General features: G+C 50.4%; 2 protein-coding genes and 1 long non-coding RNA gene across 5 annotated transcripts; all 3 read right to left on the bottom strand.

Annotated features, from left to right (window-relative positions):
- Positions 1–24,915: 24,915 nt before the first annotated feature.
- LOC102447123 (killer cell lectin-like receptor subfamily F member 1) lies at positions 24,916–39,899 on the bottom strand. 3 transcript variants are annotated; one of them, XM_075914170.1, is made up of 8 exons: positions 39,721–39,887; positions 38,930–39,272; positions 37,060–37,192; positions 35,702–35,800; positions 32,734–32,895; positions 29,919–30,073; positions 28,168–28,277; positions 24,916–26,998 (listed from the first exon to the last, which is right to left on the bottom strand). In XM_075914170.1, exons 3-8 carry the CDS (start codon positions 37,142–37,144, stop codon positions 26,875–26,877), a joined length of 735 nt encoding a protein of 244 aa, XP_075770285.1. In that variant the 5' UTR covers positions 37,145–37,192; positions 38,930–39,272; positions 39,721–39,887; the 3' UTR covers positions 24,916–26,874. The 3 variants fall into 3 exon arrangements, with proteins under 3 accessions (XP_075770285.1, XP_075770284.1, XP_014434377.1); XM_075914169.1 differs by lacking the exon at positions 38,930–39,272 and having other exon boundaries at positions 39,721–39,886; XM_014578891.3 differs by lacking the exons at positions 35,702–35,800; positions 37,060–37,192; positions 38,930–39,272 and having other exon boundaries at positions 39,721–39,899.
- Positions 39,900–41,727: 1,828 nt separating this feature from the next.
- Positions 41,728–45,692, bottom strand: LOC142823288 (uncharacterized). Its single transcript, XR_012898559.1, has 3 exons — positions 45,532–45,692; positions 44,519–44,625; positions 41,728–42,791 (listed from the first exon to the last, which is right to left on the bottom strand). It is a non-coding gene; the product is annotated as an uncharacterized LOC142823288 (long non-coding RNA).
- Positions 45,693–53,633: 7,941 nt separating this feature from the next.
- On the bottom strand, positions 53,634–66,132 carry LOC112544473 (killer cell lectin-like receptor subfamily B member 1B allele B). The gene is made up of 6 exons (XM_075914172.1): positions 66,009–66,132; positions 63,709–63,807; positions 60,131–60,292; positions 58,598–58,752; positions 56,584–56,696; positions 53,634–55,752 (listed from the first exon to the last, which is right to left on the bottom strand). Exons 1-6 carry the CDS (start codon positions 66,079–66,081, stop codon positions 55,629–55,631), a joined length of 726 nt encoding a protein of 241 aa, XP_075770287.1. The 5' UTR covers positions 66,082–66,132; the 3' UTR covers positions 53,634–55,628.
- Positions 66,133–69,822: the final 3,690 nt, after the last annotated feature.

Genomic DNA, 69,822 nt, shown 5'->3' with positions numbered 1-69,822 from the left:
CTCCTTGTTAAGCCAAGCTGGTCTTTTGCCATATTTTCTATCTTTCCTACACAGCGGAATTGTTTGCTTTTGGGCCTTGAAATGTACTCATGAAACCACAAGCTGCTCCTCCCAATTTTTGCATGTTCTGTGCTCCCCTCCTATAATTAACTTATAATTAACTTAGGCTCCAACCACTATTCCCTCTAATTTTTTTCCATCCATGTGCAGAATAAATTTTGTTATTTGCACCAAATCACATGCAGATGTGCACCACCAATAGGAACACATACTATCAGCTGTGGGCTCTCCGCTTATCAGCTGGGTGTCATAGAAAGCTCTCCAGGGTGGCTGAATGAGGGCAGGGAGAGGAGTAGGATCTTTCCTGAAAAAAAGCTTGGTTTTGCCCAAAACAGAAAAATGCTTTGGTGAAAAATTTCAGTCCTTTTTCAGGGTCAGAGCTAAGGTGAAATTGCATATCTTGACCGTATTTCCTGGGTTTCAGAGATTTTTACTATGTGCCCAGTTTATGGGGACCACTGATTTTATTATTTATTATTGAAGTTATTAAAAATATTTGTACTCCACCTCTCTATTTAAAATAGTCAAGGGGGATTTTAATCCTTGCACACAGTTTGTCGCAAGGTCTACAGGCCTGTGCCCGAAGGGTGTGCATCCCTGTTCACTCCGTGGATACATCCTTCCATGTGGACCACCTCGATGGCTCCACCCACTGGGTGGAGATCCTGGTGTCCGTGGATGGGATCTCACAGCCTCTCCGCATCTCCTTCGCCGGGAAAATCTCTATGTCCAGCAGAGGCTTCAGAGAGGAGCACATGAGCTGAGGGGGCGGAAGGCAGGTGGCCTCCGTGGCCTCTGGGGAGTGCTTGGCTCATTTAGACCTGGGAGTGCTGGGTGAGGCTTTAGTAACCCTGCTCGGTGCCTGGCCTGGCTAAAGCAAACATCTTGAAGGACTATCGGTCCTTTCTCCAGCCCACGGAGGACTCACTGGGCACATGGATGGAGCAGCCGCATCCCTGGGTGGACAAATGTAACTGATCTGTATTGGACATTCCAGGCTTGGTTTCTAAAGGCACAGCTGGCTGCAAAACTTGGGGAAGGGGAGCTAAGGCAATAATCCAGCCCTTCCGGCATGAGGCCGGGTACAGAAGACCAGAGATGAGACTGGTTTTCTTTTCCCTGTCTGCCAAAGGGCCCCCCCGCCCCCAGCAGGGGCTCACTGAGCGGAGAGCCAGCCCTGGGTGAGGGGTGGGAAGTGTCACACGAAAGGCTGTTCCCCCAAATCCCCGCTCTCATCGCTTGCCCCTTTCGCATTTCAGAGCCCACCCCAACTCCGCCTCTGGGAGAGGGAGACCTCCACGAGAATGAAAAGGGAGGTAAGTCAGTGTCAGCCTCAGGCAGTGTGAGATAGCGGTTAGAGACGAGAACGGGGCTCAGAGACTCCTGGGTTCCATCCGCAGGGCTAGGCGGGGTGGGATCTTTCCTGAAAAAAGTTGTGGTGTCTCCACATTTGCCTTTTTCCACCAGAAAAACTGCTTCTGTGAAAAATTCCAATCAGCTCCCAGGGTCAGAGTTAAGGTGAAGTTGTGGGTTAGAGTGCCCCGAATGGTATTTCCTGAGTTTTAGAGGGCATGATGCAGCACCGGGCAATCCTAACTATGCATTAACAACTTTTGGGGGGAGCAGTTCATTGGTATTGCAAGGGTAGCTGTGGCTTCCTAAAATCCCCTTCCCCCCGCGCTAGGTGCTGTACAAACACATGGTGCCTTGCCCTAGAGAGCGATAGGGTTGCCAGGTGTCTGATTTTCACCCAAATCATCCGTTATTTGGGTCCCCTGTCTGGTAAAAACACCCAGAAAATACTGGACATGTGAAATGTCTGGTATTTCCTGTTTTACTCAATTTTCCCCTGCCATGTTTGGAGGGGGAGTGAGGAACATGGGGCCATTTAAAGGCACAGCGCCTTTTTTTTATTTTTATTTTTTTTGCTTAACTTTGGTCTCCCCCTTCTGTTTTCTCAACAAAATTTTTTCCTGGTGTTTTTTGGGGGGGGAAGGAGGTGGGATTCAGTATTTTTTTAAACCATCTGACAACCCTAGCAAGTGAGCCATCTAAGATTTTCTGAGTAACGCTCTCCTTCCTCTCTTTCATTTCAGGGCCTCTGAGCAATGTTGACACGATAGCATTGGTGGTGGCTGGAATGGTCGCAATGCAATTCCTTCTCTTGCTGCTGGCTATGTATATGACCCTCTCTCTCTGTGTGTACACAAAGGAGCGGCCCAACGGAGCTGACGGAAACCAAACACCAGCGTCAGCACCGATGAGGAAACCGAGCCAGCAATCCCTTCATCAAGCTATCCTATGACAGGGCATAGTGACCTTTTAGAACACAAGAGACACATATGGGGAGGGGGGGTCATATTACTCCATTCCAGGGATTAGGCTGCAAAAAGTTAAGCGCACAGTCAACCTGTGGAACTCCCTGCTAGAGGATATGGTGAAGGCTGAAAAAAAAAGCTAGATGGATTCATGGAGGTTAAGTCCATCGATGGCTATTAGCCAGGCTGGGTAGGATGGTATTCCTAGCCTCTATTTCTCTGGAAGTGGGTGACAGGGGAGGGATCACATGAGGATGACCTGGTGTGATCCCTCCCTCTGGGGCATCTGGTGTTGGCCACTGTCAGCAGACAGGATACTGGGCTGGATGGACCGTTGGTCTGACCCAGTCCGGCCGTTCTTATGTTCTTAAAGATATGGGAGAAAAGGAATACCTCCCAGAGGAATGGATCCCAGGGGGGAGTGCCCTGGGAGAGAACCCAGGCTGCTGAGGGTGCCTAGAACCAGAGCCACGAAGGCCCCTCCCACTTCACTCGGGCAAAAAGAATCCTGGGAAATGTAGTCCCAGAGGCCTGCTGGGAGTTGTAGGCCTCCACAGCATGGCATGCTGGGAATGAGGCGCTTGTATATAAAGTGCCTCCTCTCTCATAACACCAGGGGTGGGGCCTAGGACAGAAGGGGCAGGGCCAAAGGAAATCAGCTCTTAGCGCCACCCGGACCAAAGTGCTGTGGTGCTCTCACTGTAGTAGTTCAAAGGGGTTTGTGACCCCTTTGTATGTCCAGGCCCTGGAGCAATTTCCTCTTCTGTCTCCCGCCACCTCCCACCTCCCTCTCAGTGGGCCTGAAGCTGCTGGAGGAGGGGTGCCACCTCCTCCCCCCCGCAAGGTGGGCTGCGGCAGGGCTGGGTCTGCTGTCTACTGCGGAGGCTACACATCTACCAGCTGATCGGTGGGGGAAGGGCCGCCCAGGAGGATCAAGTATTGATCCCTGGCAGGGGTGATAACACTGTTATGGGAATTGAGCGCCTGCTAATTTTTCATTTAAATCCCTGCTTCATTAGCAATTTCGGTCGGCTACATTTGCATCCCCAGCTCGCACTAGGGAGCAAGTGTAGACGTACCCTTAGGCGGTGTCTACATGGGCGGGTTATTGGGCCAGAATGGCCGTTCTTCCAGAAAGCATCCACACTGCCCACCCGCCCTTGCTCTAGAAGATTTTCAGTACGGCGTGGTGAGAGAGGGCTTCTTGGGCAAGAGTGACGCTCTTTTTTAACAGGTGTAAGCCCTCTTGCTCAGCCGCTGGGGGAGGGTCCAGGCCAGGAGGGGGCGTGGCCAACGTGCTGCGGAGTTGCTCTAAGTTACAGCATCCCCGGGGCTGCTCTTACTTGCACTGCGGTGTGCACCTCCCCCCAGAGCAGCCCAGAGCTGGGAGGTGCAAGCTAAGACTGGCCCGGGCAGTGCACCCCCCTTCTCCTAGGCAGCCAGGGGCTGGTTTGGTTCCTTTCCCAGTCCAGAGCCAGTTGAATTTGCACCTTTTCTGGGCTAGCACAGGGGGGCAGGAGCAAAATCACCTTGGCCCCTCCCACATCCAACCTTCCCTGCCCGTGCACCAATCCCTGCTGTACCCTATGGCCACGCCCCCTCTAGCTCCGCCCTCCTGTCCCACATTCCCCATAGCCAGGCCCCTCTTTCTTCCTCCTTCCCCACCCCCCAAGCTGGGGTGTTCCTCGGGGCTCTGGACTGACTCAGGGAACCTCAGGGGTGGCAGGACCCCAGGGAGCCCAGCCCTATGGTGGGATGGGAGCCAGGCCACCCTCCACAGCAGGATCCTGCGGGAAGAGACTCCAGGGGGGATGCTGATCCCACCCCCTCCTCACTGTCCAGCAGGGGCCCCTTGCTGCAGGCACTGGGGGGTGGGGTATAAATACAGCAGGTGAGGATCCTGTGAGCTCCTGGCATGCACAACAGCCTTGCTCCAGGACCGGTCCGTGGTCCAGGATCCACCTGGCACAGGTAAAGGAGGGAGCCAGCTGGCCCGGGTATCCCCAGGCCTGTCCCATAGGGATGGGAGCCCCTTTAAGAGCGGGGCTTGCTGGAGGGGGAGGGAAGAGCTGGGCTGACACATGGCCCCAGCCATTGGGTAGCTGCGAACACGCCCCCGGCTGAGTCAGCTGCTGGAGAAGGGGGGTGAAGAGAAATCCACCAGCCCAGGCTCACATCCTGCTGCATCTCTTGGGGACAGGACTCTCTCTGCAGCACCTCACGGGCCGGGCTGGGGCTTTTCCCACGGTGGGGGCTTTGATCTGAGGAAGAAGAGTCTGGGCAGGTTTCTATTTTCATGTGCAAAAGAGGAAGATCAGGAGATCACTGCTCGGCCAGCCTGGGGAATATTTGCATTGGAGTTTCCAGCTGGTGTAAACAGGCCCAAGTGGAGTCACACCTGATTGACAACCCGCTGGGGATCTGGACTGACTCTCATGGAGCTGCTCTGAATTTCTGCTGAGCCTGGCCCTTTGACTCCTCAGGAGCTGGGGCTGTGGATTATTTTACTCCTATGACGCTGCTGCAGCTGCTGGTGGTTTGGCTGGGGAAGGAGGACGAGGGAGGCGAGGCCATGGGAGAAACCCGATGGCTACAGCTGGGATTCTGGACCCGAGGGGGAGGGCAGGGTGGGAAGGAGATCAGGCGGGTGTCTCTGCCTGGAGCTGGACCCCTGGATCAGACGCGGCGACATCCAGCCGGAGGGGGGCTGGGGAGAGACCAGCGTCTGGCCCGGGTGGGGGGGAGAGTGAGCCCTTTGGATGGAAAAGTCTCTTTGCAATGAAGACACAATGTGACAATCAGCTCCTTGCTTGCTGGGACCAGGCTACAAGGAGCCACGGAGCCGGTAACGCCCCCCTGCCTCCTGTCTGCCCCCCTTTTTCGCTCGCTATTCCTCTTAGGGCCCGGTGGCCTTGTGGGGGGCTGGCTGGGGACCTGGGTTTCAAACACCAGCTGTGCCAGCGAACCCTTGTGTGACTTTGGGCAAGGTCACTGACACTCAGCCGGGCCCAGGTCTCCCCCCGCCTTGTTCTGAGACAATCCCACCTTTGTCTTTCTGGGCCTCCGTCCTGCAAATAATTTGCACTCGCTGGCCACAGGGATTACTGTGGAGCTAAGGGGGAAATCATGGATCAGAACAGGATAGGACTTGCTAACCTCCTGAGGTCTCTTCTAGCTCTATGAGTCTATGAATTTCAGGGCCCTTAGGCTGTGAACGCTGTCTGTAGCCTTGCCCAACAGCACCCATGTCCCAGCTGCAATAGAATAATTCCTCCTACAGTATAAATTAAAATTGACCGATGGGGCAAGGGAAGCAAAGAGATAAGGAAGGAGGATTTTGCATATTGTAAGAGTTAATTAAGTGGCTAATCTGGAGTTACTGCCAATATCAAAAGGTGGGGAGGCTGTCTTTGCAACTTGTAAGATAATGATCTTTATGAAGGCCCATTCGCAATGTGTCAAACTGTAGCATCCATAGCCACTTAATTGACTCCTGCAATAAGCAATTTCCTCCTTTCTTATCTCTTTCCTCCCCTCTCCCCACCTTCTGTTCCGTGTAATTGATACGTTAGTTTGTAATTTGTTTAATTGTTTTATTGCATCCCTCTGATAGACAATGGTCATGCCAATTCACTTTCAGAATATGATTTGAAGAAGTGAGTCTGACCCACGAAAGCTCATTACCTAATAAACCATCTTGTTAGTCTTTAAAGTGCTACATGACTGCTTTTGTTGTTTTGCCTTATCGAGGCAATTGTACACCTCTTCCCCTCCCCTTCCTCCCCCCCGCCACGTACACACCCGATTAAAAAACTTGTCCATTTTTCAGACTTGCAAATTGGTCCCTCAAGTCATGGCGCTGAAAGGCTTCAATGTTGGGCGACTCCTTCTGAAGTCTCCTTTAAATCGGCCTCCTGCTGCAGTGGGGGAACCAAATGCCCCTTTCAAGGATCAAGCTTCAGCTCTTCTCCTTGTGCGCCTGGGGGGCCATTTCTGTGCATCCGGCGCCACCGCGTGGACACAGCTTGTTGCTGATAGAAGAGGTTGTTCTCAACCGTGCACTGAAGGGCCCTGATCTCTGGGGCTGGAGTTGTGCTCCCCAGAGGGCAGCTCTTCTGGGGCGGAGGGGGGAAGGGTCTGTGGCTGTGTGTTTGTTAGCTGGGGGCTAGGGCTCTATGGGCCAACTCTGACTTCCAGCTGTCCCTGCCCCCCCACCTGAGCCTGCAACCTGTTGGGGGCAGCCTTGACCTGCAGCTGGTCTGGGGGGTGGCACTTAGGGGGCATGCTGCAGCCTATTTGGGGGAGATCTCGAAGGGGGACTGGCCAGGCTCCATGGGCTGCCACCAGCCTGCAGGGTGTCTGGGGGGGTCTAGGCTCCAGTGTCCCCCCTTTGGCCTGCAGGCTGTGTGTGTGTGGGGGGAAGAACTTGACTGCTCCCCCTTCAGTGACAAGGGAGTCTACCCGGCACTGGCCTTTTCAGGGTTAAAACCCAGGGGGCTGGAGCAGGGGAGCTGTGGACCCAGCAGCTGTGGCAAATCCAAGCTACTTAGGGCCCAACAGAGGGGAGTATAAATAAAGGCTCCTGGCAAGGAAAGAGTCTCACTGGCAGTGGGTCAGTCTAACAAGGAGGACGTGGGTGGTCGGGGGTTCCCAGATGGGGAGGATGCCAGAGCGAGGGGACTTGACATTAGGGCAGTACCCAGCGGTGGAGGGAAAAAAAAACAGGTAACAGAGGGTGAGACACTGGCCAAAGGGGGGGTGCTCGGGGGCTGAAAAGTGCCAGCAGGCAGCCCCATGGTGGGGAGTCACGCCCTGTTACATGCCCCCAGTGGCTGCTGTCAGTATCACGGCCCTCCCATCTGTGCCTCTCCCTCTCCGCCCTTCTCTCTCCATGGCATGGAAAACAGTCCCATTCCTGGCACTTCCCGTTGTCCAGGCACAACCAAGCGTATGGGGTTATTGACAACGTCATAGAGATAAATCAGAAGAGAAACGTTCGGTTTGACTACATGTGAAGATGGACACCGTGCAGCTCTCACGTGTCTTATCAACAGACCCTTATACAAAGGAGAATTTCTTGGATGTGTTCCCTTGTGATTGGCTCCCTGGTGGCAGGTTCTCAGAGACCCCTAGCTTTGGTAGTCAACACGCACCCTCCCAAGCAGCCGGGTGAACACTGGCTTGCCTTGTATCTGGCAGAGCGTACCCGCGGAGAGTTTTTTGATTCATATGGACACCCCCCGAACAGCGCCTTGTTTCCTAGAAGCATTATGAAATTTTTAAACAAAAATGCCACCGACATTGTGTTTCACACTAGACAATTACAACACCCCCTCTCTGTCGCCTGCGGCTGTCACTGTGTTTTTCTTGCATTATCGTAGCAGGGGTTTCTCTTTTGACCAGATTTTAAAAATGTATTCTAATGACTTAATGAAAAATGACCAGATGGCGATGAACTTTGTAAAAAGTAAATTTAAATATTTGGGCATGCCTAGTCTTGCTCAAAACATGTTTCAGCAAACTCAGACATGCGTATCCTGCAATGACTTTCATAGCCATGTTGCTCAGTAAAGCACCCCAGGTGAGGGATTTAAAGGCAACTGATGTTTTTCTTAATTTTTGTTCTTAAAAACAATGAACAATTCAGAAAAAAATACCAAGACATAATAGATAGATAGATAGAAGTGTTTTATTTAAAGCAAAATGTGATCAAGTTCAAAAATTATTTTTAGAACATGACAAACTTCACACACTGAGCCAGTCAGATAGTTTAGCCAATTTTTGTTTTTTAGAAGGCAAAAAGGAGTCTGTTTCTCGATCCATCCCAGCGTCAGTGGCTGAGGCCTTCAGGCGTTCCAAAAGAACTCTGTTGTCTGCACTGCCCATGATGGAAGATGGGACGTTTAGTTCTGCCGCGGCATTTATAAACACATCCTACCCTTTAGGTACATGTCTGCTAGGGACAGAACGCGTCTGGGTGACGGCTCTGACTAAGTCAAGCATGTTAGAACCATTAACCACCGAGCCTTTGTACACAAATGCACCTTTATCATTCCAGGAAGCGATAGTTTTATCCTGACCCAGCTTATTTAGCAGCACTGAGGCGTTTTTCTTATAATGCTTATTCACGTTATCCAACACCTCCTGAACCACAGAGTCTGAGGAGTTTGCTGTTTCTGGAGGTTTGGCGGTGTCACTCTGTTCCGGTAGAAACAGACTTATTTTCCCTTTATCTGCATCACTTTGCCTCACGTACGTTAGGTATCTCTGAAGCACAGCGCTGTAGAGTTTGGCCTTTTCATATTCGGCTAAGTCAGTCCTTTGAAGAACAGGCTTCATTTCAATATCCAGTAAGCGAGTCGCGGTTGTTCTGATATTTTCCTCCACTGGAGGGGGAGCCCTTAATTGCTCCAGCTGATGGCTGGGCACCAGGTACATTTTTTCTGCATACTCCATTATCGGTTACTCAAAAGCCCCGTTATCAGAGGGACAGGAAAACTTAAAGGGCCGATAAGTCCCCCAGACTGCTTCACCAGATGCTTCTTTCTTTTAAGCGAGACCCTTTTATTAGACAATGTTTTTATAAGCGTGCGTTTCTTTTTCAGCACGCTCGCTTGATTCTGCATCAAAGGCACATTTCCTTTTAAGGCATTGAGTGCTATTTCTGAGATGGCCGCTACTAAATCGTCAGAGGCCGAACACAGTATAGCCTTCCTTTGCTGCGGGGATGATTTGCTAAGTAATTTTAAAAGAGCCAGGTTTCTCTTCACGCGGCTAGACATGTTTTCGGTCGGCAACCCGCAGCTGTTAAAAAGGGTCTGCCGATAAATCGTCTCTTTTTATATCCGGCGGGTGTTCTTTTCAAAGTCTAAGCCACCGGCCAGTCTGGAGGGAAGAGACCGGTTCTTCGTCTATAAGCTTCTGGCGTGGACGCATTTAAATCCGCCACCAGGTAGCCATAAGGTCTTTTGGTAGCATCCTCAAAAGCTTCTAGAAAGAATTGAGCCTTGCCGGGGTACATTCGCCGAGCAAGCGTAGCTATTTGTAGTTTATCCCTGAGGTTTTTGAACAGAACCATGTACTTAGCGTTTAGCTTAATCGTACGGCTCTTTTTCTCCTGACAAAATACGTTCTGAACAATATACGTAATGCTCAAGTTCCTGTGGTGCACGTACTTGGTGAAGGCTCTCAATCTCATCCCTTTCACAAGCAGAGTTCATCAGATCATCCACGATAATCAGATTCACTTTATTAGTAGGAAACAAACGATCATCGTCAAAAGCATTAGGCAGACCCTCCACAAAATTGATAAAGGGATATTTACAGAGCAGTTCTTTATACAGAGGTTGCCAACAACTGTAACGCCACACAATATTCTCAGGCATAACAGACAGTGTGTGTTTGGCATTATCCAATACGTTTTTTATAAACGCATGGCACCCAGCTGCTGCTCCGTGGTGGGCACGGCCCAGGTGCATGGTCCCTGGGCTCCCTCTCCTTCCAACCCCCCCGTACACAGAAGGGGAGCATGATGGTACTCACATGTGGAGGCCTCCCCGGCCTCAGACGACACAGGTGAGCGGCTCAGTGGGGTGCCTCGGGGGTCCTGGGCAGGCTGCCACCAGGCTCCTGGCTCTGTGTCCTCCTCCTCCTCTTCAGTGTCAGGGAGTGGTCCCTCTGCTCCGGGGTCTATCACCTCCCGGGGGGCAGGGACGGCGTGAGCCCCCAGGATGCGGTCCAGAGCCAGAAAGTGGGGGCAGGCCTCCGGGTCGGCCCCTGGCAGGCAGGCCCGGGAGTAGGACTGCCGCAGGTCCTTAATCTTGCAGCGCACCTGCTCCCTGCTGCGGTGGTGGCCTCTGGGGGCCAGGCTGGCAGCTATGAATAACGTCATCTAGAATAACTGTATTCCCCTACGTATGGCTTCAATAACCCGTTCAGCTGAATTTATTTGCTGAAGCTTGACAAAACGAAATTCTTCACAATACACTGACCCCCCAAATCTAGGTACGTCACGTTGCCAACTTCTCACTCTCTCCGCATACAACGCTGGATTTTCAGGGGCACTTGGGGGTTCCTCTACGGGACCATTAGGGGCATCTTCTACCTCAGATGCTATTTCAGAGTCAGAGCGGTCTCTGAAGAGTCATCAGGACTAGCCAGGGACCGGTCTACAGACTCCTCACCACCCCGCAGGTCAGATAAGCCATTTTGTGAGCCTCCGGTAGGGGGCATCTCTTTTTGGTATTTTCTCCTCATCACCTCTTTAAAAAAATTTGCAGTGATCTTGGCCTGGAACTTTTTGGCAGCCACCCATTTATCAGCCAAATGCTGTCCCCCCTTATCGGATGGGGACCCCTGAGGATGACCCTTTTGCCCAGGCCCCTTTCTTTTAAGCCCCCTGAGGATACAGAGTTCACCAATTTTCTGAATGAAGCATCAAACTCTTCCCCCATACTAGAATATGGGGGAGCTGTGATGAGCTTATGATTTTGGGAGAATGGTTTGTCAGTCCTTGGTTTTTATTCACAACCCCTAGAGCGCATGCTCCGGGTTTGTGAATGTGGGTGGTTTTGCGCATGTTCAGAACCCCTAGAGCGCCTGCTCCGGGTTTGTGAACGTGGGCATTTTCGCTCACAGTTCTCAGGGCTTGGTGTGGCAGTGGCCGCTGAGGAACTGGAGTTGTGTTTGTGTGGCTGCAATACCTCGGCATTGCTGGAGTTTTCAGTCCTTGGTTTTTTATTCACAACCCCTAGAGCACCTGCTCCGGGTTTGTGAATGTGGGTGGTGTTGCGCACGTTCAGAACCCCTAGAGCGCCTGCTCCGGGTTTGTGAATGCGGGCATTTTCGCTCACAGTTCCCAGGGCTTGGTGTGGCAGTGGCCGCTGAGGAACTGGAGTTGTGTTTGTGTGGCTGCAATACCTCGGCTTTGCTGGAGTTTTCAGTCCTTGGTTTTTTATTCGCAACCCCTAGAGCGCCTGCTCCGGGTTTGTGAATGTGTGTGGTTTTGCGCACGTTCAGAACCCCTAGAGCGCCTGCTCCGGGTTTGTGAATGTGGGCATTTTCGCTCACAGTTCTCAGGGCTTGGTGTGGCAGTGGCCGCTGAGGAACTGGAGTTGTGTTTCTGTGGCTGAAATACCTCGGCATTGCTGGAGTTTTCAGTCCTTGGTTTTTTATTCACAACCCCTAGAGCGCATTCTCCGGGTTTGTTAATGTGTGTGGTTTTGCGCACGTTCAGAACCCCTAGAGCGCCTGCTCCGGGTTTGTGAATGTGGGCATTTTCGCTCACAGTTCTCAGGGCTTGGTGTGGCAGCGGCCGCTGAGGAACTGGAGTTGTGTTTGTGTGGCTGCAATACCTCGGCATTGCTGGAGTTTTCAGTCCTTGGTTTTTTATTCGCAACCCCTAGAGCGCATGCTCCGGGTTTGTGAATGTGTGTGGTTTTGCGCACGTTCAGAACCCCTAGAGCGCCTGCTCCGGGTTTGTGAATGTGGGCATTTTCGCTCACAGTTTTCTCAGGGCTTGGTGTGGCAGCGGCCGCTGAGGAACTGGAGTTGTGTTTGTGTGGCTGCAATACCTCGGCATTGCTGGAGTTTTCAGTCCTTGGTTTTTTATTCACAACCCCTAGAGCGCATGCTCCGGGTTTGTGAATGTGTGTGGTTTTGCGCACGTTCAGAACCCCTAGAGCGCCTGCTCCGGGTTTGTGAATGTGGGCATTTTCGCTCACAGTTTTCTCAGGGCTTGGTGTGGCAGTGGCCGCTGAGGAACTGGAGTTGTGTTTGTGTGGCTGCAATACCTCGGCGTTGCTGGAGTTTTCAGTCCTTGGTTTTTTATTCACAACCCCTAGAGCGCCTGCTCCGGGTTTGTGAATGTGGGTGGTTTTGCGCACGTAAAGAACCCCTAGAGCACCTGCTCCGGGTTTGTGAATGCGGGCATTTTCGCTCACAGTTCTCAGGGCTTGGTGTGGCAGTGGCCGCTGAGGAACTGGAGTTGTGTTTGTGTGGCTGCAATACCTCGGCATTGCTGGAGTTTTCAGTCCTTGGTTTTTTATTCGCAACCCCTAGAGCGCATGTTCCGGGTTTGTGAATGTGTGTGGTTTTGCGCACGTTCAGAACCCCTAGAGCGCCTGCTCCGGGTTTGTGAATGTGGGCATTTTCGCTCAGTTTTCTCAGGGCTTGGTGTGGCAGTGGCCGCTGAGGAACTGGAGTTGTGTTTGTGTGGGTGCAATACCTCGGCATTGCTGGAGTTTTCAGTCCTTGGTTTTTTATTCACAACCCCTAGAGCGCCTGCACCGGGTTTGTGAATGTGGGTGGTTTTGCGCACGTTCAGAACCCCTAGAGCGCCTGCTCCGGGTTTGTGAATGTGGGCATTTTCGCTCACAGTTCTCAGGGCTTGGTGTGGCAGTGGCCGCTGAAGAACTGGAGTTGTGTTTGCGTGGTTGTATTTTACCTGAGTCTTTTGTTTTGTCCTTGGGTTTGACGTATTTGAGGTTTGGACCGCCCGGATGCTTCATCTGCACTCTTGCGCTGTTTTGCGTTGTTAAGGGTCTCAAAGCAGATTCCTGGTTCTTTGGCGGTTCTGGAGGAGGTGTCCTTGTAGCTCTGACTACAGCATTGGCAGAAAAGATGTCCATGCCTATGAGGTGTGGGGAAAAACATTTTACAAAAAAAAAAAAAAAAAAAAAAAAAAAAAAAAAAAAAAAAAAAAGATGGTAAAGTTCAGGGGTTTTCTCTCTCACCCACACCTATGTATTTACTTAAAACCTCATAGAACAAGCAAACCAATAAGCAAAATATATTTACTGGGCTTCATCGATCCATCAGTCACTGATGCTGGGGAATTTTCCTTTTCAGCTGTCTCTTTCGAGCTTGTTTTCTCTCTGGTCTAAGGACCTCTCATGTTTCGACTGTACTGTGGAGCAAACAACATTATTAGAAAACACATGAAACCCTCTTGTGAATTTTAAAATCATTAGGGTGTTTTTCTATTTAAAAAGTTATAGCTTTAAAACAAAATCATCCATTTCAGGCTGTACAAACACACACCAGTTTTGAGTTTATTTCTACCACTTTAAAAAAAACAACAAACAACAAAAACCCACAAAATTATTTTAAATACATCTCATTTTGCAGAATAAAAGCCAAAACTGCTTTTAAAACCCCTTGTTAGTTTAAACAAACCAAGCACTTTAAAAAAAACCCTATACCTATGCCTTTCACAGCTCCCTTCCCTCGCCCCTCCACACACACACACTAAACAGCAGCTTTATAAAACACACCAAACCAAGTTTGCAGCCATATACTTTTCAAAACCCACATGCATTTAACACATCACATTTGGCACAGAAAAAGCAATCCACCAAACACTCTATACCAGCAGTTTGCCAACATATAATTTAAAAACACCCATAAGCTCCCCCACAATTAAGTTTTGAAAAAAAAAAAAAACCAACTCACAATTTAAACATTACAATTAGTTAAAAGAAAAAAAAACCCCACATGCTTTAAAAAGGAGTATGGATAGTTACCGTCTACCACAGGGTAAAGGCATGCTGGCACAGGGCTATTCTGTTTTCCCTCTATGTATATTTGGGACTATGGAATAAAGAACAAGCAAAAAAAATGTAAGTTAGGATTACCCCCAAATGCTTCAAACCCCATTTTAAAAACACACCGAGGTTTTGCACAGACCTCATCTCTCTCTCTCACACACACACAAATCACACACACACACACACACACACAAACAAACCCCATATGCATTTAAAAGCCAATTGCAAAAAAGTTACCTTTCACTATGGGATAAAGTGTTGCAGGCACATGCTTGTTCTGTTCCCCCCCAACGTGTGCTTGGGCTTTAAGGGTAAAGAATAAGCATAAATGTTAGTTAGTATTACCTAGTTTTGTTTTTTAAACAGTATAAAGCACAACTACAGTTAAAAATGGTTTTTACCTTGGCCTGGTGGGGAACTGCAGCTTAAAATTACCGGTTCCATGTTAAACAGATCACACTGCAATAAAGATAGCCACCATTATTTTACTAAGAGAGCATGGCCAAAGAGTGGCATTATAGAATATATACATTTTCAAAGTTAAAAACAGGGAACATACCTTCTCCTGTTGCAGTCCAGCAGCCATTCAAGAAAGTTTCTGTTGAAAAGGACAGTCGCCAACATACCTAGGTTTTTTATACCCTCCTAACCCATTGTTTCAAACAACTTCAACTAGTAGCTAGCAGGTGAATTTGATCACTGCAACTCTGAAATAATAGATCCTTAAAGACTTTAGGCACCCCTCCCTAGCATTGCCTTTTGTGATCGGGGGTGAAAGAATTAAGCTGTCTCCACAACTGAGTTGCTTTTGGCTACATTTTTTTCTTTTAGTTAAAATACATTTTTTTGTAGGGCTTTCTTACAGTATTAACAGTAAAAACACCAATCCTTAATGTAGCTGTACCCATTTCCATGTGGAGACCCTTTGCAGATATCAATAAATGTCTTGGGGTTTGTTTGGTTTTTTTAAACATGCTTCTTTCATGCTTGGGGTTTAAATAAAATGCTTTTAAATGTTTGATTGTCTTTAGAGCAAATGCTTGTTTTAAAGCAGTAGTCTCCACCTTTTTACACCCAAGATCACTTTTTAAGTCTCAGAACAGGCGAAGATCTACTGCCCCGCCCCTTCCTTGAAGCCCCGCCTACATTACATAAGGAAAACTAATGTAAATGTACGGCGCAGGTGCGCAGTTCAGAGAGGGCTCAAGAGCTACTCTTAGAGCCCCTGAGATCTACTGGTTGGTGACCACGGTTCTAAAGTATGGGTAAAAGTTTGAAACATTTCAGTTTTGGGTTAGACCCTTAATTTTTTTTTAACTTTTAATGGCTAGAAAAAGTAGCCCATAGCATTCAACCAGCTCCTGGGTCATATTTAAACTGTCCAATAGCGTTTCTTCCAACTCCTGTGTCCTTTAAACTGTCCAATAGCGCTCTACCAACCCCAGGGGTTATATTTAAACTGTCCAATAGCGTCTGCAAATTCCTGAGGTGTTAGTTAATTAGATATTCAGCAGAGCCCACCCATCCAACCCATCAAATTGAATTACTGAACATTAACCTCAACAAGGGTAAGCGGTCACACCTAAACCTAACCATTGACTAGAGCCCCTGGCTATTCAGTGAGGTGTGGTGAAACCATTGAGTTCATGTCTAATAAATCCTAACTGGGGGGGGGGGGGGGGGGAATAATTTTTTCCTTTTATTTAAAAAACAAAACATTTTGAGGGGTTTTTCCTTCCCCCGAGTTTCTACCATACATCTTTCAGGGATTTTTCAGTAAACGGGCCCCTTTATACAAAATGGATTCTCACAAACTTTTTTTTTTAATGATTTTATTTAAAAGACATACAGACCATGTGTTCCACCAAAACTTTTCCTCATGTAAGGATCACACAAACCTTCTGAGAGAAGATAGTCACAAAAGCCCCTTTTCAAAAGATATTTACAGCTACCAAGTTTTATATCTCATGTGTGTCCCCTCACCATTCTCTCACTTCTTCCTTTTCGACATCTTAAGCAGGGTTCTGTAACTTTTTGTACGCACCAGACGTTCAATAGAACGCTCTAAGTAGGCGTCTTTTGGCTTGGTCATGGTCTTTAAAACACTGTGAGGATCTTGACTGAATTGCTCAACACCGATACAAAGCATTGAAGAGAACGCCAAGAATGGCGGCCATGAAGAATTCAGGAGGTGGCTTGGCATTGACCTAGTTGAGCCAGTGCCACATCATAAGCGTAAAAAAGTTATGCGCTCTATTGTACGCGTTGGTGTTTATACCGTCCTTAGTCACTGTCTTAGGGAAAAGCTTTTTGAGGACTGTGAGGGTTGTGTCATAGATGCGCCAGCCCAGCGGCACCATGACTCTGTGACTTGGACTCCAGAGGATATAAACTGCAAGCTCCTGGGCCTGTGTGCTGAACTGTGTTTGGAAAGCTTATTAAATACTGTTATTGCCGTCGGTTATGCTATGCAATGTCTGACCTTAACTCAAGAACACTTAGCACAAGGGGTGACTTTGGTAAATGCAGTGCAATTCAGTCAAGATCTGTGCCGTACATTTACATTAGTTTTCCTTATGTAATGTAGGCGGGGCTTCAAGGAAGGGGCGGGGCAGTAGATCTTCGCCTGTTCTGAGACTTAAAAAGTGATCTTGGGTGTAAAAAGGTGGAGACTACTGCTTTAAAACAAGCATTTGCTCTAAAGACAATCAAACATTTAAAAGCATTTTATTTAAACCCCAAGCATGAAAGAAGCATGTTTAAAAAAACCAAACAAACCCCAAGACATTTATTGATATCTGCAAAGGGTCTCCACATGGAAATGGGTACAGCTACATTAAGGATTGGTGTTTTTACTGTTAATACTGTAAGAAAGCCCTACAAAAAAATGTATTTTAACTAAAAGAAAAAAATGTAGCCAAAAGCAACTCAGTTGTGGAGACAGCTTAATTCTTTCACCCCCGATCACAAAAGGCAATGCTAGGGAGGGGTGCCTAAAGTCTTTAAGGATCTATTATTTCAGAGTTGCAGTGATCAAATTCACCTGCTAGCTACTAGTTGAAGTTGTTTGAAACAATGGGTTAGGAGGGTATAAAAAACCTAGGTATGTTGGCGACTGTCCTTTTCAACAGAAACTTTCTTGAATGGCTGCTGGACTGCAACAGGAGAAGGTATGTTCCCTGTTTTTAACTTTGAAAATGTATATATTCTATAATGCCACTCTTTGGCCATGCTCTCTTAGTAAAATAATGGTGGCTACCTTTATTGCAGTGTGATCTGTTTAACATGGAACCGGTAATTTTAAGCTGCAGTTCCCCACCAGGCCAAGGTAAAAACCATTTTTAACTGTAGTTGTGCTTTATACTGTTTAAAAAACAAAACTAGGTAATACTAACTAACATTTATGCTTATTCTTTACCCTTAAAGCCCAAGCACACGTTGGGGGGGAACAGAACAAGCATGTGCCTGCAACACTTTATCCCATAGTGAAAGGTAACTTTTTTGCAATTGGCTTTTAAATGCATATGGGGTTTGTTTGTGTGTGTGTGTGTGTGTGTGTGATTTGTGTGTGTGTGAGAGAGAGAGATGAGGTCTGTGCAAAACCTCGGTGTGTTTTTAAAATGGGGTTTGAAGCATTTGGGGGTAATCCTAACTTACATTTTTTTTGCTTGTTCTTTATTCCATAGTCCCAAATATACATAGAGGGAAAACAGAATAGCCCTGTGCCAGCATGCCTTTACCCTGTGGTAGACGGTAACTATCCATACTCCTTTTTAAAGCATGTGGGGTTTTTTTTTCTTTTAACTAATTGTAATGTTTAAATTGTGAGTTGGTTTTTTTTTTTTTTCAAAACTTAATTGTGGGGGAGCTTATGGGTGTTTTTAAATTATATGTTGGCAAACTGCTGGTATAGAGTGTTTGGTGGATTGCTTTTTCTGTGCCAAATGTGATGTGTTAAATGCATGTGGGTTTTGAAAAGTATATGGCTGCAAACTTGGTTTGGTGTGTTTTATAAAGCTGCTGTTTAGTGTGTGTGTGTGGAGGGGCGAGGGAAGGGAGCTGTGAAAGGCATAGGTATAGGGTTTTTTTTAAAGTGCTTGGTTTGTTTAAACTAACAAGGGGTTTTAAAAGCAGTTTTGGCTTTTATTCTGCAAAATGAGATGTATTTAAAATAATTTTGTGGGTTTTTGTTGTTTGTTGTTTTTTTTAAAGTGGTAGAAATAAACTCAAAACTGGTGTGTGTTTGTACAGCCTGAAATGGATGATTTTGTTTTAAAGCTATAACTTTTTAAATAGAAAAACACCCTAATGATTTTAAAATTCACAAGAGGGTTTCATGTGTTTTCTAATAATGTTGTTTGCTCCACAGTACAGTCGAAACATGAGAGGTCCTTAGACCAGAGAGAAAACAAGCTCGAAAGAGACAGCTGAAAAGGAAAATTCCCCAGCATCAGTGACTGATGGATCGATGAAGCCCAGTAAATATATTTTGCTTATTGGTTTGGTTTTTCTATGAGGTTTTAAATAAATACATAGGTGTGGGTGAGAGAGAAAACCCCTGAACTTTACCTTTTTTTTCCCCACACCTCATAGGCATGGACATGTTTTCTGCCAATGCTGTAGTCAGAGCTACAAGGCCACCTCCTCCAGAACCACCAAAGAACCAGGAATCTGCTTTGAGACCCTTAACAACGCAAAACAGCACAAGAGTGCAGATGAAGCATCCGGGCGGTCCAAACCTCACATACGTCAAACCCAAGGACAAAACAAAAGACTCAGGTAAAATACAACCACGCAAACACAACTCCAGTTCTTCAGCGGCCACTGCCACACCAAGCCCTGGGAACTGTGAGCGAAAATGCCCACATTCACAAACCCGGAGCAGGCGCTCTAGGGGTTCTGAACGTGCGCAAAACCACACACATTCACAAACCCGGAGCATGCGCTCTAGGGGTTGTGAATAAAAACCAAGGACTGAAAACTCCAGCAATGCCGAGGTATTCCAGCCACACAAACACAACTCCAGTTCCTCAGCGGCCACTGCCACACCAAGCCCTGAGAACTGTGAGCGAAAATGCCCACATTCACAAACCCGGAGCAGGCGCTCTAGGGGTTCTGAACGTGCGCAAAACCACACACATTCACAAACCCGGAGCATGCGCTCTAGGGGTTGTGAATAAAAACCAAGGACTGAAAACTCCAGCAATGCCGAGGTATTGCAGCCACACAAACACAACTCCAGTTCCTCAGCGGCTACTGCCTCACCAAGCCCTGAGAACTGTGAGTGAAAACACCCACATTCACAAACCCGGAGCATGCGCTCTAGGGGTTGTGAATAAAAACCAAGGACTGAAAACTCCAGCAATGCTGAGGTATTGCAGCCACACAAACACAACTCCAGTTCCTCAGCGGCTACTGCCACACCAAGCCCTGAGAACTGTGAGCGAAAATGCCCACATTCACAAACCCGGAGCAGGCGCTCTAGGGATTTTGAACGTGCGCAAAGCCACCCACATTTACAAACCCGGAGCAGGTGCTCTAGGGGTTGTGAATAAAAAACCAAGGACTGAAAACTCCAGCAATGCAGAGGTATTACAGCCACACAAACACAACTCCAGTTCCTCAGCGGCTACTGCCACACCAAGCCCTGAGAACTGTGAGCGAAAATGCCCACATTCACAAACCCGGAGCAGGTGCTCTAGGGGTTCTGAACGTGCGCAAAACCACCCACATTCACAAACCCGGAGCATGCGCTCTAGGGGTTGTGAATAAAAACCAAGGACTGAAAACTCCAGCAAAGCCGAGGTATTGCAGCCACACAAACACAACTCCAGTTCCTCAGTGGCCACTGCCACACCAAGCCCTGAGAACTGTGAGCGAAAATGCCCACATTCACAAACCCGGAGCAGGCGCTCTAGGGGTTCTGAACGTGCGCAAAGCCACCCACATTCACAAACCCGGAGCATGCGCTCTAGGGGTTGTGAATAAAAACCAAGGACTGAAAACTCCAGCAATGCCGAGGTATTGCAGCCACACAAACACAACTCCAGTTCCTCAGCGGCCACTGCCACAGCAAGCCCTGGGAACTGTGAGCGAAAATGCCCACGTTCACAAACCCGGAGCAGGCGCTCTAGGGGTTCTGAACATGCGCAAAACCACCCACATTCACAAACCCGGAGCACGCGCTCTAGGGGTTGTGAATAAAAAACCAAGGACTGAAAACTCCTGCAATGCCGAGGTATTGCAGCCACACAAACACAACTCCAGTTCCTCAGCGGCCACTGCCACAGCAAGCCCTGGGAACTGTGAGCGAAAATGCCCACATTCACAAACCCGGAGCAGGCGCTCTAGGGGTTCTGAACGTGCGCAAAACCACACACATTCACAAACCCGGAGCATGCGCTCTAGGGGTTGCGAATAAAAACCAAGGACTGATAACTCCAGCAAAGCCGAGGTATTGCAGCCACACAAACACAACTCCAGTTCCTCAGCGGCCACTGCCACACCAAGCCCTGAGAACTGTGAGTGAAAACACCCACATTCACAAACCCGGAGCATGCGCTCTAGGGGTTGTGAATAAAAACCAAGGACTGAAAACTCCAGCAATGCCGAGGTATTGCAGCCACACAAACACAACTCCAGTTCCTCAGCGGCCACTGCCACAGCAAGCCCTGGGAACTGTGAGCGAAAATGCCCACGTTCACAAACCCGGAGCAGGCGCTCTAGGGGTTCTGAACATGCGCAAAACCACCCACATTCACAAACCCGGAGCACGCGCTCTAGGGGTTGTGAATAAAAAACCAAGGACTGAAAACTCCTGCAATGCCGAGGTATTGCAGCCACACAAACACAACTCCAGTTCCTCAGCGGCCACTGCCACAGCAAGCCCTGGGAACTGTGAGCGAAAATGCCCACATTCACAAACCCGGAGCAGGCGCTCTAGGGGTTCTGAACGTGCGCAAAACCACACACATTCACAAACCCGGAGCATGCGCTCTAGGGGTTGCGAATAAAAACCAAGGACTGACAAACCATGATTTGGGGAGAATAAGCTCATCACAGCTCCCCCATATTCTAGTATGGGGGAAGAGTTTGATGCTTCATTCAGAAAACTGGTGAACTCTGTATCCTCAGGGGGCCTAAAAGAAAGGGGCCTGGGCAAAAGGGTCATCCTCAGGGGTCCCCATCAGATAAGGGGGGACAGCATTTGGCTGATAAATGGGTGGCTGCCAAAAAGTTCCAGGCCAAGATTACTGCAAATTTTTTTTAAAGAGGTGATGAGGAGAAAATACCAAAAAGAGATGCCCCCTACCGGAGGCTCACAAAATGGCTTATCTGACCTGCGGGGTGGGGAGGAGTCTGTAGACGGGTCCCTGGCTAGTCTTGATGACTCTCTCAGAGACTGCTCTGACTCTGAAATAGCATCTGAGGTAGAAGATGCCCCTAATGGTCCCGTAGAGGAACCCCCAAGTGCCCCTGAAAATCCAGCGTTGTATGCGGAGAGAGTGAGAAGTTGGCAACGTGACGTACCTAGATTTGGGGGGTCAGTGTATTGTGAAGAATTTCGTTTTGTCAAGCTTCAGCAAATAAATTCAGCTGAACGGGTTATTGAAGCCATACGTAGGGGAATACAGTTATTCTAGATGACGTTATTCATAGCTGCCAGCCTGGCCCCCAGAGGCCACCACCGCAGCAGGGAGCAGGTGCGCTGCAAGATTAAGGACCTGCGGCAGTCCTACTCCCGGGCCTGCCTGCCAGAGGCGGACCCGGAGGCCTGCCCCCACTTTCTGGCTCTGGACCGCATCCTGGGGGCTCACGCCGTCCCTGCCCCCCGGGAGGTGATAGACCCCGGAGCAGAGGGACCACTCCCTGACACTGAAGAGGAGGAGGAGGACACCGAGAGCCAGGAGCCTGGTGGCAGCCTGCCCAGGACCCCCGAGGCACCCCACTGAGCCGCTCACCTGTGTCGTCTGAGGCCGGGGAGGCCTCCACATGTGAGTACCATCATGCTCCCCTTCTGTGTACGGGGGGGTTGGAAGGAGAGGGAGCCCAGGGACCATGCGCCTGGGCCGTGCCCACCACGGAGCAGCAGCTGGGTGCCATGCGTTTATAAAAAACGTATTGGATAATGCCAAACACACACTGTCTGTTATGCCTGAGAATATTGTGTGGCGTTACAGTTGTTGGCAACCTCTGTATAAAGAACTGCTCTGTAAATATCCCTTTATCAATTTTGTGGAGGGTCTGCCTAATGCTTTTGACGATGATCGTTTGTTTCCTACTAATAAAGTGAATCTGATTACGGTGGATGATCTGATGAACTCCGCTTGTGAAAGGGATGAGATTGAGAGCCTTCACCAAGTACGTGCACCACAAGAACTTGAGCATTACGTATATCGTTTAGAACGTATTTTGTCAGGGGAAAAAGAGCCGTACGATTAAGCTAAACGCTAAGTACATGGTTCTGTTCAAAAACCCCAGGGATAAACTACAAATCGCTACGCTTGCTCGGCAAATGTACCCCGGCAAGGCTCAATTCTTTCTAGAAGCTTTTGAGGATGCTACCAAAAGACCTTATGGCTACCTGGTGGCGGATTTAAATGCGTCCACGCTAGAAGCTTATAGACGAAGAACTGGTCTCTTCCCTCCAGACTGGCCGGTGGCTTAGACTTTGAAAAGAACACCCGCCGGATATAAAAAGAGACGATTTATCGGCAGACCCTTTTTAACAGCTGGGGGTTGCCGACCGAAAACATGTCTAGCCGCGTGAAGAGAAACCTGGCTCTTTTAAAATTACTTAGCAAATCACCCCCGCAGCAAAGGAAGGCTATACTGTGTTCGTCCTCTGACGATTTAGTAGCGGCCATCTCAGAAATAGCACTCAATACCTTAAAAGGAAACGTGCCTTAGATGCAGAATCAAGCGAGCGTGCTGGAAAAAAACGCACGCTTATAAAAACATTGTCTAATAAAAGGGTCTCGCTTAAAAGAAAGAAGCATCTGGTGAAGCAGTCTGGGGGACTTATCGGCCCTTAAGTTTTGCTGTCCCTCTGATAACGGGGCTTTTGAATAACCGATAATGGAGTATGCAGAAAAAATGTACCTGGTGCCCAGCCAGTGGAGGAAAATATCAGAACAACCGCAAGTCGCTTACTGGATGCTGAAATGAAGCCTGTTCTTCAAAGGACTGACGTAGCCGAATACGAAAAGGCTAAACTCTACAGCGCTGTGCTTCAGAGGTACCTAACGTACGTGAGGCAAAGTGATACAGATAAAGGGAAAATAAGTCTGTTTCTACCGGAACAGAGTGACACCGCCAAACCTCCAGAAACAGCAAACTCCTCAGACTCTGTGGGTCAGGAGGTGTTGGATAACGTGAATAAGCGTTATAAGAAAAATGCCTCAGTTTTATCCTGGCCCAGCTTATTTAGCAGCACTATCACTTCCTGGAATGATGAAGGTGCATTTGTGTACAAGGCTCGGTGGTTAATGGTTCTAACGTGCTTGACTAAGTCAGAGCCGTCACCCAGACGCGTTCTGTCCCTAGCAGACATGTACCTAAAGGGTGGGATGTGTTTATAAATGCCACGGCAGAACTAAGCGTCCCATCTTCCATCATGGGCAGTGCAGACAACAGAGTTCTTCTGGAACGCCTGAAGGCCTCGGCCACTGACGCTGGGATGGATCGAGAAACACCGACTCTTTTTTGCCTTCTAAAAAACAAAAATTGGCTAAACTATCTGACTGGCTCAGTGTGTGAAGTTTGTCATGTTCTAAAAATAATTTTTGAACTTGATCACATTTTGCTTTAAATAAAACACTTCTATCTATCTATCTATTATGTCTTGGTATTTTTTTCTGAATTGTTCATTGTTTTTAAGAACAAAAATTAAGAAAAACATCAGTTGCCTTTAAATTCCTCACCTGGGGTGCTTTACTGAGCAATATGGCTATGAACGTCATTGCAGGATACGCATGTCTGAGTTTGCTGAAACATGTTTTGAGCAAGACTAGGCATGCCCAAATATTTAAATTTACTTTTTACAAAGTTCATCGCCATCTGGTCATTTTTCATTAAGTCATTAGAATACATTTTTAAAATCTGGTCAAAAGATAAACCCTTGCTACGGTAATGCAAGAAAAACACAGTGATAGCCGCAGGCGACAGAGAGGGGGTGTTGTAATTGTCTAGTGTGAAACACAATGTCGGTGGCATTTTTGTTTAAAAATTTCATAATGCTTCTAGGAAACAAGGCGCTGTTCGGGGGGTGTCCATATGAATCAAAAAACTCTCCGCGGGTACGCTCTGCCAGATACAAGGCAAGCCAGTGTTCACCCGGCTGGTTGTGAGGGTGCGTGTTGACTACCAAACCTAGGGGCCTCAGAGAACCTGCCACCAGGGAGCCAATCACAAGGTAACACATCCAAGAAATTCTCCTTTGTATAAGGGTCTGTTGATAAGACACGTGAGCTGCACGGTGTCGATCTTCACATGTACTCAAACAGAACGTTTCTCCTCTGATTTATCTCTATTGCGGTGCCAAAAACCCCATACGCGATCATATTGACGGTGACCGTCAAAGCCTTCCCAAAGCGGATTTCTGCTCTGAGGTTCCCTGTTGTAATCAGCGAATACTGGTCCGCGCATTCCTGGTCAGGAGAGAGATCCAAGGCAAACAAGGTGTAACCCCCTGCAAATTCCTTAAGGTCAATTAACAGAGAACGATCTTGCATGTGTTTGCCTGCTGTCTGGACCAGATTCATGTATTCTCTCACACAGCGGCCAGCCTCAAAGTCTGGTTTCCGAGGTTTGGTTGGTATCTGTTCACCATCCACATACAGGGCCACAAAATTAATATCAGAATGTTTAAAATGAAATGGGTTTTTAGCGTAACTTCCGCTAAAGGCGTCTATCTACAAACCCTAGGACAAGTATTTTGGGTAATTGTCCCAAGAACAAGTTCTCCTGGTTACTGACCCTGCTGCGATGCTAAACACTTTCATTCCCACACGGTCCACAGGCTATTTAGCATTAGCGGTAAGCAGGGCCTCCGCATGCCCCAGACGGACGCCCGGGGCCACACGCACTTTCTTCAAAAAGAGGGAGGCTGATACAATGCGCAGTTTAAAACCCTCAGCTGCATCGCCCATTAAACAAAAGGCCTCTTTACTGCATGTCAATTTAATTTTCACATCCACCCCGTTCAACAAAAGTGTAATATATTTTCTCTAACAGAGCAATCTGCGTAGACATGACTGTTATTTGTGTTAGTAAAAGATGCTGTAAGTATGGAAGGAACACATTCACACCAACACATTTAATACAAGTTTTGTTAAGCATCTGGATTAACACACCCTTTTACAGCCGTCTGCAAATGGGCACCATGACACCCCCACCACTATCGCTATTAGGGAGTCCGAGTTAATTCATTCTTCTCGAGAGCCATGTGTTAGATATGAGCAAAAACAGCTGGCCCAAGATAGATTTACTCCCATAGGATTGCCGATGTGCAATTTCTCAAAGGTTTCTAGAAAGTCATCGTCCATCCCTGATTGGTAGAGGGAGGCAGGGCGAGTACTTAGAGGGGTCACATGACACCCCTTACTTGCGGTCACCTGCCCCTCTTGACCCCGGATGGATTACCCCCGAGGGCGGGGCTTTCCGGTGACGGGGTGGGCGGGGCTTCCGGGGTCAGGGGGCGGGGCTAATTTGATTGTTGGTAGGGCCGTTATACTACTGAAGGGGATTGTTGGATTCATCCTTTAATGGTTTCTCAGCCATTCGACACTGGGGGAACTGGTCAGAGTGGTCTCCAGTACATCCTTCTTTCAGCCGTGGTTTAGCGAATCAGCTAATTGATTACATAACCTCACACTCACCGTCATTTACAGAGCCAGGCGGTTGTGCAGGCTACGAGCGCACATGTTGTGATCAACGAAAGCCAGGCTTATGCGCTGTGAGCTCCCTTCGTGTGTGCGTGCACCTCTGGGCACAAGGGGGCCCTGATCTCAAGTGGAGGCTTTTATCTCGCTGTATGGTATGAACTAAATAAAATTCGTGCTTGGCAGGAACATGTTTTTCACAGAAGTTTTTATTTCCCCAGAGCCAGGTCCAGGCCTGGCATCCCGGCCACACCGCCGGGCGGTGCTGGAAAAGGCCCTGCAGCCCAGAAAGGGTTAAGAGGTCACATGGCCAGCGGTGGCAGGATGGAAAAGGAAGCCAGGCTAAAGGTGGACTACGAGCGGGTGGAAGTTGAGAAGCTGCCGGGGAGGGGGAGGAGGGCAGGGAGACAGGAGGGAATTGTGAAGGGAGTTGCTGAGACATAGTGGTGAAGGAACAGCGCAGTGGTTTGAGCCTTGGCCTGTTAAACTCAGGGTTGTGAGTTCAATCCTTGAGGGGGCTGTTTAAGGATCTGGGCCACATTTGTCCGGGACGGTAATTGATCCTGCTATGACCAAGGTCCTTTCCAGTTCTATGAGATAGGTATATCTCCATAGGACTAGGAACAGAGAGGGGACTGCAGGATGGGAAGACTGCAGGACTGCTCCCAGGCCTGTTCAACCCTCCAGGTGCTGCTCTTGTCCTCAACCTGCCAGCCGTGGGCCAATTATGTGGACTCACAATATTTCTGTTTTGGGGACACTAGCTCCCTGGCTTTGCCACCCCGGGGGAGGTGTGCGTCCCTCTTTCTTCCAGGGGGCAGCAATGGGGAAAAGGGCAGCACGGATGGGCCAGGGGGGGTCACTGGGTTTGCTTTTCTTCAGTGACCAGTAAAACCACAGATGTCAACAGTGCAGATCAACATCAGTTGGGGATCTCGCCCTTTTGACTCCAGAGCTGCCGTGGCTGATGCACCCAGCCAGGGTTCGGCAGCTGTGTGAGCCTGAAACACACGGCAGAGGTTTCTGAGACGTTGGGCTCTTTGGTTTCCTCCACGGTCATGCCGCAGTCTAAAGCGGGAAGGCGGCTTTCAGGCACGGCCATTTCAATTTAACGCTGCAGTTTTCAAACTCAATGTTCCTCCTTTGTAGCACTCCACAGCTGTTCGTGTTCACCTTACCCATCCTTGGGCCCCTGCCGGATGAAACAGAAAGTCGCGGTCAGTTTAGTTTAAGGAGCCTGTCACAGCTCTTCTTTATGGGACTTTTTTTTCCTTTTCAGACACAGGGGCCATGAGTGCAATACACCCCACCTAGGAAGGTTGCCCTGTGCAATCCATTCAAATAGACGAGTGGGGCCCAGTAGAACACGACCCTTTATACAGGCACAAAGACACATTCTTGCCCTGCCTGCCTCCTGTAAGGGACCTTTTACTTTTCCTCAGGTCACGATGGGTCTGTATGGCTGTGTCTAGACTGGCAGGATTTTCCGGAAATGCTTTTAATGGAAAAGTTTTCCGTTAAAAGCATTTTCGGAACAGAGCGTCTATATTGGCACGGATGCTTTTCCGCAAAAGCACTTTTTTGCAGAAAAGGGTCCGTGGCCAATCTAGACGCGCTTTTCCGCAAAAAAGCCCCGATCGCCATTTTCGTGATCGGGGATTTTTTGTGGAAAACAAATCTCAGGCCCTTTTGCGCTAAAGTTTTGTGCAAAAGGGACTTTTGCCCGAATGGGAGCAGCATCGTATTTCCGCAAAAAGCACTGATTTCTTACAGTAGGAAGTCAGTGCTTTTGCGGAAATTCAAGCAGCCGGTGTAGACAGCTGGCAAGTTTTTCCAGAAAAGCGTCTGATTTTCCGGGAAAAACTCCCTCTGCCCTACATGCAAATGGCCTCAGCTTGACCAGATCTGAACCCTAGGACTGTAGAACTGGAAGGGACTTTGAGACGACACCTGATTCCCCCCGCCCCCGAGACAAGCAAAAGGGAACCTCTAGATGGGCTGAGGAGAAGGAGAGGTCGGCTCCCGTCCTTCTGTAGCCTTCCCGATCCTCTGTCAGGTGACCTCTAGGTCAAGCCCCACAGGTGACCTCATTGGCCAGGGCCTCTCCCCTGCTAAACTAGCTTCCCTGGGCAGAGGCGGCCTTTTTCAGAGCGAGTAGAGTTCAGTGGCCAGGACTCCAGTGAGTCTGTCTCGCCTCCCTTGGGAATCCAGGGCAGCTTGGTGGCAGATGTGCAGTGAAGACAACTAGTTTTGACCACACACCAAGGAGGCCCTGAGCAGCTGGCGTGGGGCACCTTGCAGGCTCTAACCCAGCAAATGGCACGGCGAGGCATCTTCCATGCATGAAATAGTAACACTCACAGTTCTGGGACAGAGGCACCGTCCAGCCAGGTCCACTTCCCCTGGGATGAGTTAAATGCTAATCCAATCCAAATATGATCTGCCTCTGGTAGGGCCGACTGCAGGTGATCCTGCAACAGAAGGGCCATGTGAAGGTTTGAGGCTCTAGACGTTTTTTATTTCTGCCCCAGTGTTCACAGCACCCGGTGTTAAGACAGACCCCGAGATGCACGAATGCAGAAAACCCTCCCAGCAACAATCCGACACCACACGCTGTGCTGCAGACAGTCCCTTGACTTCTGAGTGCCAGTTTCCCTTTCGTAAAGTGGGGATCATGCCCTGATGTTGGACCATCTGGTCATTTGGATTGTAAATGCTTTGGCTCAGAGACTGTCTCCCCTAATGGGCACAGCCAGCAACCCACAGCATGAGACCGCCACCCTAACCGGCTGCCCTGGTTGTGCTACCATCTATCCCCATCCACCCCCTCTCGATCTGCTATTTTAGAACGAGTTTGTCTGTGCGCCTGTGAGTCCCTTTGTTCACGAACCCCTCCTAAACCATAAAAGCTGCAGCACCCAATTTGTTATGCAACTTCCTCTCACCCAAACTTAACCCAAGGCCAAGGTTTGGTTGTACCTGGGCAACAGGAAGTGCCAGGAATGGGACTGTTTTCCATACCATGGAAAGGGAGGGGGTAGAGAGAGGAGGGGAAGAGCGACAGATGGGAGGAAGATGATACTAACAGCAGCCACTGGGGGCATGTAACAGGGTGTGACTCACCCCCATGGGTGCCTCCTGCTGGCACTTTTCAGCCCCAGAGCGCCCCCTTTTGGCCAGCGTCTCACCCACTGTTACCTATTTTTCCTTCTCGTGGCCCCTTGCTCTGGCATCTTGCCCCGGCATCTTGCCCCGCTGGAAGCCCCCACCCACTATGCCCACCTTGTCTGCCCTAAGCCAGCCGCCCCCTGCCTCTCCTTACCCCCAAACCCTCACTCAAACCCTCACTTTCCTTCATTTAAAAAAAATACAAATATGGAAATGAAGCACGGACAGTTTTCATTTATTTTCTACCCCCTCCCACCTGTTATATCATTACAGACTTGAGCAACACTCGGTACATCTACTCGTATAAAATGCATAATAATTTGTCATTTGTGTCATTTCTGTAATTTATGTCATTAGCACTAATGAGATAGCGAGAGTCTTCGCTCTCTGAGCTGCTGGCCTGTGAACAAAATGTCTAACTCACTGCTGGGGCTGGAACCACGTTCTCATCAATTAGCCTTTGAACCCATGTCAGCCACCTGGCCCCATTGTTTGGCCGCTGAGGAGAGATTCCAAAGCTGCCCCACGGATCAGAAGAGCCCTCACCACTGGGTTTGTGTTTCCACTGGTGGTGCACATTTGTACAAGCCTTGGTGCACAGAACACATTTATTCCGCACATGGATGGGAATGATCCTCGCATGGGTGGAAAAGATTGGAGGGAACGTTAGTCAGGACCCCAAAGTAGCTTGTGACCCTATTTTGATTCTGACAACTCCATTAATGTGAGACTCACAGGTCTGACGTGAAGCAAAACACCAGGGTGGGGGGATTTGGGCCCCAGCTCCACCCCCCACTCCAGCACCTGGGGTCATGGAGTAATGTTCAGTGTCAGAAGGAGGTTGTGGGGCAATGGAGTTTGGAGACCCCTGTACAGAGACAGGTAGCAGAGAACGGAGACACGAGGAACGGCTCTCGCTGTGCCCGACAGACAATGCACGGTACCATCTGTTCCGTGTTCTGGATCACCAGCATTTCAGATCCCTTCCTTGTGCAGTCCTCACGGCTCTCGCTCCAGCTGTTCAGCTCTTTCGACAACCAATAGCATTTGTCCTCATGCAGCCGCCAGTTCACGGGACAGAGTTTGCACCTGGCGCCCCCTGCAGGGGTGAGAAGAGAGAAATGTCATTACTGCTTCAGGCACTTCCTAACACAGAGGGTTTCTTTCCCTTCAATCAGCCGTGGAGCCAGAGCCATGGTCCAGAACTAGATGTGGCAGCCTTTCCGGTAGCCGGCTGCTGTCCCCTCCCAGCTCCTCTGAGCTGAGGGCAGCTTGCAAACTCCCTGAGCTGTCCCAGAACCAAGGGGGCTGCCGAAATCCTCTAAGCCTGGTTGCTACCAGATGGGAGGGGCAAAGGGTGGGGAAGTCGCATTCCCTGGGGAGGAGGCCAAGCGGCAGCCCACCCACAGTCCCCAAGAGGAACTAAACCCCTCTCTGTCTGCACTAAGGGCACACACCCAAAGTAGGTTGAAAATTTTGGGGCTTGTAGACCCCAGGCCCTTAGGGTGCCGGTAGCATGGCCAGTGTGTCACATCTCAGAGGCAAACACTATAGTCTGGCCAGGTAGGCTCTGGCCCTGGAGGCCAATAGCCATTCAGCCCACGGCTTGGGGAAGAGGCATTTGGCTCGGGATGGCAGGAAGGGGGAAGGCGGCAGATCCCCGAGGTGTGGAACTTTACGCCGGGAGAGTCACAGGCGTCGACTCGCGTGGCAATGGGGAAAAATAGCCGTTGTGCATCAACCACCAGCCACAGCTGTGTGGTGGGGGGCAGGAGGCAATTGGGGCCTGAAGGGAGGGGGCAGAGTGAAGGCCAGGCCTTGGGGTAGGGGGGAAGAAGGCGGAGCTGGGGCAGGACCTCACGGCGGAGGAGGGGGTCACAAACCCACCCAGAAAAAAGGAAGCTGGCGCTTTGATTCCAGTTCCAAGCGAGCAGTAGCCAGGGTGACCATCAGGCCTGGTTTTACCGGACTGCCCTGTATTCAAGGCATCCTCAATTTTTTTTTTTAAAGAGGGCAAAATATCCCGTAGTTGAAGGCCCCCTGCTGGTGCTTGAGTTTCCTGGTCAGTGCAGCGGCAGCAGCACTATTTGGGGCTGGTGGCAAAGCAGATACCAGCAGGTGGGGAGTGGAGTCAGGCAGGGTGCGGCGGGAGGGACATAGAAAAAAATCAGGGAGGAGCGTCACCCTGCCCTGGGCACCCTAATGAAGGGGGAATCTGCCGGACTTTCCAGAGCCTCAGGCTGAAGCCCTGACTGCCAGCTCCCGCCCCCCGCTAGGGGCGAGGAGCAGCTGGCACTAGGAACTTCAGCCACTGGAGGCTCGAATGCCAAACAGCTCCTCTTTCTGCCACCCCACGCTGTGCACCAGCAGCCTCCGCCTTGGTGTCCAATATTGGGCATAGGGAAATACGGTCCCCCCAGCAATAGTGGGTCCTGGGGACCGTCGGGTCGCAAGTCAGGGTCTTCAATCCCAGTGCCTGGGCTGTCAGCCTCATTCCAGTGCCTACTCCAGCAAACAAGCCCCTTTGCACCGGTTTCCGGCTCACAGGTTTGCCAGCTTTCCAGTAGAATGAAACTGAACACGGCTGCCCCACCTCTCCCCTGAAGCTTCGCCCCTTCTGTGAGGCCCTGCCCACCCCTTGCTTCATCCCTCTTGCATGTCATGTCCCCCCACTGTCACTCAATTTCACCAGCCTGGGGCAGGGAGTTGGGGGGGCAGCGCTATGAGGATTGACGCTGGCGGTGTGGGCTCTGTGTGGGGCCAGACATGAGGGATTCAGTGTGTGGGGAGGGATCCAGGCTGGTTGGATGCCAGGTGGGGTGTGAATGCTCTGGAGGAGGGTGCAGGCTCTGCGATGGGGAAAAGGAAAAGGGGTTGGGGTGCAGGACAGGGCTCTAGGCTGGGGCAGGAGGTTGGGGTTCAGCAGTGGGTGTTAGATCCTCATGGTGCTTCCCTATGAGCCCCTAAAGGGGGTGGCTGGAAAAGCTGCACACGCTGCCCTCATGCCTACAGACACCACCCCCGTAGCTCCTATTGGTTGCGGTTCCTGACCAATGGGAGCTGCCCGGTGGACTCTGCACGCGGGCAGGGGCACCTGCCTAGCGAGCTGACAGCCACTTCTGGGAACCACGTGGAATTTAGCCCCAGGTCTTGCTGCATGACTGACTGGAGACACTGGGGCAGGGGTGGGCAAAAGGACCTCCACAGGCCGGATCCAGCCTGCCAAGAGGCCACTTAGGAGGGAGCCCTCTTCCCAGCGGTCAGCTGTGCAATAGAAGCACGTGGGTGGGTGGGGAGGAGGGGGCTGGGGGCAAGGAGCTGGGCTGGAGAGGGATCAGCAGAGGGTGGTCAGGGCCACCCATAGACACACCCAGGGCTGGATTAAAGCAGGGGTTAGCTGGGTAGCTGCCCGGGGCGCCAACCTATGGAGGGATGCCTGATTGCAGTTGTAGGAGTGCTGCTTGTCCAGGGGTGGGGCTGCGCATGCGCCGTATGCCCGCTGCCCAGGGAGCAAGAATGGCTCGGACCGACACTGGACATACCAGCACATGCGGCTGCCTAGGGGCACCCGGAATTTGGTATGCCCTGATCCTAAGGGCAGCCCTGAGCCCTGGTAAGTCCTGGCATCAACTTCCATGGGTCATGAATGCAGATGGGGGAGATTTCCTACACGCAGGTCGCACACAGCAGTGAGTGAGACGGGCAGCTACCCCCTGGAGACTTGGGTGTGACGTGCGCCCCACAATGAGCTGAGGTTACCTGCTGAGTTTATCTGGGCCGGATCACACACGCTCTGCTTCAGACGAGAAACCAAGTCCTCCAAACTGGAGTTGTATGCTCTTCCATTACTGGTGATTGGTATGACGCCATTGCTTGTCCAGGCTGGCCTCTCCTCCGCTTTACTCGGGCAGCCCTGAAAAACTTCAGAACAGAATTCCTGTGGGAAGGGCTGTCACTGCTCGTGGCCGAGGAGAGACGGCGTGTGGGGCGGCGATGGGATGGTGAGTCTGGCCTTGGTGGCAGCTGGACATGCACTAACATAACAAAAGGCTCGTGGGAACCCAGCTGTGGTGATTTCCGTGCTAAAATCTCAGCTGGGACGTGCTTAGTTCAAAACAGAAGCGGCAGAAGTCGATGGAACTCGGTTCACAATTACACCAACGTTTACTAAGCAGACCGTGGCGCCTTCCATTCTGAAATAACAAGGCCCACCCAAAGCGGACAAAGTCAATTTTGTTACTGTCCAGAGCAAACCAAATGGCGTTCAATTGACCTTAGCTACGCTGAGTCTGAAAGTGTTCACACGGCGATGAGAACGAAAATAACGACATCGCCTTCTGACTAGGGAAGAGGGCTCAGCCGTGACTCAGACACAAAGGGGTTTGTTTCCTCCCAGTACCACTGGCTTCTGTTCCCTCTGTGAAGATCTTAAGGCTTCAGTGTCCCCTGTGAAAAACTGAGATGGTGAAGGCCACACTGCCTCAGAGAAGTGGAAAGAATTACAGAGCTTCAATAATGAGGAACACATTGTCAGTCTCCATCCGTAACTCTCACACTTCTGGGTGGGGCTCACTGTCTCACTTAGATCACATCCAGGGAGGCCACACCTATATGTGCCAAAGATCAATCTTTTGGTATTTGTTTTAGTGGGTCTAGTAAAGACCCTCTAAATGGAATGCTGATGGTGCCCCCATCAGTGCCTGTACTCCTCCATTTGTGAGGCGTTAGCGAAACTGACGGGAACATTAGCTTCCATCAAACCTCCTGCTGTAGGTATGTCGACTTCAGCTATGTTGTTTGCATAGCTGGAGTTGCCTATCTTAAGCCAACTATCCAGGTGTAATATAAGGTTGGCCTGAGAATGAGTGAGCTCTACAGCCTTAGCTGAGCGCCAGCTGGCATTTAGCACAAGCTGGAGAGATTCAAGCACTAAGCTTCAGAGGTCTCTGGGCTGACAGGTGGAATTGAACCAAAGAACTTTTATCCAGGGTTAGAAACTGCTCTAGTTAAAGAGGCTCAGACTCCTTTGTGTGGCTACAGTGAGGCTGGCATCAAAATGCAGGGCGTGTCCCTGTACATTTACAGGAGGTTGAGAGAGGATGAGAGCAAGCAAACAAGCAAGCTAATGGGGGTGGGGGGAACCATCAAAGTTAGGTTTCTTCAAGTTTCCAAATAAAAAAACTCCTCATTTCTGAACATTTTCTATGAAAATGTGTGATTTTCAAATTTTTATTCCCCCTTCCATTTTTGGTTTTTAATTTTTCTCCTTTTCCCATTTGTCTTTTCTCCCATTTAACTACTAAATGTGATAGAAGGAACGCTATCCCAGGTGTACTCATTTTTCTTTTGGCCACCCTGCGAGTTTTCAGAAGTTGCGACATGAAAAAGAAATGAAAAATGGAAGAAAAAAACCCAACCTTCAAAAACCTTGGGCTTTATTTCAGACTGATTGGAAAAAAGAAAGAAAAAAGTTAGAGGAAAGATGGGAAAAATCACCATAAAAATGACACATGTCAAAAATAAAAAATATATAGTTGAACAATTTCATGAAAAAACTCAGCAAATGGATAAGTGACTAAAGAATAAGAAGAGGGACAAGGGGATAAAACCATGATGAACGTGAAAAATGACAAAAGTCAGAAAAAATGATCTGAAAAATTTCATGAAAAAAATCCACAAATGAAAAAAGAATGAATAAATAAATAAAATAAAAAGAATACAAAGGGGGAAGAGAGGGAAAACCAAGCAGCCCCAAAATGGAGAGGAAAAAGGCTCTTTTGATTTTAATTTCATCAAAAACCTTTTTAGAAAAGGGAAATTACTGTCTGAATAAAATCCTTTTTTAAAAAAAAAATATCTTGATCTGCTCTGGAGCAAGCTTCCTTCTTCATAGCAGACCGTACGCGAGTCATGCGTCCAGCCCACTACGTAGCTGGTTGTACAACACTTTGCTCTGCTCTTGGAGATGAGGGAGTCTCTTGCGGTTTTACTGGCAGACGTTACAGCTGAACAAAACAATCTATTCTGTGTGGTCAGGCCTGCCTTGAGACCCAGCTATTTAAAAAGGTCCAGAGCTCCTGCAGCAATGGTGTCCAGAGCCCTTTAAACTGCTAAGGGAGGTAGGCATAAGGCCAGGGGAATGATAGCTCAGGGGGTTGTGCATTGGCTTGTTAAATCTAGCGCTATGAGTTCAGCCATTGAGGGACCAGGGTAAATCTGTCAGGCATGGTAATCAGTCCTACTGTGAGAGACTGGACTCAATGAGCTCTTGAGTTCCCTTCCTGCTCTGAAATAGATTTATCTCTATATATTATCCTATTTTTAGGGCTGTCTGGAGAGGACTGCTGGCAGAAGGCAGGGGGCGCTATTGTCTGGGGGGCCTGAGAGTCTTGAGCCACGCCCTTTCCACCTGAGGCTCTTGGCCACGCCCTTTCCACCTGAGGCTCTTGGCCACGCCCTTTCCCCCTGAGGCCCCGCCCCTTAAAGGTGCACAGAGGTGCTGAATGGAATAAAAGAGGAAGCCAGCTCTGTGGGTGAAGGTCACTGCATCACTTACACAGACTCTGCTCATCGTCCCTACCCAAACCGCCCCGTCACCCTAACGTGAGGGGCTTTGAGGCAACAAGCCGACGCGCCTTTACGCAGACAAGTAGCCCCACGGATGGCAGCGCGGGGCATTGGACCTGCGGGAGCCTCACGTGGCGGCATAAACTTCTGAGCCACTTACCCCAAACACCGAGCCCGGTGACCGTCGCCAGCAGGAGGAGGAGCCCGGCGCTTCCTGCCTTCAGAGCGACCCCGTGCCAGTGCGGGCAGGGCGGGGAGTCTAGGAGATGGGATTCAGTGTGAGGAAATGGGGAGGTTGACAGGTTGTTGTGTCTTCTCAGAGCTCGCACTGAGGTGACACTCTTGGCTCACATGGTGCTTATACAGCCCCAGGAATTGCAGTTTCAACTGCCCATGTAGCGTCAGTTAGACCAGTGTTTCTCCACCTTTTTTTATTAAGTACCCATTTTCCAAAAAAATACTAAGTCCCCCCAGTACCCACAGTTTTCAGACACACATTTTTTTCTACCATTGCAACACATTTGTTTAAAACAACTTAATCGTAGCCAGGTGGGCGATGACATTTTTGAGTGTGAAATGGTTCAGAGAAACTGAGTCAGGCCATGTCTAGCTTGCTGGCTTCTTGGGCAAGAAGCTTTTATCGGAAGAGATCTTCCCCAAAAATGTCTTCTGCAAGAGCACGTCCACACTGCAAAAGGAAAGAGAGCGTCCAGACTGCATGGATGCTCTCTCGAAAGTAAGCTCTGATTGCTACGCACAGAATGGCCACCAAGGCACCTGTGCTTTTTCCTCTTTTTGCGCAAAATCCCCTCTTCCCCTCTTGAGAGAGAGCTCTTGCGCAAAAGGGCGTTCTTCCTCGTAGAAAGAGAAATAACAACTAAGCAAAGACCCTCTGTTTTTTCAATTCTCTTGCACAAAAATGCGCTTGAGGAGTGGACGCACCAAGAGTTTCGGCCAATATTTAAATTGATATTTAAAAAAAATTAGTCTGCAGAGCTAGAATTAGTAGCCATCCACAGACTTAATCCTAGCTTATGAAGACGCTGCTGTCAATACCAGAATAAAAACTGCCCATCTAGCACTGGCAATAGCTGAGTACACATCTGAGTAACAATTTATCCAGACAAGGCCACTTTCTGCTCCAGAGAACTGTCCGTACAGCCAGCTGCCTCCCATTCCATCCTCACTACCATTGCAGCTGTGAATTGGGTTCGTTGTGTGGTTGCACCAAGAGGATCCAACTGAAAATGCAGCCCAAATTGCTCTGCACCCTGTACAGGTTCCTTGTGAGAGCCCATCCCTGCCCGCAAAGCACTTATAAAACAAATAGATAGAAGACAGATATGGCGGGAGGCAGAAAGCGGATGGCCAACGTCAGTTAGCCAGGATTAGAACCCAGAGCCACCCATTTAACCACCCCTGGTCTCATACCCAAGGAAAATGCTTTCTACCCGTCTCTTCCTTGAAACCCCTCTCCATGGCGATATGTCGCAAACTGAAGACAACCTACGTCAATACCTTGGTGTCCAGCTGGAGAGAGATGTGCTGAGTTTCCCCACTTCGGCCGAAGGTTCAGTACCGTGTAACCTTCCTCGTCTTCCATCTTCCCTGAATTTTTCGGTACTGGGCGAGCAGAAGGAGAGCTAAGTGCCTACCAGAGTGAAACAGACTGTCAGCATCCTTTACAAGTCTTTGCAGCTTTTCGGGACTGTGAGACCACACAGGAAATGTCGATATCTGGGTGGAAACGTGTGGCCCAGTTCTCTGGTCCACCTGGCCAGTGATCTGGTGAGGGCAGTTCTCAGGTCTTTTGTTTGTGGCTCAGAAAGACTTTTAAACTCCAAGTGGCTTTTGTTTTCTAGCTGCAAAGCTTCACCAAACATGTTAATTTCTTTGAAAATGTTTGCTGATACTTGACCAATAAAAGGTGCTTGTCTGCTTCCCCTCCCCCATCCCTCTCTCTCTTTTCACCTCCTTCCCCCTCTCCCCATTTTGCCTCTGGTAAAAGAGAAAAGGAAGAAGCTAGAGAAAGAGCTTATAAAAATTATTATTAATTTATTTTGTGAAAAGTTCTGGGAATTTTTTTTTTAAAAAAAAAACCTTCTGTAAACAGGCTCCCTTTTTATTCTGTGGAGCTAGAGTCTGTCTTTTCCAAGTAGTTTTCATTGGGCCAGCGACAGGTCTGAGTTCAGGCTATTCCCTTAATACAAGAACCAGGGGTCAGCCAATTAAATGAATAGGTAGCAGGTTTAAAGCAGTAACAGGTAGTATTTCTTCACACAGCACACCAGTCAACCTGTGGAACTCCCTGCCAGAGGATGTTGTGAAGACCAACAAGGTTCAAAAAAGAGCTAGATCCATTCATGGAGGTTAAGTCCCTCAATGGCTATTAACTAGAATGGGCAGGGATGGTGTCTCTAGCCCAGTGGGACAGGCACATATTTAAGATTGTGGGTGCTGAAATCCAGCCCCTTTACACCTGTCCACCCTGTCCCCAAGATGAGGCTGTGAGCAAAGCCCTAGTGCATGGGGCAGGCATCCAGGACCCCTGGCCTGGGGCCAGAAGCAGAGCTCCCTGGTGTGCAGGGCCTGCCAGCATCTTCCCTCCTTGCAGCACACAGGGCAGCTGTTGAGGCCCTGGGGATTAGGCCTGGAGCTGAAGGATGCTGCAGCAACCCCTCGTCCCCTTGGACTTCTAGTTCCCAGGTTGTGACCTGGCCTCTGTTTACGTGAATCTGGGAATGGGCATGAGGGGAAGGATCATGTTCTGGGCCACGAGAGATACACAGACATCCACGCTGGCTCTGCCGACGGCACTTTCAGGAGTATCTCAGAATCTCGATTGTATTTTTCCTTGAGACACCCCTGTGATGTAGGACGATGCTGTTATCTCCATTGTACAGACTGGGAATGAAGGAGGTTTACCAATCTTGCGCAAAAAGGGTTTTTTGCACAAAAAGGAGATGTCCACACTGCTTGTTTTTGCACAAGAACCCCTAGCGCAAAAATGGATCAGCAGAAAATATGCAAATGAGATCATGATGTATGCTAATGAGTCCCTCATTTGGGTTTTGGTCACTGTCCTCCAATGAACCTAGTTTAAAGCCCTCCTCACTAGGTTTGCAAGCCTGCCCGCAAAGATGCTCCTTCCTCTCTTGGTTAGGTGGATCCCATCTCTTCCTAGCAATCCTTGCGCCCGGAACAGAGTCCCGTGGTCGAAGAATCCAAAGCCCTCTCTCCGATACCACCTGCGCAACCACGCATTGACTTCTTCAATTTGACGATCCCTGCCCAGTCCTTTCCCTTCAACATGGAGGACGGACGAGAACACCACTTGTGCTCCGAATTCTTTGATCCTTCTTCCCAGCGCTACATAATCCGCACTAACCTGCTCAAGGTCATTCTTGGCCGTATTGTTAGTTCCCACGTGGAGAAGCAGGAAGGGGTAGCGATCCGAACGTTTGATCAGTTTTGTAAGCCTCTCAGTCACATCCTGAATTCAAGCTCCAGGTAAGCAGCACACCTCCCAAGATTCCAGGTCCGGGTGGCAGATGGATGGCTCAGTCCCTCTTAGGAGGGAGTCGCCGACCACCACGACCCATCTTCTTTTGGGGTGGTGGTTGTGGAACCCCTATCCCTAGGACTACGCATCCCATGCCTTCCAGTAGACTGTGTTCCCTTCCGGTTTCTTCCTTGTGAGGTCCCTTCCAAAGCACTCACCACTGCAGAGCCTGTGGAGAGAGCCTGAAAGTGATTACTTACCTGTATAGCACTGGGGGATTCCTGTGCTGGCCTTTTCCCCCTTCTAGAAGTTACATGCTGCCAGTTCTCTCCCTGTTCCTGTACTACCCTCTCTGGCTCTTCCGCCTGCCGTGTTGGAAGGCAGCGTTTAATCCTGCAGTCGAGGAAGTCTTCATCCTCTCTGATCGAGTGTAGGGTCAACACTTGAGCCTCCAGCCCTCTAATTTTTTCTTCCAAAATGGTGACCAGCTTGCACTTAGTGCAGATGAAATCCGTTCTTTCTTCCGGGAGGAAGACAAACATGGCACACGCTGTGCAGGTAACGATAGCAGACCTATCACCATCCATACCTGCTGTCCTGGAAAAAGGATTTAAAAGAAAGGCAAGAGACCCTCGCCCCCTTCCAACTCCCTCTCTAAACTCCCTGTTAGCACTCACCTGTTAATCTGCAAGATACCACAGGACTCCTTGTCACTTTTGCAAAGTCAATTTTGTTACTGTCCAGAGCAAACCAAACGGAACTCAACTGACTGTAGCTATGCTGAGTCTGAAAGCGTTCACATGGCGATGAGTACAAAAATAAAAACATCCCCTTCTGACTAGGGAACAGGATTCAATGGTGACTCAGACACAAAGGGGTTTGTTTCCTTCCTGCATCACTGGCTTCTGTTTCCCCTGTGAAGATCTTAAGGCTTCAGTGAAAAACTGAGATGGTGGCAGCCACACTGCCTTACAGAAGTCAAAAGGATTAAAGAGCCTCAATAATGTAGGAACACAATTTCAGTCTGCATCTGTAACTCACACACTTTTTAGATCACTTAGATCGCTTCCAGGGAGGCAACATCTATATGTGCCAAAGATCAATCTTTCCGTGTTTGTTTAAGTGGGTCTATCAAAGACCCTCTAAATGGAATGCTGATGGTGCCTCCATGAGTGCCAGTACTCCTAAGTCCATCAGGAATAGTCAGTGTCGAAGCAAAAGTCTCACTCAGTTTACGTGGCTAAACAGACAACTTTATTGATCAGTAAAGCCAAGTGAGCCAAACGTGGTCCCAGCAGGGCCAGGCCCAGTAAGGCTGGCTAATACAATCAATCCTAGTATCTTTATACCCTTAGCCAAACAGTCTGACATCAGGGCATCCAATTACAGAAATCATCAATTAAACTAGGAAAAACAAAGCCTTATCAACAAGATGGCGGACAGGTACGAGGGAGTACATCTCCTGTCTCAACCAGCCCAATTAACACTTTCCAATAGCCCATCCTGTAGGCCTCTTCTCACGGGGTGACAGAAAGTTCATTCTGGTCTACGTGCGAGAGAGGAAAGCTGAAATGGTTTCTGTTATACAAGATGGCTTCTAGCTAAATACGAAATGGTTTCTACAGTGTCTACAACTCCCCCCTTTTTAGCCTTTTAAAGGCTAACCTTGAAACCATTTTATACCTCCGTTTCCCTTAAATTTCTTGTTCCTTTCTCTGCTCATCATATTTTAACCTCATTACTTCCATATTTCCTTTAGTAAGGGTCTGTCTTGTGTTTTTCAGAATACAAGAAATACAGCTTTTGATGAACAAGAAACAAAAATAAACACACAAGACTATAGCCAATACTAAAACTACACCTTGCAAAATCCAAGTTCCCACATGCCCAAACCAGCCTCCCAACCAACCCCAGAGGGTCAACTCTTCCTCCTGCCTTAGGCTTTTCACAGTTCTTTCAATCTCTGAGGCATCTTCCTCTACTTCCTTCCTGGTGTCAGTGATTTACACTCAGCGTTCTTTTCCCACTAAGGCACAAACCCCGCCCTTACTAGCTAGGATGTGGTCTAGGGCCATCCGGTTCTGGAGAACCATTTGTCTCACTTCTCCTAACTCCTTATTAATGGCACGGAGAGCTTTGGTTGTGGCATTAGCTACTTTCTCGAAAGCTCCTTCCAGCCTCTGAATTTCTCTTACTGCATAGGCCACACCCCATCCTGGGAACATAATTCCCCAAAACCGCTGTGTTTCTGTTCTCTCTCGATAGTTTCGGATTCTACCACCAGGGAGACGGTTAGTGATTCGAATGGCTGGGAAGGCTGCTCTAATATAGCAGGTTCCACTCGAATCCTTGGGCAGTGTTTTATATGCCCAATGGCCACATATGAAGTAGAGGCCAACCTTTGCTGTTTAAGGTCTTTTGGCATTATATCGATTGAAAACGACCTGTGCAAAGAAACGGACTTTAATGACATAATTGAAGAATGTGCTGTCAAAAGAGCTAGACCGCTAGAATAGACTTAAATACAAATGAAAATGTTTAATTATTCATGCAGAATTTTGTTTACGGATGAATTACAATAGAATTAAAATAAAAATTATCCAACTAAATTAAGTTTCTGTCAAATTTACCCAATTCACATGTAATATGAAAATAGCCTTCAACTTGCGCATTTGATGCCTTTTTAAAAAAATTTTCTCCAAAGGGGGGTCCTGTAAAACTCTCATCCGCCCCTGCTCCCAACTGTACCCAGCCCCCTCCCCAATGAAGGTGCTGCCCACGCTGCTTATCTGAGCTCGAGTCCTGGGGTCCTGTGAGCAACTCAACTTTCACTTAACACTTGCCCTTGCTGGGTTTTGTGCAGCCACGCGACAGCCGAGTGTCTGGTGAAGATGCCCTGTGCTGATGGGAGCGAGAGGAATAAACCCACCTGTGTCGCTGTGTCGGAGGGAGGTGATATCCTACCAGCCTAGCACTGTGCACAGCGGCACTTACGTCCGTGTAACTGACCTTGCTTGGGGGAGGGGCTAATTCACACCCCTCAGCGACATTGTTGGGATATGGAAGAATTAAATCAAATCCCTAGCGGCTCAGAAAACGAACAAAACAGCCCGTAATTTATTTTGTATTTATTTTTTTAAATCTCCTAATTATTTCCAATCATTTTGTGATTCTGGAGAGCTGGCTAATTTGTAGACACGGGGCTGGTGTAAAAAATCCTTTGCACATTTATTCATTTCCCCCGGGGCACCTGGCATTGGCCACTGTGGGGCTAATAGGACACTTGGGTTAGCTGGACCTTTGGTCTGACACGGTCTGGCTGTGCTTAGGATCTGCCAGATCCTCCCCTGCCTCTGATTAAGTTCCCTGGGCTGCATGCAGAGTCAAGACAGCGCTTAAATTGTGCTGGGCTTGCAGCATCCGCTACCAATGTAAAATAACAGGGCTGGCGCCTGCCATTGCAAATTGAGCCCCGCGGCAGCACACGTGGGGTGGCAGGCAACATCTGGAACTGCGGGTGTCCTGTACAGGCCAACAGCGCAGCCAGTGTAGCAGGAAAGGCAACGGACGGGCGTGGGGTGTGATCCTGTCGGACGCGTTTGGCCTCTTCTGTTCCAGCCCCATCTAACGCTTCCTCCAGTGCAGGCTGGGCTTGCTGCAGATCCAGTTCTTTGCCGTCAGGCACGCGGAGGATGAGACACCGACGTCGTTCAGATACGCGCAGTCAGCTCCTCCCGTCACAGGAAACCTGCAAAGGACGTCGGACACAGCTCAGGGGCTGATGGGATTTCCCTTTCCTGGACCAACACAAGGCCCCTCCCTGGGGGGAGTGAATCCAGAGGGGGAGCTTTAACATGGGAGCCGAGGGAGAACGAGGCCGGGGCTGGTGTCAGGGTCTGAGCAAAGACCAGCAGAAACAGTGGCAGGAGCTTGGGAGCCAGCCAGGAAACAGGAACATATAAAAATGGCCACTCTGGGTCAGACCCAAGGTCCATCCAATCCAGTGTCCTGCCTGCCCACAGTAGCCAATGCCAGGTGCCCCCGAAGGAGGGATCATTACAAGCTCCGCTTTCCCCGTCCACAGCTGTGACGGGCCGGTCACCTCACACAAAGCCCGAGGTGGCAAATTCAGCCAAGTGACTGACAGGTGCCCCTGGAGGAAAGCCAGGGCCGGTTATGGCTAATTTGCTGATGAAGCCCAGCTGGTGAGAGGAGCAGAGCTGGGCCTATGAAAGCTGGAAACAGAAAGGCTACGTCTACACTGGCATGATTTTCCGCAAATGCTTTTAACAGAAAAGTTTTCCGTTAAAAGCATTTGCGGAAAAGAGTGTCTAGATTGGCACGGATGCTTTTCCGCAAAAGCACTTTTTGTGGAAAAGCGTCCATGCTCATCTAGACGCGCTTTTGCGCCAAAAAGCCCTGATCGCCATTTTCACCATCGGGGCTTTTTTGTGCAAAACAAATCCGAGCTGTCTACACTGGCCCTTTTGCGCAAAAGCTTTTGTGCAAAATGACTTTTGCCTGAACGGGAGCAGCATAGTATTTCCGCAAGAAGCACTGATTTCTTACATGAGACTGTCAGCGTTCTTGCGGAAATTCAAGCGGCCAGTGTAGACAGCTGGCAAGTTTTTCCGCAAAAACTTGCCAGTCTAGACACAGCCAAAGAGGTTGCAGGGAAGTCGGCTGCAGCAGCTCCCCAGGAGAAAGGGGGGAGTTTAGGGGCTACAGAGCCAGGGTAGTTGCAGACAGCTGGTGGGAAGGGACTTTAGCAAACACCCTGGCCAGGCCGATCGTGCAGCGACCCGGCTGGGGGCCGAGCCATGAAGAGGAGGCTGCAGTTCCTGGGACAAGAAAGGAGTCGCAGTCAGAGAAGGAAACGGAGACTCTCTCTAGACTGCAGGCTTTTTCAGAAGAAGCTTTTCCGGAAGAGATTTTCGGGGAAAAAAACTTCTTCCGAAAGAGACCGTCCACACTGCCGAAGTGCAGTGAAACAGTGATCTGCTTTTTTGACAGAGAGCATCCACACTGAATATCTCCTCCCCGTCCACATACGCCTTTTTTCCTAAAGAGCTCTTTCACAAAAAGGCTTCTTCCTTTTAGAAAGAGGTGGACCGATGTCGGAAAAACCCCTCTGCTCTTTCGATGTTCGTTTCAAATAATGCGATTGCCGTGTGGACGTAACTCAAGTTTTTCCAAAAAAAACTCTGTAGTGTAAGATATACCCCGAGTGATAGAGTGTAACCGCCAGGAGGGGTGTGAGCTCATGCAGGACAGAGGCTCCTGCATTAATCGCTGTAGGTCCCCAGTTCGATTCCTGGCTCCCGACGCCCCTGGGCGGGTCGGCGTGATTGTGAGAAGCAAGAGCTGTGCTACCTTCATACAACGCGTGGTTGTTCTGAGAGTGCTTCTTTGAGCAAATTTAGCATCAGTGGGAACTAACGTGGAGAAGCTTCCCAGACAGAAAGCAGCACTCACAGATTGTTGAATCGTGTCCCGTTCACCCACTTCCAGAGCTGGCCACCTCCTTCCCTCCGCAGGCCGATCCAGGGGTAATCGCATCTCTTATAACTCATGAGAAAAGCCTTTAAAACAAGGCGGGTACATTAATTTGGCCTGGTTAGAAGCATTTCGAGGGGGACCCATCCTCCAACGATGTAGCTCTGCTAACCCTCCCCCCGTAGGCTACGTGGAACCGTGGGAGCAGCCTCAGTGGGGAGAAAAGTTTCTTAACAGGGTGGGGAGCCTCTGGCCCTGGGGAAGATGAGGCCTCTGATTTGCCTAGAACCTGTCCCCAAGGGTGCGCTAACCTCCCTGCTGCTACCCTGCAGGGCTGGAGCACCCAAAGTCTACTAGCTTCGGCCCCCCATGGCTCTGGTGTGCAAGGGGAAGGTGTCTAGTCAGGGATTGATCCGTGCAAAACTCTTTATGCAAAATGGGCTTTTTGCCCCCATTGGAAAATGCCGATTTGGTGAGAAGGAAACATTTTCCAAAGTGAGCCATTTCGCCAAATTCTGCATTTTGCAAACCCCTCCCTGAAGGAAAAAAAAAAACACACAAAAACACACAACAACCCCGATCTCCTGCTGTGATTTGAGGGCTCTGAACACTTTGGTTCAGCTTGATTGGGTTTGACCCTGCGCTGCCCGTCCTCCCATCTGGGCGCCCCCTCCTGCCCGGACCTGACATTTCAGGGACTTCCCATCTCGTTACCCCGGCAACCGCCTCCTTGGCCTGCAGCCGCCTCTCCCCACCTGCTGGTCCTCCTGGCTCCCCAGGGCTGCCTGGCCAAGTCATGTGCAGGGTTAACAGGGGCAGCACGAACAAGGCCGGATAATGCACAAGGCACAGCCCTTGTCCCCTCCCTTGTTGTGTCCTGCCCCTCGACACGCAGCCAGGAGCCCTCTCGCCGCTGCGCCTTCTCCCCGGCCCAGCCCCTCCCGTCACCGCCGCAAAACCATTTTTTCCCACACGTACCAGTAAATACCCACCAGCTCCTGCAGGGAGTCGATCCCAGCCAGGGAGGCGCCCAGGGAAGAGCAGATGCTCTGGCTGTAGGCCCAGTTCCCTTCGGCCGTGGAGAAATAGTAGCACTTCCCGTGGTGGCTGACCCAGCCGTCGGGGCAGGAAAGCACGACAGGAGGAGGCTGAGGGTGATAAAACACTCCCACTGCAAACAAAGCGCCGTGGGGTGAGGGATCTGTCCCCATCGGCCTCCCCGGCGCCTGGGGCTCCACAGCCAGGCAGCAGGAACCCCCCAAGTGTGAGGGCCGGCACCTTTTGCACCCTCAGTGCCTCCTCAAGGCAGCTCCCCGGGGCACTGGCCCTGCTGTATCCAAGGGGAACACGGAAAAACAATCCCTCAGAGCCAGGCCTCGCTCAGAGCTTGGGCGATGGCTTAGGGTGAGGGGTGGTTATAAATGAAGCCTTTGAATGGGCATTTGTGCCCCTGATTTCAGGGGTGCTATGGGAGGGGAGTTGGGATTCTTGGTTCTAACCCTGCTTTTAGGATGGGAGTGGGGTCTAGTGGCTAGAGCAGGAGCGTGGGGGGGCTGGAAGGCAGGACTCCTGGGTTGTATCTGCAGTCCCAGGAGGTGCGAGGAGCCTGGGGGCAAGAGGGGATGGCGGGGAGTCAGGATGCCTGTTTTCTCTCCCTAGCTCTGGGAGAGGAATGGGATGCCGTGGGTTGGGCGGGGATGCTGGGAGTCAGGACTGAAAGGTTCTCACCCCAGCTCACTCGATGTCAGTCGAGCCAGTGGCAAAGTGACTCCCCGGTGCCTCAGTTTCCCCTTCTATAAAATGGCGGGACAAGACCCCAGCGTGCATAGGGCTGCGAGGGGGGGGGGTGCAGACCCCCCACTGTGACAGCCGGGCAGTTAACAGAGGAACCAGTCGCTCCCTCGGCTGTGGCAAAGGGGCCAGTTGGCAGCAGCTGCTGTAGAAGGGTGTAGGGAGCAGTGGCGGCCGGAGAGGTTCCTGCCGGACCCCAGAGGGAAAAGGTGGGAGGAGGGGGAGGTGGGGGTAGGGAGGAGCAGGAGTTTTAGCTGTTTAAACACAGGGGGCCTGGGCTGGAGCCCAGAGGAGAGGGCATGTTGGGTCCCCCCAAAGCGGGTGCATAAGGAACGCCCCCCCAGAGAGTGCGGGAACTGGAGGCTCACCCTGGAAGGGGGCAGGATGGAGGTGACCAGGCCGACCCCGGAAGCTGCCATGGGTGGCATTGACACAGACGGACCCCTGTGGTGCCCCCCCTCCACCCCCACCTGTCACGAAGGGGAGCTGCGGCTGGGAGCTCTCAGGATCCAGCTTTATGGGCTGGCTGAGGGGTGGTTTATCCCAGGATCCCCTCCGCCCCCCCCATGGCTCTTGTGTATTGCAGGGGGCTGGAGCTCAAGGGCTGGGCTCTGACAGCTTCCGGGGGAAGGGGGAACCCCAAGCGCGAGGCCGGCGGGGCTGGAAACTCACCTATCAGAGCTATCTGCAGGGCGAGGATGGCGAGAAGGAGGGTGAAGAGGATTCGCACCAACCGCGTGACTGATTCTTTGACTGTAGCTTTGAGTTCACGGATTGAGCCAGTGTTTAAAAAGACGTCGAGGACAGACCCTGGAAGGGAAAGGGCCGTTAGGGCCGGGCTGCCCTGGGAATCCCTCTCTCTGCGTCACACAGCACCGGGGGGCACAGGGAGGGGGTCATTGGCAGTGGGGCTTGAACTCTGGGTATCAGCCCCCGTCTCCCTTGCTTGCTCCCAGCCTAGAGGGCCCTGTGTTAGCCCAGCCAGGCTTAGGGACTGGACAGCATGGGGGTTAACCAGCTACTGAATTTCTCCAGGCCCTGCTCCCATCCCCCCGAGCAGGGGCAAAGGGCTCCGAAAACCGTGTCTCCCTCTTGCCTTCTCTCTGCAGCCTTTGCCCCCTGGATGCTCAGTCCCGGAGCCAGCAAGGCAGCATCACACGACCAGCTTTGAAATCAGCATCCACAGAAAACACCCCAATGTCCGTCCTCCCGCCACGAGTGGGGGGTTGAACCTGGGACCTCTGGCTCCACAGGTGCCACAGCTATAGGGGTAGATCCTCCAGCAGGGGAAGTGGTAGCAGACTCATCCATTTCTGCCACAATCCCGCCCCTACAGATGCCACAGTGCAGCGACTCGGTACAACCAGAGCTCTCAGTCTAAACGAGTTAGAACTGGGGCACCTAACTTCTTCAGGTATCTGCAAACATCCTCCTTCACTCTGCACTGCTGTAGCCTCAGGCAGAGGCGCAGCAAGGTAGGGCGTGCCTTTCCCACCCCTTGCAATGCCACCAGCAGCCAGTGGGGGGCGCTGCAGGCCAGAAGGGAAAACATCCCCTTAAGATGCTCGTGACATGAGAAGGGCTCTCGATGTCCAAGATGCCTGGCTGGTGCATCCTTCTTATCATAGAATCATAGGACTGGAAGGGCCCTCGAGAGGTCATCGAGTCCAGCCCCCCGCCCTCAAGGCAGGGCCAAGCTCCGTCTACACCATCCCTGACAGATGTCTATCTAACCTGTTCTTAAATATCTCCAGAGAGGGAGATTCCACCACCTCCCTTGGCAATTTATTCCAATATTTGACCACCCTGACAGGAATTTTTTCCTAATGTCCAATCTAAACCTCCCCTGCTGCACTTTAAGCCCATTACTCCTTGTCCTGTCCTCAGAAACCAAGAGGAACAAATTTTCTCCTTCCTCCTTGTGACACCCTTTTAGATATTTAAAAACCACTAGCATGTCCCCCCTTAATCTTCTTTTTTCCAAACTAAGCAAGCCCAGTTCATGAAGCCTGGCTTCATAGGTCATGTTCTCTAGACCTTTAATCATTCTTGTCGCTCTTCTCTGTACCCTTTCCAATTTCTCCACATCTTTCTTGAAATGTGGCGCCCAGAACTGGACACAGTACTCCAGCTGAGGCCTAACTAATGCAGAGTAGAGCAGCAGAATGACTTCACGAGTTTTGCTTACAACACACCTGTTGATACAACCTAGAATCATATTTGCTTTTTTTTGCAACAGCATCACACTGTTGACTCATATTCAACTTGTGGTCCACTCTGACCCCTAGATCCCTTTCCGCCATGCTCCTTCCTAGACAGTCGCTTCCCATCTTGTATGTATGGAACTGATTGTTCCTTCCTAAGTGGAGCACTTTGCATTTCTCTTCATTAAACCTCATCCTGTTTACCCCTGACCATTTCTCTAACTAGCATTTTGAATGCTCCAGGTGTCTTACATGCTCCAGGTGTAAATGATGATCAGATCTGGGGTCAGGAAGGAATTTTCCCTCAGGCCAGGTGCCTTGGGGGAGGTAGGTCGTGTCTCCCTGTGTTGCATGGGCTGTAGGGGGCCTGTTGGGACCCTCTCGACACATTTCACAAGGATCAATGGTGCCACCACGAGATCTTCTGAATCGAGTGCGCTGCCTGATGCCCCAATGACAGTGTCCTGTCTGACCCTAAACCCCCAGCACTAAAGCTAAGATCATCCCCCACCAACTCCACTGGGCCGATTCTTCAAATGTCAGAAAATCAACGTTCTCACACCTGAGCCATGGCCAACGGTAAAGAGGCTGCCAAAACACACACACACAAATCCTTCTCAGACACCCTCCAAGCCCACGTGAAGAGTGTGATGTTGACACACCCATGGGAAAGCAAAGCCCTCGATCAATCCGAATGGGAAAGGGAGGCCGGTTTGCTGAGATTCAGCAGCAGAAATGGAGAAAGGGGAAAGGAGACGAGGCAGCTCCGCGGCCCAACCCAACAATCCGCATCCTCTTCTTCCATTGGCCCCACTGGGACCAGAATTGCAGGTCTTGGATTTGCATCATTAGCCACCTGCAGCTCCACCTGTGACAACGAGCGACCGTTTTATTGGGAGAGAAATACAGAGGACCCCACTGTGGTGACCAAAACCCAGCACAATGGATTTGGAGACTGGATTTGGGACCAACCACCTTTTCTCTCACTCCAACCTCCCTCTGTGTGACTTAGGCTGTGTCCAGACTCAGGGTTTTTTTCGAAAAAACTTCACTTGCGTCTAGACTGCAGCCGCGTTCTTTCGAAATTAAATCGAAAGAACGCGGCTTTTCTTTCGACGGTGGTAAACCTCATTTCACGAGGAAGAACGCCTTCTTTCAAAAGTGCTCTTTCAAAAGAAGGCGTTCTTGAATGTAAATAGGGCTTCTTTGAAAGAGAGCATCCAGACTCACTGGGTGCTTTCTTTTGAAAAAGCGGCTTGCTTTTTCGAAAGTTCCGCGTGCAGTCTAGACGCTCTCTTTCGAAAGAGGCTCTTTCGAAAGAGGCTTGCAGTCTAGACATAGCCTCAATGACACACCCATCTTTTCCTCTTGGCACTTGTACTCGGGTGGTTACTCGGCTTTGCTCCTTTCTCTGCAACTCCTTGGACTGGAAGCAGCTTCTCCAGACTGTCTGTCTTCCAGTTGTCTGTCCCCGACTCTTCTTAGTGGGACGTACTTCAATCCTATGAGTTCTTCTGCATTGAGTGTTACCTTATTCCCTGGCAAAAAAGAGGACGGGTTAGGGAGTTTAGCAGGGAATATCATGAATTCTCATGAAATCTCATGAAGGCTGGTGATATTTAAAGACTTTTTCATCCCCTCCCCCCTTAAAGCCCCAGCTGGCTGGTAGATGCTAGAACACTATAAGGGTTTGTCTAAACTACACCTCTTTGTAGATGGGGATCTTTCCAAAATAAAACCCCTTTTCAAAAGATCCTATATTCCTCAAAAAATGAGATTTATGGGATCTTTTGAAAAAGAACTTTTCTTTTCGAAAGACCCTAAACTGCCGTTGTTTTTGAGAGCAGCTGCCATTATGCAAATGAAGAATGGGATATTTAAATCCAGCTTCATTTGTAATATCGATGTGCCTAATCTACATCCCTCTGTCAACAGAGGGGTGTAGTTTATACACACCCTAAATGTCGTACGACAGCAATAACGGCCAGAGAACCTCAGGGGTTTTTCCAGGAAAAAGAAAATGTTTCTAGCCTTCATGGTTGGAGCTTGAAGAAACGGAGGCTCAAAAAGGAAAGAAAAACCCACAACATTTATTCTCTCTCACACTCTCCTGTGTTGTCCACTCCACAGGGGGATGAGATGTTCTGACTTTATACCAAATATTTGGGGTTTTCTTTGTCTTGTACAGATGCCTCCTATCCTCCCTCCCCCAGTCTCCGGACTCAATTTTTCTCACTTTCTGTCTGTTTTTGTCTGTCTCTGCTCCTGACAGTTTCATTTCTGGCACCTGCCCGACTTTGGAAAATTCAGCAGCATGTAATGCGGGAAGAGTCAAACAGAAACTTATCTGTACTATGTCCTCTCCCCCACCTTCTGTTAATTATTCTTGGTTCTGAATTTCCAACACTCCGGTCATCTGAAGATGTGGGCCGTGCCCACGAAAGCTCATGATCCCATCAACCTGTTTTTTTAGTCTATAAAGTGCTACCAGATTATTTGTTGTTTTTTAAACAGAAACCAGTCGGCCCTTCGTGGCTCCCTCCCGTTTATTCTCCTCTCGTGGCCTCGGCTGGACCTTCATCCCCGAGGCACGGGGGCTCCACACAACCCTGACACCCTCTCAGCTGTGGTGGAAGCCCCGATCTTCGTGCTGTCCCTACCCCTGGTTTTTATAGGTTGCCAGGTGTCCGGTATTGTACAATCCTGTATTTGCGCGCTCTGTCCGGTTAAAAAAAAATCAGACAATACCAGACACGTGCAATGTGCAATGTGCAATGTGCAGTATTTTCTGATTTTTCCGGCTGCACACCGGCGTGGGCGGGGGAGCGGCTGGGAGACCCAGCTGGGAGGCGGGGCCGCGATTGCCACCGAGAGCCCTCAATGGGTTGAGTGTGAGGAAGAGGGGAAGTCACCTCCTCGCTCGTGTGTCGAGCACGAGTCTGCAAGTGCCTGGGTCAGTCCCGCTCCCTGCCAGCCAATTTGCTCCCCCTCCTCCCCCTTCGCAGCTGGCCGGTTCTCCCCCACTTCCCCTCCTGATCTTCCCCGGCTAGGCCCCCTGCATCCTCCCCCCCCCCCCCCCCCCAGCTCTGCTTCCCGCTGGCCTGTTCTTCTTCCTGATCTCCCGGCCAGTGCCACTGTACCCTCCCACCCCACGGCTAGCTCTGCTTCCCGGCCTCCCTTCCTCCTGGTGCCCCCACTGCACCCGTCAGCCCCCTGCTCCATCTCCCCCGACCAGCCCCATTGCTGCTTCTCCCCCATTAACTGTTTCCACCTCCCCCCCCCTTCCCAGCCAGCACTGCTCCCTTCCTGGCTGATCCCCCACCCCACCCCATGAGGCGTGTTCGGAGGTTTTTTTTTTTTGTAATGATTACCTGGTCACTCCTAGCAGTAATCCAGGTTCTCAGAGGTTGTGGGGGGGGGTTTTTTTTTTTTGGCTCAACTTTGGTTCCCCCCCCCCCCCCCCCAGTTTTTCCTTCAACAAAATTTTTTCCCAGTGTTTTATTTTTTTGGGGGGGGGTGTTGGGTAGTTTTCTTTCAGCCATTTGGCAACCCTACTTACAGAATGAAGATACAAACTCTCCCCCCTCTCCGCAAGCCAGGCTCCTACTTACCTTTGCTGCTCTGACCCAGCCCTTTCTGGTAGCCACTGTTTAACCCCACCCAGAGCAAGGTGCAGTGAGTCTCGTGCGCAAACTGAAAGCAAAATACGTACCAGGGCCGAATCCGCCTGTGACTTGACTCCTCCCTGGGGCGCGGGGCCCTCCAACAGTCTGGAGCGTGGGGGTGCTGAGGGCCGCTGAACCACACTGGAAATGAGCCCTTTGTGCAGAAGGGGATTAAGGATTTGGGGGCTTTGGGCCAGAGCAAGTGGGGGGTCCTGTGTAACCCCCCTGCTGCAGTCTCCTCCTGGAGGTCCTACTGGGGAAATGGTTTGGGGGTGCCGGGGTCTCTCCCAATGATGCCAGGCAGGCTGAGCGAAGTAACCCCCCCTGCCCAGCTCGAGAACATCTTGGGGCACCGGGAGCCCATTTCTCCAGGGATCCCCCAGTTTGCCGGGGCCCCGTCGGCCCAGTGGCTAATCTGCAACCGTCTGTCTACAATGGAAACCGCTTCAAGCCAGCGGGTGCGACAGCGTCCCCCAGCCACCAAGATCTTGTGGTGGCACCATTGAACCTTGTGAAATGTGTCGAGAGGGTCCCAGCAGGCTCCCCACAGCCCATGTGCACAGGGAGACACGATCTACCCCCCCCCCCCCCCCCCCCAAGGCTCCTGGCCTGATGGAAAATTCCTTCCTGACCCCTGCGAGGGTCTGTCCGTGTCACCACCTCTGGGCTCTGCCCCCGTTGGCCGCTTCCGGAGTCTTCCGAGTCACCTCCTGCCCTGTCCGACCCATGGCATCTCATTCCTCTCCCAGAGATAGGGAGAGAGAACCGGCGTCCTGACTCCCGGCCATTCCCTCGCGCCCCCAGACACCTCGCACCTCCTGGGGCTGCAGATAGAACCCAGGAGAGTTGCCTTCCAGCCCCCTGACTCTAGCCACTAGACCTCACTGCCATCCTAAAATAGGGTTAGAACCAAGAGTCGCACTCCCCTCCCAGAGCACTCCTGAAAATCAAGGGTGAGGATGATCGTTCCAAGGCTTCGTTTCTAACCACCCCTCACTCCCCTCCCAGAGCACCTCTGAAAATCAAGGATGAGGATGCTCGTTCCAAGGCTTCGTTTCTAACCACCCCTCACTCCCCTCCCAGAGCACCTCTGAAAATCAAGGGTGAGGATGCTCGTTCCAAGGCTTCGTTTCGAACCACCCCTCACTCCCCCCCCCTCCAAGCCATCGCCCGAGCTCTGAGCAAGGCCTGGCTCTGAGGGGATTGTGTCTCCGTGTTCCCCTTGGACACAGCAGTGCAGGCACTGAGGGCGTGAAAAGTGCCGGCCTTCACACTTGGGTCTCCACAGCCAGGCACCAGGCCGATGGGGACAGATCTCTCACCCCACGGCGCTTTCTTGTTTGCAGTGGCCGTGTCTCGAGACCGTAAACCTCTTCTTGTGCTTTCCTGCCCTGACGGCTGGGTTGGGTACGGAGAGAAATGCTGCTATTTCTCCAAGGATGTATGGAACTGGGACTCCAACGGGAGCCACTGCTCTGCCTTGGGCGCCTCGCTGGCTGGGGTTGACTCCCTGCAGGAGCTGGTGAGGGTTTGCTGGCAAATGTGAAAAAAATGGTTTTGCAACTGTGAGGGGAAGGGCTGGGCTGGGGAGAAGGCGCAGAGGCGAGAGGGCTCCTGGCCGCGTGTCCGAGGGGCAGGACACAACAAGGGAGGGGGCAAGGTCTGTGCATTTGAAGGCTTCTTTGAATCTTTATTGGGCCTTGTTTCTGCTGCCCCTGGAGGGGGTTTAACCCTGGATGTGACTTGGCCAGGCAGCCCAGGGGAGCCAGGAGGACATGAGGGCCCAGAGAGGCAATTGCACGCTAAGGAGGTAGGTGGCTGCTAGGGTCACAAGAGGGGAGGTCCCTGCAGTGCCGTGTCTGGGCAGGAGGGGGCGCCCCAGATGGGAGGACGGGCAGCGCAGAGTCAAATCGAATCCGTTTGAACCAAAATGTTCAGAGCCCCCAAATCATGGCAGGAGATTGCGGGGGAGGAGGGGTTTGCAAAATGCACAAGTTGGTGACATGGCTCGATTTGGAAAATGTTTCAGTGTCACCAAATCGGCATTTTCCGCGGGGGACAAAAAGCCCATTTTGTGGGCAGAACTTTCAATGGACCAACCTCTGGGCTGTTCCGAGCTTCTCCCCTTTCCCTATGGAGTTTCTCTCCGCTGCTCCCACGGTTCCCTGGAGCCTGCGGGGGGAGGTTTAGCAGAGCTGCATCGTTGGGGGATGGGCCCCCTGGAAGCCTCCTTTAGCCGGGCTGTGCCGGCGCGGAAATGCCGAGCTCAGGGGTCGTCAAACTCACAAGCCAAGCATGGCTCAGTTGGGAGCCAGATGGGCACTTTTGAAGCTCAAGTCCAGCCCTGCCCTCCTGGCTCCCCCACGGCAGGGAGCTGGCACGGGTGCAGCAGCAGGCCTGGGCAAAACACCCTCCAGGTCCTTCCGGCAGACTCCCCTGCTTGCCCCGTCCCGCAGGTGTATGAGGGGCTCAGGGTGGGTGTGGGGGAGAATGCAGGAGCGTTATGACGCTGTAGCCAGATGGGGGCTGAGCCCCAGTTGGGGCCTTGTTGTATAAATCAACTAACATGACGTCCCACACAAAGGTTTCAATGTTGTCTTTATTCGTGGCAGGGGTGGGGAAACTTTTTTGGGCAGGGGTGTAGCAGGTATCAGCAACTTCCACTGAGGTTTAATTAATAATAATTAGATGCAAAATTAGGTTTTAATATCCTCAGTGTAACAGGGGGAGCCACTGAGTTTGGGTGAAGGAGGCAGTTGTAACTTGTGGCACAGGCCTGGGGTACAGGAGTTGAGGTTGTGACCTAGGGCAGGAGGGGACTGTGATCTGGGGCCGGGGATTCAGGGAACAGCAAAGCCTGGGAGGGGCTCAGGAGTGGGGTGGAGGGTTTGGATTATGAGGGGTAGGAGGATAGATGGGTGTGGGGAGGGAGGGGCTCGGGTGCCAGAGGCAGGCTCTGGCCAGGACACTTACCAGCCAGACTCCCGGCCAGCAACCCGGCATGTTTCTCGGGAGCCTGCCCTGCCCCCACACGGGCTATGGGGCCATGTGCTCTGTGAGTGAGAGCTTGAGGGGAGGGGGGATTGGTGCTTTGTGTGCTGCCTGTTCTTGAAACAGGCAGCTCCCATGGGCTAGAAACTGGCCAATAGGATTGGGCTGGGGGCGGGAACAGCTAGGAAGCACCACTCCTCTCTCCCCTGGTACTGATGGGTTGGGTGGGGCACTGGGTTTACTTTTGTTCAGTGGCCACTGAAACCACAGACGTCAACAGTGCAGATCAACATCAGTCGGGGATCTCGCCCTTTAGACTCCGGAGCTGCTGTGGTTGATGCACCCAGCCAGGGATCGGCAGCTGTGTGAGCCTATAACACACGCCAGAGGTTTCAGAGACGTTGGGCTCTTTGCTCTTCCCAGTGGTCATGGCGCAGTCTATAGCGGGAAGGCGTCTTTCTGGCAGAGACATTTCAATTTTCTGGTGCAGGTGTCAAAACCAACCTTACTCCCTTGTAGCACTCCACAGTTGTTCTCTGGAGCCTCACCCTGCCTTGGGAACCTGCCGGATGAAGGAGACAGTTGCTGTCACTTTGGTTTGAGTAAGGAGCCTGTCACAGCTCTTCCCTTCAGACTTTTTTCCTTTTCCGATACAGGGGTCATGACCTCAATACACCCCACCTAGGAATATTAACCTGTGCAACCAATCCAAATAGACAACTAGTGGGGGCCAGTAGATCACGGCCCTCTGTACAGGCAGAAAAACACCCCAGCGCGAGGTTAAATCCAGACACATTCTAGCCCTGCCTGCCCCCTGTACAGGACCTTTTATTCCCCCCCAGGTCAGGATGGGTCTGTGTGAGTTTGGAAGGCAGGATCCCTCTGCCCCACGTGCAAATGGCCTCAGCTTGTCCAGATCTGAACCCTAGGGTTGTAGAACTGGAAGGGACTTTGAGACGACACCTGATCCCCCCGCCCCTGAGACAAGCAAAACAGAACATCTAGACGGGCTGAGGAGAACGAGAGGTCGGCTCCCGTCCTCCTGTAGCCTTCCCGATCCCATTAGGTGACCTCCAGATCAAGCCCCAGAGGTGACCTCAATGGCCGGGAGCCTCTCCCCTGCTAAACTAGCTTCTCTGGGCAGGGGCGGCCTTTTGTCAGAGCGAGTAGAGTTCAGTGGCCAGGACTCCAGTGAGTCTGTGTCGCCTCCCTTGGGAATCCAGGGCAGCCTGGAGAGAGATGCCCAGCGAAGACGACGACTAGTCCCTGTTCCCCCCGCCACCTCTTGAGGCCCTGAGATGCTGGTATGGGGCACCCTGCAAGCCTTGACCCAGCACATGACACAGCAAAGCATCTTCCATGCATGCAATGGTAACACTCAGGAGACACTCACAGTTTTTTATCGACAGGGGCACCATCCAGCCAGGTCCACTTCTTTTGGGAAGAGTTGAATAGTGATCCAATCCAAACAGAATCTGCCCCTGACAGGGCTGGATGTAGGTTACCCTGCAACAAAAGGGCTGCGTGAAGGTTTGCCTTTCGACGTCTTTTACTTCTGTCCCAGTGTTCACAGCACACAGTGTTAGACAGACCCTGAGATGCACAAATGCAGAAACCCCTCCCAGCAATAATCCAGCACCACACGCTGTGCTGGAGAAAGTTATTTATTAGTTCCCATAATAGAAGAACTAGAGGACACCAAATGAAATTAATGGGGAGCAGGTTTAAAACTAATAAAAGAAAGTTCTTCTTCACACCGCGTGTAGTCAACCTGTGGAACTCCTTGCCAGAGGAGGCTGTGAAGGCTAGGACTAGAACAGAGTTTAAAGAGAAGCTAGATAATTTCATGGAGGTTAGGTCCATAAAAGGCTGTTAGCCAGGGGATAAAATGGTGTCCCTGGCCTCTGTTTGTCAGAGGCTGGAGAGAGATGGCAGGAGACAAATCGCTTGATCATTGTCTTCGGTCCACCCTCTCTGGGGCACCTGGTGCTGGCCACTGTCGGCAGACAGGATACTGGGCTAGATGGACCTTTGGTCTGACCCAGTACGGCCGTTCTTATGTTCTTACAACTTCCGAGTCACAGTTTCCCCTTTGTCTAGTGGGGCTGCCCCTCTCCCCTAAAACAGGTTTCAGGCCTCCCTCACCTTGCCCCCGAACCTGCACTCCAACCCTCATCTTCCTTCATTTAAAAAAATATAATTCTGGAAATGAAGCATGTATCCCCTCTCCCCGCTTTACATGAGTTACAGATGTGAGCAATGCCCGGTACGTCTGCTCGAGTCGTATCAAATAAATAATAATTCTGGTCACTTGCATGTCAGTGTCACTAATGAGAATGTGAGAATCTTCACTCTCTGAGCTGCTGGCTTGTGAACAAAATGTCTGTAACTCACTGCTGGGGCTGGAGGCACTTGGGGCCCGAAGGCAGGGGGAAAAACGAGGGCCAAGCTTCGGGGGCAGGAAGAAGAGACCTGGGGCAGGGCGGAGAAGGAGGAGGCATGAACCCACCCCAGAAAAAAGAAAGCCAGTGCCTGTGGTTACCGTTCCAAGTGAGCAGTAGCCAGGGTGACCATCTGGCCTGGTTTTACCGGACTGCCCCGTATTTAAGGCATCCTCACTTTTTTTTTTTTAAAGGGAGCAAAATTTCCCGTTGTTGCAGGCTCCCTGCTGGTGCTTGAGTTTCCCGGTCAGCACAACTGCAGCAGCTTATTTGTGGCTAGTGGCAAGGCAGACGCCAGCAGGTGGGGTGTGGAGTCAGGCAGGGTGCAGCAGGAGAGCCATAGAAAGAAACCAGGGAGAAAAGCCGCCCTGCTCTGGGCACAGTAAAGTAGGGGGACGTCTGCCTGACTTTCCAGAGCCTAAGGCTGAAGCCTGGACTGCGATTAGCTTTTGAATCCCTGTCAATTACCTGCCCCTCATTGCCTGGATGCTCAGGAGAGATTCCAGAGCTGCCTTGCTGATCAGCAGAGCCCCCACCGCTGGGTTTGTGTTCCCACTGGTGGTGCACATTGGTACAAGCCTCGGTGCATATAATAAAATTTATTCCACACATGGATGGGAATGATACTCTCATGGATGGAAAAGATTGGAGGAAACATTGGTCTGGACCCCAAAGTAGCTTGCGACCCCAATTTAATGGGGTTACTGGCACCAACATTAGACTCACACAGTTTGAGGTGAAGCTAAACCCGAAGTCTCCTAACCCCACAAAAGGGCTTCAGCCCAGGGTGGGGGGTTTGGGCCCCAGCTCCACCCCCACTGACCACCTGGGGCCATGGAGTAATTTTCAGTGTCACAAGGGGGTTGCGGGGCAATGGAGTTTGGGGTCCCCTGTATAGAGGCGTGTGGCAGAGAACAGAGACACGAGGAACGGCTCTCGCTGTGCCCGACAGACAATGCACGGTACCATGTGTTCCTGATCCCGGATCACCAGCAATTGAGATCCCCTCCTTGCGCAGTCCTCACGGCTCTCGTTCCAACTCTTAGGCTCTTTCGACAGCCAGTAGCACTTGTCCCCGTGCAGCCACCAGTCCCTGGGGCAGAGTTTGCACCCGGCGCCCCCTGCAGGGGTGAGAAGAGGCAAAGGGCGTTAATGCTTCCGGCGCTTCCCAACACAGAGGGATTCTTTCCCTCCTCTCTACTGCGGAGCCAGAGCCATCGCCCAGAACTCGACGTGGCAGCCTTTCCTGTGGCCGGCTGCTGTCCCCTCCCGCCTCCTCTGAGCTGAGGGCAGCTGGCAAACCCACCCTCCTCCCAGCTCCCTGAGCTCAAGTGGGGCTGCCTCAAAACCAAGGGGGCTGCTGAAATCCTCCAGCCTGGTTGCTGCCGGATAGGATGGGCGAAGGGAGGGGAAGTTGCATCCCCTGGGGAGGAGGCCAATGCTACAGCCACGCACGGTCCCCAAGGGGAACTAAACCCCCATCTGTCCGCACTAAGTTGAAAGTGTTGGGGTTTGTAGACCCCAGACCCTTAGGGTGTCGGTAGTGTGGCCGATGCGTCACATCTCAGAGGCAAACACTATAGTCTGGCCAGGGAGGCGCTGACCCTGGAGGGGGCCAATAGCCATTCAGGCCTACGGCTCAGAGAAAGGGCGTTCGGCTCAGCCCGGCAGGAAGGGGAAGGCGGCAGATCCCTGAGGTGCGGAGCTTCATGCAGGGAGAGTCGCAGGCGTCCACTCATGTGGCAATGGGGGGAAAAATAGCCTTTGTGCATCAACCACCAGCACTTGTGGCCCAAAGGGAGGGGGCAGTGCGAGGGCCATAGGAAGAAACCAGGGGGGAGCATTGCACCACCCTGCGTGCCCTCAAGAAGTGGGGAGTCTGCCAGACTTTCCAGAGCCTGAGGCTGAAGCCCCAACAGATGTGAGGAGCTGACGGCACTTGGAGCTTCAGCTACTGGAGATTCAAACACCAAACAGCTCCTCTCTCTGCCCTCCTACCCCGCGCTGTGGGGCTGGAGCCCCGAGCACCAGCGGCTCCCCCCACACACTGCAGGGCTGAGGCCCTGAGTGCCGGCAGCCCCCCGTGGCCTAAAGCCCGAGAGCCAGCAGCCCCCACCTGTCCAATATTGGGTTAGGGAAATATGGTCACCCCAGCAATAGTGGATTCTGAGGGCCGTCAGGTTAGGAGTCGATCTTCAGGAGGGGGCTGGGGGCAAAGGGCTGGGCTGGAGAGGGATCAGCAGAGGGTGCTCAGGACCACCCGCAGACACACCAGCACACATGGTGACCGAGGGGCACCTGAAATTTAGTATGCCCTGACCGTAAGGACAGCCCTGAGCCCTGGTAAGTCCCGGCATCAACTTCCTTGAGACCTGAATGCAGACGGGGGAGATTTCCTACACGCGGGTCACACACAGCAGTGCCCAGCGAGTGGTGAGTCGGACACACAGTGCCCCGTGGAGATGCAGATGGGTTTGCCCCACAATGAGCTGAGGTTACCTGTTGAGTTTATCTGGGCTGGATCACACACGCTCTGCTTCAGACGAGAAACCAAGTCCTCCAGGTTGGCGTTGTGTGCTCTTCCGCTACTGGTGCTCGGTGTGACACCATCGCCCGTCTGGGCTGATCCCTCTGCCTCTTTACTCGGGGAGCCCTGAAAAGCTTCAGAACAGAATTTGTGTGGGAAGGGTTGTCACTGCTCGGGGCATGTGGGGCACCAATGGGTAAGTGACTCCGGCCTGGGCGGCAGCTGGACATCCACTGACGTAGTGAAAGGGTCGCGACAACCCCACTGTGGTGATTTCTGTGCAAATCTCCGCTGGGACGTGCTTAGTTCAAAACAGAAGAGGCAGAAGTCGATAAGGCTCAATTCACGATTACACCAACCTATACTAAATGGACCGTAGCACCTTCCATTCCCAAATAAGGGGGCCCACCCAAAGTGGACCAAGTCAATTTTCAGAGGGGTAGCCAAGTTAGTCTGAATCTGCAAAAGCGCCGAGGAGTCCTGTGGCACCTTAGGCTATGTCTAGACTGCAGGCTTCTTTCGAAAGAGCCTCTTTCGAAAGAGAGCGTCTAGACTGCACGGAGAAATTTCGAAAAAGCGGCTTGCTTTTTCGAAAGAAAGCATCCAGTGAGTCTGGATGCTCTCTTTCGAAGACGCCCTATTTACATTGAAGAACGCCTTCTTTCGAAAGAGGAACTTTCGAAAGAAGGCGTTCTTCCTCGTAAATTGAGGTTTACCGCCATCGAAAGAAAAGCCGCGTTCTTTCGAATTAATTTCGAAAGAACGCGGCTTGAGTCTGGACGCAGGGGAAGTATTTTCGAAAAAAGGCTACTTTTTTCGAAAAAAACCCCTGAGTCTGGACACAGCCTTATAGACTAACAGATTTATTGGAGCATAAGCTTTCATAAGCAAAGACCCATCTGATGAAGTGGGTCTTTGCCCATGAAAGCTTATGCTCCAATCAATCTGTTAGGATATCTCTAGACTACACCTCTCCATCGACAGAGAGGTGTAGTCTAGCCATTAGTCTATAAGGTGCCACAGATCTCCTCGTCGCTTTTGCAAAGTCTATTTTGTTACTGTCCAGAGCAAATCGAACGGAGCTCAACTGACCTTAGCTATGCTGAGTCTGAAAGCGTTCACATGGCAATGAGAATGAAAATATAAACATCCCCTTTTGACTAAGGAAGAGGGTTCAATGGTGACTCAGACGCAATGGGCTTTGTTTCCTCCATTTACCACAGGCTTCAGTGTCCTCTGTGAAAAACTGAGATGGTGACAGCCACACTGTCATACAGAAGTGGAAAGAATTACAGAGCCTTAATAATGAGGAACACAATGTCAGTCTTCATCTGTAACTCATACACCTTCTGGGTGGGGTTCACTGTCCCATGTAGGTCACTTACAGTGAGGCCACATCTATATGTGCCAAAGATCAATCTTTTGCTGTTCGTTTTAGTGGGTCTAGTAAAGACCCTCTAAATGGAATGCTGATGGTGCCCCCATCAGCTCCAGTTCTCCTTGATGTGTGAGGCGTTAGAGAAGCCGACTGGAGATTTGCTTCTGTCAAACCTCCTGCTGTAGAGACAGCACCAAGCTCTGCTTAATGTACATCGACTTCAGCTACATTATTTACATAGCTGGAGTTGCCTATCTTAAGCCAACCATCCGGATGTAATATAGAACTGGCCAAAGAGTGGGTGAGCTCTACAGCCTTAGCTGAGAATCAGCTGGCTTTTAGCTCAAGCTGGAGAGACCCAAGCACTAAGCTCCACAGGTCTCTGGTTCAATTCCATCTGTCAGCACAAAGAGCTTTTATCCAGGGTTAGAAACTGCACTAGTTGAAGAAGCCCAAACTCCCTAGTGTGGATACAGCGAGGCTGGTATCAAAGTGCATAGCTTGCCCCTGAAAATTTGCAGGAGGCTGAGTAAGAACAGGATATGAGAGTGTTCTCATTTTTCTTTTGGCCACTCTGCAAGTTTTCAGAAGTTGCAACATGAAAAAGAAATAAAAAAGGGAAGAGAAAAAACAACATCAATCTTCAACAACTTTGGGCTTTATTTGAGACTGATTGGAAAAAAGAAAGAAAAAAAGTTAGAGTAAAGATGGAAAAAAACCCACGATAAACATGAAAAATGACAAAAGTCAGAAAAAATCATCAGAAAAAACCCAACAAATGAAAACAGAATAAATAAAAAAGGATACAAAGGGGGAAGAGAGGGAAAAACTGAACTGCCCCAAAATGGAGAGAAAAAAAGGCTACTTTCATCAAAAACCTTTTGGCTGTGTCTAGACTGGCCACTTTTTCTGGAAAAACAGCCGCTTTTCCGGAAAAACTTGTCAGCTGTCTACACTGGCTGCTTGAATTTCCACAAGAACACTGACGATCTCATGTAAGATTGTCAGTGCTTTTGCGGAAATACTATGCTGCTCCCGTTCGGACAAAAGTCTTTTTCCGAAAAGCTTTTGCGCAAAAGGGCCAGTGTAAACAGCAGAGATTTGTTTTGCACAAAAAAGCCCCGATCGTGAAAATGGCGATCAAGGCTTTTTTGCGGAAAAGTGCATCTAGATTGGCCACGGACGCTTTTCCGCGGAAAAGCGCTTTTGTGGAAAAGCGTCCGTGCCAATCTAGACGTGCTTTTCCGAAAATGCTTTTAACGGAAAACGTTTCCGTTAAAAGCATTTCCGGAAAATCATGCCAGTGTAGACGTAGCCTTTTAGAAAAAGGAAATAACTGTGTCTGAATAAAGTCCATTTTAAATTAAAAAAAAAACTGATCTGCTTTGGAAAAAGCTTTCTTCTTTATAGCAGACCACGCGTGTTTCATGGATCAAGCCCACAATGTTCCTGGTTGAGTAACACTTTGCTCTGCTCTTGGGGATGAGGGAGTCTCATGCACTTTAACTGGCAGACATTACAGCTGAACAACGTATTCGTTGAACTCAGGCCTGCCAACGGCAGAGGGTTGGAGGGCAGATGCCTTGGGGCCCAGCGATTCAAAAAGGCCCAGCGCTCCTGTACCAATGGTGCCCCCAGCCCTTTAAATCACCACCAGAGCCCTGCACAGTGCGCTCCAGGCAACTCTTAGGGCTGTCTGGAGAGGAGATGGTGCCTCACAGCTTGCTCCAGGCACTGCTGGCAGGCGGCAGGGAGCACTATGGTCTGAGTGGCCTGAGAGTCGGCTGCCCTTGGCCACGCCCTTTCCACCTGAAGCCCCGCCCCTTAAAGGAGCACAGAGCCAGAGCCCCTTCCTACCTTGCCCAGTGTAGCTGTTGACTCTGCTATTTGTGTTACGGTAGCACTAAGTGTCTGGCTGGGGACTGGCCTGTCGGTCCCTTGTGTTGCTGCTGAATGGAATAAAAGAGGAAGCCAGCTCTGTGGGTGACCCACTGCATCACGCACCCGCTCATTGCATCTACCCAACCCCCTCCCCCCGTTACCCTAACATGAGGGGCTTTGAGGGAACAAGCCGACACGCCTTTACGCAGATAAGTAGCCCCAAGGATGGCAGCGTGGGGCACTGGGCCTGCGGGAGCCTCACGCAGCGGAATAAACGTCTGAGCCACTTACCCCAAACACCGAGCCCGGCGACCGTCACCAGCAGGAGGAGGAGCCCGGCACATCCCGCCTTCAGCGCTAACCCGTGCCAGGGCGGGCAGGGCGGGGAGTCTAGGAGATGGGATTCAGTGTGAGGAAATGGGAGGTTGCCTGGTTGTTGTGTCTTCTGAGAGCTCGCTCTGAGGTGACGCCCCTGGCTCACATGGTGCTTATACAGCCCCACTGATTGCATTTTCAATTGCCCATGTAGTCAGGGCCAGACCAAGCCATTCCGGCGCCCTGGGCAGACAGGTTAATTGCACCCCGGTTTGGGGCAGGGCACATGCGTGACCCTGCCCCGGCGCCGGCACATGGGAGAGGGCGCATTCACGGCCCCACCCCTGCCCGGCGCGTGGGGGAGGGCACGCGGAGCTGGCGGCAGCAGTACTCATGTGCCTGGCGCAGCCCAGCCCAGACTGGCTACTGCCACTGGCATGCAGCCCAGGGCTGCCCGGGGCAGACCAAGCCTGGACGTGCAGGGCCCCGCGGCAGTGGGGGGATGGGTGCAGCTAGCCAGCGCTGCGGGAGTTCCCCATCAGGTGCTCCCCAATGGTTGGCGCCCCGTGCAGCTCTCTGGCTAGCCCATGTCTTATTCCGGCCCTGCACGTAGTGTCAGTTAGGGTAGGTGTGCACTGCACGGCTATTTCAGGATACCAGAGAAATAGCTATCCTGGGTTCAAGGAATGCACCCATTATTTTGAAATATTTTTCGAAATAATGGACGCGCTATTTCACCATCCCTGTAAACCTTGTTGCATGAGGGATAAGGGGTGGCTTGAAACAGCACTTTTTAAAAAAAATTTGGTGCAATGTAGATGCGCCAAATTTTGAAATAGCCTATTTTGAAAAGAAATTTAAATAAGATACGCAATTTGCATAGCGTACATTGCACCCTTTATTTCGAGTTTAGGGTGCAGTGTAGATGCACCCTTACTCTGCATAGTGTCTTTATTACTCCCCAATCAATTCCACCCCAACCTGCTTCTTTTTTGCATCCATTTCTTATATCTCATCCAGTGTTATGTCTTATTAGTTTCCCTCCCCTACATGCACACCTATTTTACAGATGAAGAAACTGAGGTAGAGACAGATGAATGATAAAATTTATGCAGGCTCTTAAATGGCTTTGGAGTCTAAGGGTGCATCTACACAGCAGGGCTTAACTCAAAATTCGTCTACACAGCACTTATTTCGAAATGGAGCACTTTTCCTCTGACTTCCCTTATTCCTCATACAATGAGGGTTACAGGAGTTAGAGTAAGAAATCCTCCAGCTTGACAGTATTTTGACACTACATCGAAATAACTGCCTGCTGTGTAGACATGGACTAAGTTATTTTGGAATAACTCTAGTTATTTTGAAATAGTGTTGCAGTGTAGACATACCCTAAGTCCCAAAGACTTTCAAAGTGACTTAAGAGCTGAAGCCTTATTGTAGTTAATAGGACTTTGGATCCTAAGTCACTTTGAAATTGTGATGTATTGGCAGTTTTGAAAACTTTTCCTCACACAGGGAGTTTGTGGGGAACATGGGTCTAGTCTCATGTCCCACTCCAAGGTCTTAGGCACCAGACTGATTTTCATTTTGGAAACTACATCAAGCCGGCTAACTCCATAGTCAGGTTTTCCAAACCCAAACAGTAAAACTTGCCCCTTTCACCTAGATCGCTTCAATTTGCGACACAGGAAAATGCCACAGAACAGACAGAGACTGCCCATGAGAGAGAAACACAAACCTGCCAGCAGCCTGCTCATCAACTGGGCGAAGTTTTCAAAAGTGCCTAAGAGAGACGGGCATCTCAACCAATTAAAAATCAGTGAGACTTTGGTCTCTACAGGCCACATTTTTAAAGGAATTTAGAAGCCTTGTGGGATATTCAAAAGCAACTTTTGCTTTTAAGACCCAGTGAAATTAAAGGGCGATAAGAGTCTAGGTGCTTTAGAAAATCCCCATAGACAGCTAAATAGCTTTAAAAATCCAGCCCTATGCCCCTTCAGTCCTTCTGCTGCCCTGGACCCTTCCCAGATGCATGCAAAGGAAGCCCAGAACACATTGTTACAAGAATCGATTCTAATTTGCTGTGAAGCTGCCAATGCTGCTTCTATTGATGCGCTCCAAGATATTAAGCAGGGCCACCGGAGGCTATGCAGGTCCCAAGTTGGACTTGAAATGTCTCTCTAGATTCACTGGCACTTACACAGCTGGGATCCCAGCTAAAACCCTCCCAAAATTGGCAGCAAACTAGGCAACCCTCCCCCTGCATCCCCACTTACTGTGAGCATTAGAGGAAGGCGGTCCCCTGCCTTCAGCAAGAGTTAAATCAGCATAGATCACATCCCCAGCCATGGCATGTACTGGGGCAGGCAAGAACACCCAGCCAGTGGTGTTGTGCAAGGACAACGGTCTATTTATATGCGAACTAAGTCAGCCAGCGCACCCAGCATCAGGAAGTAGCGTCATTCAAGGGGCTGCTGAATTTCTTCCCTATTGCTGCTCTGTGGTCTTCCCTCATAAATTAACCTTGTTGGCTCAACATTCTCAACCTAGGGGTATTTTCAATGCTACAGACCCAGAAAAGTTTGAGGGATTGGGGCTGTGACAAGCCCACGAACATATTTGCAACTCATGCCTCATGCTGTGCTGGCGGAAGCAGCTCTGAATGGTCAAGAGGCAAAACACAGGTGCCACAATAGTTTTCATTGGGACCTGGCATTGTCAAGGGGCGGCCATCTTGAATCTAGACATGGCCTCCTACCTTTCCCCGCCACAGATGTGGGAGCCTTAGATTCTAGCTTGGGTGTGTATAGAGGGAATGGTTTGGTGAATTCCCCTTTCTGCATCCCATGGGGAGCTCTCCTGCTGCATTATGACTTTATTTAGGGTACAAATTTCTGGCCATAAGAGCCAGAAAGTTAAGGGACCAGGTTCCCAGGATGTCTCCAATTGGTAATAGATTCTCTCTGTGTATTAATTTCTGTGCCAGGAAAGATAATGGAACAAATAGCTAAGGAATCCATCAAATTGTAAAGATCAAATCATGTCAAACCAATCTGATAGCTTTCTTTGATAGGATAACAAGTCTTGTGAATAAGGGAAAAGCAGTAGACATGGGATACCTAGACTTTAGTAAGGCGTTTCATATGGTGTCACATGACCTTCTTATCAACAAATTAGGCAAATACAACCTAGATGGGACTACTATAAGGTGGGTGCATAACTGGCCAGATAACCACGCACAGGATAGTTATTAATGGTTCACAATCCTGCTGGAAGGGCATAACAAGTGGGGTTTCACAGGGATCTGTTTTGGAACCGGTTCTGTTCATTATCTTCATCAAGGATTTAGATACTGGCATAGAGAGGACGCTTATTAAGTTTGAAGATGATGCCAAGCTGGGAGGGGTGGCAAGATCTTTGGCGGATAGGGTCATAAGTCAAAATAATCTGGACAAACTGGAGAAATGGTCTGAAGAAAACAGGATGAAGTTTAATAAGACAAATGCTAACTGCTCCACTTGGGAAGGAAGAATCAGTTTCACACACACAGAATGGGAAGTGACTGTCTAGGAAGGTGTGCTGCAGAAAGGGATCTAGGGGTCAGAGTGGACCACAAGCTAAATAGGAATCAACAGTGTGATACTGTTGCAAGAAAAGCAAAAATGATTCTGGGCTGCATTACCAGGAGTGTTGTGAACAAGACACGAGAAGTCATTCTTCTGCTCTGGTCTGTGCTGATTAGGCCTCAATTGGAGTATTGTATCCGGTTCTGGGCCCCACATTTCAGGAAAGATGTGGAGAAATTGGAGACCGTCCAGAGAAGAGCAACGAGAATGATGAAAGGTCTAGAGAACATGAGATATGAGGGAAGACTAAAAGAATTGGGCTTGTTTAGTTTGAAAAGGAGAAGACTGAGAGGGGATATGATAGCGGTCTTCAAGTATCTAAAATGATGTTACAAGAGGGAGGGAGGAACATTATTCTTAATATCTGATGATAGGACAAGAAGCAATGGGCTTAAATTGCAGCAAGAGAGGTTTAGGTTGGACATTAGGAAAAAAATTCCTACCTATCAGGGTGTTTAAACACTGGAATAATTTGCCTGGAGAGGTTGTGGACTCTCCATCACTGAAGATGTTTAAGAGCAGGTTGGATAGACATCTATCAGGGATGATCTTGGTCTTGCTGTGAGGGCAGGGGACTGGACTTGATGACCTCTATTATTCTACCTTAATGGTCCCTATCACTATAGTATCTGAGTCTTTCACATTCTTTTTATTTTCTTCTCAAAGAGGGCCACACTATGAGCCCATTTCACAGATGGGGAACTGAGGCTAAATGAATCACCATAGCCAAGGGGGGGCCTTGACCCCAGCTATGTAACTTCTAAGCTCGTGCACTAACTCCTGGACTGCTTTCCTCAGAACAGCTTGAAATCCTCTTGATTCATTGTTAGCCAGTTTGTTGCAAAAACAGATGAACCTAAAATAGGAGCAGAATTTTTCAGCTATTGCTGCAAAGCCAGCCTCCTCCTCCAAACAGCAACTCCGCTATCTACCGGATATCTGTGGTTCTAACCTTCTCTGGTAAGGAGATAGAACACAAAGATATTTTAGGCATTGGTTTTCCAACAATTGCTTTAACAGAGCTAAATAATCTTACAAGGGGAACCAGCAAAATCAGAGGAGAGAAAAAAACAAGATGTTGCCCTTTTTAGCCTAGTGGTTACTCGATAATCTAGGCTTTGAGGGTTGTTTCAGTTAAGAGTCTGATGAAGAGAGAGGGATGTCTTTGATTTAAACTGTCCATGACACCTGCTTCCCTGCAACACAGAAAGAATCAAACAGAAGGGAGATTATTAAGTTCCAAGCTTCCTCACTGTAATGGCCCACTCTGGCCTGATAATCTATGGATCTCTAACATTTTTGGTGCTCAGTGATGCTGACAAACAACTGAATTGTGCAGTATTTGGTGTGATTCTTAGAACCCCAATCTTTGGAGACGCGTCACTCCTTAGAACCTCACCTCTCATGAGAAAGACCAAAGTCTGTGGCTCTTATGATTGGAGATAAAAGCTTGGGGACTCCTAAACACTCCACTGCGAATAACCAGAAGGCAAATAAACAACCCTAAATATTATTGGGTTTTTAAGTCTTCCTCTCTGTTTCCTTACTGCCCAGTTTAGCTTTATCGGGTAGTCAAGGTGACTGCTCGCATCCCCTGACGTCTTTCTGCCCCTACATCAGAGGCAGCAATTGTGGGACTGAAGCAATTGGACAGACTGTGGCTCCACCTTTTAAATTTAGTCACAGCCACGTTACCACACTTCAAAGGCAGAGTCGCAGCCTGTCCGGACCTGTGGGACTGAAGCAGTCCTGGCTTGTGCTGGGTCCCTGACCTACTCCCACTGCAGCTCTGCCGTTTAACTGTAGTAGGAGCCAGGCTGCCTGCACACCCAGCTCCTACTGCATTTAAACTGCAGAGTTGCAGCAGCCCCTTCTCGACTAATCGTGTAAATGATACAAATTGTATCAAGAACACGATTAGTCATTTAGTTGCTATTTAACATCCTTATTCTGAGGCCAGCGTAGTGAGCCTGGCAAAAGAAGCTGTGCAGAGAGATCAGAATGTCAAGTCCCATAAAATCAATGGTCTGGAGGGGACCTCGACTCCCCTGCCCTCACGGCAGGACCAAGCACAATCTAGACCATTTCTGAGAAACGTATGTGTGCAGTGCTTTTTTTGTGACGGTACTGCCCAGTATGCAGTACCAGCACTTCCAGACTCAGTACCGGCACCTTCAGTCAGAGCTCAAAAACTTTTCCCCCAGGCTGTGTCTAGACTGGCAAGTTTTTGCGCAAAAACATCTGCTTTTGCAGAAAAACTTGCCAGCTGTCTACACTGGCCGCTTGAATTTCCGTACGAACACTGACGATCTCATGTAAGATTGTCAGTGCTTTTGCGGAAATACTATGCTGCTCCCGTTCGGGCAAAAGTCTTTTTCCGAAAAACTTTTGCACAAAAAGGCCAATGTAGACAGCAGAGATTTGTTTTCCGCAAAAAAGCCCCGATGGCGAAAATGGCGATCGG

This window comes from Pelodiscus sinensis, chromosome 32 (genome assembly GCF_049634645.1).
Source record: "Pelodiscus sinensis isolate JC-2024 chromosome 32, ASM4963464v1, whole genome shotgun sequence".
Lineage (NCBI taxonomy): Eukaryota > Metazoa > Chordata > Testudines > Trionychidae > Pelodiscus > Pelodiscus sinensis.
This window is presented reverse-complemented; position numbering and strand designations above follow the sequence as displayed.

Bases quoted from the DNA above. Each gene is read 5' to 3' on its own strand.
- LOC102447123 (XM_075914170.1), bottom strand. From the start codon at position 37,144: ATGGAAGACGAGGAAGGTTACACGGTACTGAACCTTCGGCCGAAGTGG. The intron at 30,074-32,733 runs GTAACCTCAGCT...TCACCCCTGCAG, and splicing joins GGCCCAGATAAACTCAGCAG to GGGGCGCCAGGTGCAAACTC. The intron at 26,999-28,167 runs GTGAGTGTTACT...TTCATCCGGCAG, and splicing joins GGTGCCTCTGTCCCAGAACT to GGGCCCAAGGATGGGTAAGG.
- LOC112544473 (XM_075914172.1), bottom strand. From the start codon at position 66,081: ATGGCTGGGGATGTGATCTATGCTGATTTAACTCTTGCTGAAGGCAGG. The intron at 56,697-58,597 runs GTACCGTGCATT...CTTTTGTTGCAG, and splicing joins TCCGGGATCAGGAACACATG to GGTAACCTACATCCAGCCCT. The intron at 55,753-56,583 runs GTGAGTGTCTCC...TTCATCCGGCAG, and splicing joins GCCCCTGTCGATAAAAAACT to GTTCCCAAGGCAGGGTGAGG.